This window comes from Vulpes vulpes, chromosome 5 (assembly GCF_048418805.1).
Source record: "Vulpes vulpes isolate BD-2025 chromosome 5, VulVul3, whole genome shotgun sequence".
Lineage (NCBI taxonomy): Eukaryota > Metazoa > Chordata > Mammalia > Carnivora > Canidae > Vulpes > Vulpes vulpes.
Window position 1 is genome coordinate 2,459,175 of NC_132784.1, and position 70,119 is coordinate 2,529,293.

Below are 70,119 nucleotides of genomic sequence, written 5' to 3' on the forward strand. Positions count from 1 at the left end.
AATATTAACAAGATATAATAAAGGTGCCAAAAGAATTTTTAAGATGACTTTCATAGTCCAGTGATGTGGAAATATGGTCTAAACACAACACCAAGATAATAAAACATAAAGCAAAATAGATGGATTTGACTAAACAGAAAATTAGAATTTATATAAGACAAAAAATTTAAAAAATAAATGAAAATCTGTGAGAAATTATTTCTGAGATCTATGATACATAGGAGGTTAATACTATTAATAGTTAAAGAACTATCAAAAATAAAAAAAGATGAACACCTCAATAGAAAAATAAACTAAGGAAACATAACATTTGCAAAAGAAGAAAATAAATGGCAAAAAAAGAGAGAAAACTATTCATTTTATTTAGTAATTGAATAAATGCAAATTGAAACAAGTGAGATATCATTTTTCACCTACCAACTCACTATAATTTTAAAATAATATTAGTCTTTCATTCAATAAATATCTATTCAACATTTTCTACATGTAAGATCTATATACATCCCAGGAGTTGGAATCCAGAAATGAATTGACAGTCTCTGCCCTTAGAACATTAGAACCTAGAGTGGGTAAGACAGGGTAGTAAGTGTAAGGGATGAAGAAGATAAGGAAAAGAAAGGGAGCTAGGAAGTAGTGGGGAAGGGAGATGTCTCTTTTACATTAGATGAACAGGGAAGGCAATTCTAATCAAATGGTATCTGAGCAGAGACCTAAAGAAAATGAAGGCCATCTGGATGTCTGGGAAAAAAAATATTTCAGGCAGATGGATCAGTAAGTCAAAGACTCCTGAGAGGAAAACATGGCAAGCACACTGAGAATGCTGACAGGGAAGACTGGAACCGCAGGGGAGCACACAATGATGAAGGCAGGGACCTGGTATTCCTGGAAATTCATATTCTCACACATTGCTAGCAGACCTATTCATTGGCAAATATTTTTGAAGAACAACTTGACGATATGTATCAAAAGCTTTGAACCACACATACACTTTGATTCCAAAATTCAAAATTTCTGAATTTACCCTAATGCAATAATCAGATGAGTGCACAAAGATAAACATACACAAATGTTTATCACAGTATTATTTACAATTGGTAACCTAAATTTGCAACATTTTTGATTATTTAAATTATGGCACGCTCATCCAATGGATTTCTATATAGTCATTAAAAACAATGGTATACTTGGCCATTTCTTGACAAGAAAAGGCATTCATAACATGTTTTAAAGTGGAAGAAGTAGATTACAGAATTATATGTATTCTATGATTCCTTTTAACTGTAATGTTTGTTCATATGCATTTATATACATAGAAAAATATCTGGAAATACAAATATTTGAATATTAATGATAGTATCTTCTGGGTGGTAGGATTGCAATAATTTTTTTTTTTTGTCTATAAGTTTATATCTCTTAATCCCCTTCACCTGTTTTGCCCATCTCCCCACCCCTCACTTCTGGCAGTCACCAATTTGTTCTCTGTATTCATGGTCTGTTTCTAGTTCATTCGTTTTGTTTTTTAGATTCCATATGTAAATGAAATCATATGGTATTTGTCTTTCTCTGTCTGATTTGTTTCACTTGGCATAAAACCTGACATCAATGTGGCCACAAATGGTGAGATCTCATTCTTCTTTATGTCTGAGTAATATTTCACTGTATATTTATACCACTTCTTTATCTACTCATCAGCCAATGGACATTTAGCCTGTTTCCACATCTCAGCTATTGTAAATAATGCTATAATAAATATATATGCACAAAAATGGTGCGTATATCTTTTCAAATTAGCATTTTTATTTTCTTTGGGTAATTACTGTATCGTACGGTATTTCTACATTTAGTTTTTTGAGGATCCTCCACGCTGTTTTCCATAGTGGCTGCACCAATTTACATTCCCATCAGCAGTGCACAAGGGTTCCCTTTTCTCCACATCCTCGCCAACACTTGTTATTTCTTGTCTTTGTGACACTAGCCTTTCTGACAGTTGTGAGTTGACATCTCATTGTGGTTTGATTTGCATTTCCCTGATGACCAGTGATGTTGAGCATCTTTTCATGTGTGTTGGCCATCTGTATGTCTTTATAGAATCACAGTGATTTTTATCTGTTTTATTGAATAACATGCTTAATTTTCCTAGTCACTTGTATTTACATAGTTGAGAAATAATGTTTTTTTTTTTTAAGTCAAAAGACCCACCAAAATGATAAGGAGAATTTCTTATTCAGTTTTTATTTTAATTTCAGTATGCTTTATTAGGTTCAGTGTATGGGATTGTGATTCAACAAATCCATAAATCACCCGGTACTCAACACAGTGCCCTCCTTAATCCCCATCACCTATTTCATCCATCAGTGTGTTCTCTACAGTTAAGATTTACATTTCTTTGTTTGTCTTTCTCTGATAAGGGGAAATCTTCTTAAAAGATGAGTCTCAGATAAAAGCAAAGGAAAAGAAGACGAGGTTGAAGACAAGGCTCTCCTTGACTGCCATTAAGAATTTTTTCTTTGTCATTCATTTTCACAACTTTAATTATGATGTTTTGAGATAAATTTCCTTGGGCTTCTCATATTTGGGGCTGACCCAGTTTCTTGAATGTGTGTGTTTACACATTCTACCAAATACAGTATAGTATGTTTCATCCATCATTTCTCCAAATACTCTTTCAGTCCCTCTCTCTCATCAGTGAGACTCTAGTGATACATGACACACGTTGGATCTTTTGTTATCATCCCACAGATCCCTGAAGCTTTGTTTCTGACTTTGTTTTTGTGTTTTTGTTTTTGTTTCAATTTTCTCTCCATGGTTCAGATTGGGTCAATTCTGTTGTTCAGCTGTCAAGTTCACGGATTTCCTATTCTCTGTCACCTCCACTCTACTACCGAGTCCATTCAGTGGGCTTTTTAAAATTTCCATTATTGTATTTTTCATGAATGTTTTTTATAACTTCTATTTGCTAAGATTTTCAATTTTTTTAATTTGTTTCAAGAGAATCTGTTATTATTTGTAGAATTATTTTTATCATGGCTACTTTAAAACCCCTGTCAAAGGGGTGCCTGTGTGGTTCAGTTGGTTAAGCATCCAACTCATTATTTTGGCTCAGGTCATGATCTGAGGGTCATAAGATCAAGCCTGCATCAGGCTCTGTGCTGAGCATGGAAATCTGCTTGAGATTCACCCTCTCCCTCTCCCTCTGTCCCTTCCCTCTCTCATGCACACTCACTCCCCCCTAAAATAAATAAATAAATCTTCAGAAATAAAATAAAATAAAACTGTTGCCAGATAATTCCAACATCTGATTCATCTCTGTGTTGGCATTAATTAGCTTTCTTTTCATATTCAAGTTGTGATCTCCCTGGTTCTTGATATAATGGGTGACTTTCTGTTGTATCCTTGACTACTATGTTTGGAGACTGAGTATACAGATAAACATTTAATTTTAGCAGTCAGTTGCCAGTTTAGGTTCAGTACACAGGTCCTGGCTTACCTTTGAGGTCTGTGTTTCCAATGAGAATATAATTTTCAGAGCTTATGGAACTATTTTGGTCTGCTTGGTTGGCCCAGTGCTACTGGGGTTCCCACGGATCCCTGCTGGTGTTTAAGGGACAGAGGAGATTGCCCCTGTCCCTTAAACCCCATCAATCGGCCTAGCCAATTGATGCTTCTAGGTAGTGGAGGGATTTTCCTTCCCACAGGGATAAAGGGACTTCCTAGGCTGGGCACTCATGGAGGTGGAGACCTCTTGCTGGTGTCCTTGCTTCTGGGGAGAGTAGGGGAGTGTCAGGCTCAGCAGAGACAGAGAACACATGCCCTGGCCATGTGCTGTCATTCATCTCCCAGATGACCTTTCCTGCTTACCTGCTTTCAGCATCACTGCAGGCAGAAGAACAAGCCCAGCAGGCCTCCTTACATGGCTAGCTTAGGGGCTGGGGAACACCAGGCCCTTCTTTTGTCAAGAGGGCTCATGAGCAGCCCTGCCGCTGTCTCACCTCAGTGTGCCTTCCTCTTCCACCTTTCAGAGCTCTCCTTTGCTTGTCTGTTGTGCCATCTCCAAGATTTGTAGCTATACTTAGCAGAGAGGAGCATGGAGAAATGCACCCATACCACCTTGTCTGGACCAGAAGCTGAGACACTGCTTATTTCCCCATCTGCTCTGGTCTGCCTAAGAGCATCACCCCAATGTGCAACAGACAAAACCCGATTTTGCCCATCCAGTCACTCCCTTCCAATCCAATGACTGTTAGGCCTTTATTTCTTAGCTTTGGTTTGTGGAAAGTTTAAATTCACACAGAAGTAGAGAGTAGCATAGCGAATCTTCACCTGCTCTTACCCAGCATCCACAATTAGCAGTCCATGCCCATCATGCCACATATGTACCCCATCACCACTAGGGCATTCTATTTCATTTTTTTAATCTTTTTTTAAGATCTCACTTATATATTTGACAGAGAGAGAACAAGCAGGGGAGAGGGGAAAGGGAGAGAGAGGGAAAAGCAGACTCCCCATGGAGCAGGGAGCCCACCTCACAACGTGTATCTTGATCCCAGAACCTGGGATCATGACTTGAGCCTAAGGCAGATGCTTAACCAAGACACCCAGGTGCTCACCAATAGGGCATTTTAAAGCAAATTCTGTAAGTGCTTCTGTTTTTGTCTCTAAGAGTAATCCTTAAATCCTCTCTTCTGACAGCCTAGTCTCTACTTGCATGGCTCAGATAAACATTTGGTCTTTCAGAATTCAAAATTCCTCAAGAGACCCCAAAGCAAGAGGGCAGGCAAGATTCACAAGCTGCAAAATAGCTGCTGGGCATGTCAGCCACTGCCGCGTGAGGAGGCTGGTGGAGCCTTCTGGGCAAGCATGGGCAGAGGTCTTGCCGCAGCCCCCAGTCCTGGCCATCGCAGGAAGAGCCTGCCCACAGAGGTCCACATGGAGCCACCTGCCTAGCCCAGGCCTGTCAGGTTCTACATCTCCACCTGAGGCATCAGGGGCCTCTAGGCCCCACCTCGGCCACAAAAAAACCAAGACAGCTTAGGAAAGGAAACAGGCTATGCACCGTCCTCAAGCCTGCAGCCCACCATATCTGATCCTGCTGGGGCTCCCCCCTGTTGGTACAGGTTGCCCCGCGTGGCTGACTACACCCAGCAGTTACAAAGAGATGAGGCCCTTATGGACGTCTCTCTATTCAAGAATCCCCACTCTGTCTTGAAAATGTCAGAAGACAAAAGATTTAGAAAGTCCTTGTCTCTCAACAAAGTCCGCCTTTCAAGCCTACTGGCCAAGCGCAAACTCAGAAAGCTTCAGTGTGGAAGTCTGAAACCCAATACTCACTCTTGCAGGCCCAAACCACCTGAGGCCCACAGATGCCTCCAACGGCAGAGGGAGAAGTCCAGAGCACGAGATGCAAATGAGACACACGTATTAACATATTTCAAGAACTGTTCTCCCTGTAACATAGGGATTTGAAGGCTGTGTGACGGGAATCAGTGTCTTAGGGACACAAGCAGGAGGGCCCCGGGGGGGAACACATAAGTCCCAAACCCTGCCAGGCCAGGGAGAGCCAAGCCGGCCCAGGGAAAACCTGAGGGAACCTGGTTCCCAGGTGCCCACGGGCTGAGCTGCCCAGAAGCTGGACAGTGAAGTCTGCCCTCAGCCAAGACTCTTGCCAGGCAGGGGACAATGGCACCTTGGCTAAGCCTCACCTTCCCCATCTGTGAAATGGGGGAATGATGCCCCTAGAGCAGCTGGGAGAACCAAGTAAATGACAGCACAGAGGAGACCGGCACTGGGCCTGGCCCCCAGGAGGACCTGAGTGGCTGTGATAGTACTTAACACAGTGCTCATTACAGGTCAGCAGCACCTTTAGCCCTTGATACATATCGGCTCACAACCTTCTAAGGTAGGTCCTATTATTATCCTCCTTTGATGGATGAGGACTTCAAGGCCCAGAGAAGTTAATTTGCCCCGGGCCACACAGCCAGGTAGATAGAGAGGGGTGTGAACAAGTACCCCTTGCTCCTAACAGCCCCACTTGATTGACTCTGTTTGCATACTGCTGAGGCCGAGATTCTCTTTAGGCCCCCAGCCCAGGTGAGCCTCTAGGGACCAGCCTGATTGGCACAGGGTGTCCCAATCCCGAGTGACCCTAAGGCCCAAGTCAGGAGCCCAATACCTCCAAGGAAGCCCTCACCCAGTCCCCAGGTGGGCCAGGACATGGAAGGCAGCATCACGGTGCAGGCGCTCTTTCCCAGTCGTCCTCATCTGAGGTGTGGCCTCTCCTCACCCTCTGGTCATGCCTCCTCCCACATGGCTCTGTGGCCTTAGAGAGTGATCTGGCCAGAGCCTGGCTAGGCCTGAGTCTAATTTCCATCAAAAGCTCTTTTTAAAGGAGGGTAGTAAAAAGAAGGAAAGAGAGAGAAATGAATGGCAAGAACAAAAAGAGAGGCACCGCTGCACAGCCGAGAGACAGTGCCATGGCCAGCTAGGTTCTCGGCCTGGTCTCCAGGACAAATGGCCCTCTCCCCACAGTGCCGTGGGGGCGGGCAGGCCACACAGGTGGGCCCTCTCTAAAACCTCAGCCTTCTCCGTAAAGCCACCAGTAGCCCCGATTTCTGTGCTCAGGGCCCTGACCCCATAAAAGGCCACGTGGCTCTGCCCAGGAAAGCAGCTTCTGTCAGAAAAGTCAACTGACTTGTCATCCAACTCTAATCTCACAGGATGGCAAATCTTTGATAACAGTCAAGATGAATCAAGTTAAAAAGAGCCAAGCCAGATAAGGAAGAGCACAGGCCACTATCTCCCAGCAAGGGCCACCGCAGCCCAACGGGAAGAACACACTGGGTGAGTTTTAGAGGAGGAGGTGCTGGGTAGGCCCCTCAGCGAGGGGGGCCCCGGCTAAATGCAGAAAGGCAGAGAAAGAGGCACAGCTCCCTCACGTAAGCTATGAACGAGGCTGCCTGGAGGGTGCCAATTCCCCCCCACCTCAGCCCTGCAAGGCCAAAGGCCTCTGCACAGGTCCTCCTTCACCCCAGGTCCTGCCCCATGTGGCTGCAGGGAACCAGGGCTGGGGGCGGGGCGGCAGAGGCCGGGCAAGCACCCATGATCCTGGTGACTCATCTCAACCTGCACCCTTTAACTCTCAAAAGGGCCACTATCCCCCCTAGGACCATCATTCCTAGCTGTACATCTTTCCAAAGTACACTCACCACCCTCCCTGGCGGCCCCTCCACCCAGCTGGCTTGGGCAGGACACACAATAGCACACATCAGGGATGCGGTCACCACTGGGGGCTGGACTCTACACTGACACAATCCTGACTCTTCACCTCACCCCTCCCTGCGACACGGGCTTTGCCAGGTTTGACTTTGCTCTGGAATTTCTAAAGGTGTGTCCCTTAGCAGAAGTGCTGAGCGTAAGAATGAGGACGATGCCCTCAGGGTAACACTATGCCCAGCCACACCTCACCAAGCTGGCAGAACCCACCCTGCCCGGCTCAGGCACTGCCGATAACCCCAAGAGCAGGAAGGCGCCCGAGGAGGAAGGAGGGCCTCCCTGCTCCTTCTGTGGTCCAGGTGAGGAAGGGCCCCAGGACAGAGCCTCCACTGCTGGCCAAGGAGTGCACACCAGGCTACAGGCTAAGCAGACACACTGCCAGGCCTGCCCCCCTTCCACAAGGGGCCTGGTGTGACCGGTCAGCCAGGGTAGACAGTCAGCGGGCCCAGGAGGGCAGGGGCTGTACAGGGCCACAGCTCGGTCCCAAACCTCTGCTCTGGGTGGCAGGTGGAAGATCAGGGCTATCAGGTCTTTCCATCTGAATCGCTCAGATTCTCACAAATTTATACTCCCACCGTCTTCCCCGAAGGTCGCATAAGAAAGCCCCAAAGTCGGGCAGAAGAGCACGGCCAGGAGGAGCTGGAGGGAAGACAGCTGCAGGGGCCTGCCCAGGGCTGGCTGTGCTCGGCCTTCCCACCACTGCGCAGGGGCCTGGCGCGGCTGCCCCAGGGCGCCCCTCCCCGCCGCCTGCGCACCCCTGGAGGTGGGTGGGGGCAGCCCTGCGGCCTCCTCAAGCCTGAGTCCTTCAGCCCACGAGACAGGGGCCCTGAAGACACGGGCAGGCCTCTGTGTAGGGCTGGGGAGGAGGAAGCCGGGCACCTGGGCGGCATCACAGAAGGGGCACCTGGTCACCGGGACAGGTGTGCAGGGCAGGAGGGGCTCCCAGCGGGGGGCCTCAGACGGGGGTGGGGGTAGGACTCCCTGCGAGACCCAGAGGGGGAGGCACTAAGGGGCAGGCAGACGCGGACACCCAGGAGGAAAGGGCCACGGAGGAGGGCGCCCGGGTCAGACCCGAGGGGCCCCGGCGCCTCCCCCAGCGCCCCGCGCCCCGCCCCCAGGGTCCGCACCCGCTGGGCTCGGGGCCTGACAGCAGGCGACGCAACCCGAAGTCCCCTTCCAAGTGTGTCCAAGTGTGTCCAAGTGTGTCCCTAAGCAAACCCCCCGCCCCCCCGCGACGTGGGAACCGGAGCCGCCCCCAGGGGAGGTCTGAGAACCGGCGCTGCCCCGCCCCCACCCGTCGGGAACAGCAGAGCGCGGCAGGAGGAGGCGGGGGACCCGGGTCTCTAAGCGTCCCCGGCGGGCTCCGGGTCTCTAAGCGTCCCTGGCGGGCTCCGGGTCTCTAAGCGTCCCCGGCGGGCTCCGGCCGGCCGCTGTGCTGCCCCCGCGCGGCCTTCCCCGGGACTGCAGCCCCGGAGCGCGGCGCGGCGGGGCGGGGCCGGGGAGGGGGAGGAGGAGGCGGGAGGAACGTCGCCGGTTGATCTCCTGGTTCTCAGATTCGGAGCGCGACCGGCGCGCGGGGAGCACGAGCTTGCGCTGGCTTCTGAGGCTCTGTGGGATTTCGAAAGAAATTCCGATTCTTTCCCGAAGCCGAAACCGCATCGCGGCTCGCACTTTCCCAGCGCAGAAGTGCAAAGACTTGTTTCTGCGCTCATCGCACCCTCCCTCCCGCGGGCCGCGTTCTTTCCTTCCTCTTCAACATTAAGCCTGGGATCATCCACACATTAAAGAACAAAAGATAGTGCCCGAGCCTGCAGATGCTCCTCCGGGAACACTGAAACCCCCCCGGGCTGGGCCCTGCCTCCAAGCAAACAGCCCCCCTACAGTCACGTGCAATCTGGGGTCGGCGGGAACCTGGGCCGGGGCCTCCCTGCAGTGGGCCGAGGACCCCACGAGCCAGGCCCTGGCTAGGCCACAACCTCCCCTGAAACCCACAACTGCCTCTAGTGTCTGTGCTTCTGCCGGTTCTCAGGGATGACCCGAGGGCGCAACACACACGGGGCCGAGAAGCGCCGGGGCCAGGGCAGGCACAGTCTGCACACCTTCCTGTTCCCAAATAGCCCCTGGTTCATGGAAGCAATTGGACTTTTAGAATCAGTGGCTCTTCCGAACTTGACTCTGAGACAAGGGAACATCACCTACGGCCTTGGGGCTTCGCACTTAAAGCTGAAAATGAAGTGAAATCCTGAAGCAACTAGGAAACTGTTCTTCCTCCTAAGAGAATTCTAGGAATACAAGTTTTCCTGGCTAAGCAGGGAGTTCCCTATCAGCTCTCCTGGCCGGTGCAAAGCCACTCATCGGAGGGGCTGACGGCCCGGGTTCTCAGAGCTCACAGGAGGGGCAGCCACTGCTGGGCCTTCTCTCTCTCTCTCTCTCTCTCTCTCTCTCTCGGCCTCCAGTTCCCCATTGGGACAATGAGGTTGTCACAAGACAGGACCCCCAACCAAGCACAGATGGGTTCAGCTTTCTCTTGAAGGCGCTGCACCCACGTCCCAGTCTGGCAGCAGAGGCTGTCGCTGTGCTGAGGACTGGTCCCTTGACACTGTCTCACAGCTCTGCACTCAGCCGTGGCAGCTGAGATAAGTACAGGGGTGAGTAAGGGCTGGACTCTGAAGCCAGACAGCCCAGGATCAGAATTCTGACTTTCCTAAGAGTGAGAGGGGCTTGGCTCACCCGGCCGCCTCCATCCTGGGCCCAGAGACTCAGGCTACAAGGGATGAGGGTGCACATCGGGCAGGCTTTTGTTCAGGATTTATCCACCCGACTGTTGTGGGTGGAACAGAAGTGAAGCTTCTGTTTGCTCCTCTGAACCTTGGGTTTCTATTCCACAAAATGGGTATGATAGTCTGCTCCACAGGCTTGCCAGCGGGATTGGACATGACTTGTCTACCGTGCCTAGATAAAGAGCAGCCTCCACGACGACTTACTACTTGGTAGAGGATTGTTATCTGGGTAAGGATGCCCAGGGGCTTCACTCGGGGCAGTTCTGCCGTCTGTGTCTGGGCTGCTGCCTTCAGGCTTATGAAGGGAGATTCCCCAGGCCGCAGCCATAAAGAGGGTCAAGTAGCTGCAAGCAGAGGCAGACACCTCTAGGCACAGCACTGTGCCAGCCCCCGCTCCTGGCAAGAATGAGCCCTTACTGGGGAAGTCTACACAAAATACCCCCTGGCCTCTGCAGGCCAGGGTGAGTTTTAAAGCAGACTTGATTTGGGCAGGGTATTGGGGTCCCTGGGTCACACCTGGATTCCCCACCTCACCTCCAGCAGCTCTAGGTCACTGTGCATCGTTCAGGAGGCTGCACACAGCTGTCCAGAGCTGACGTTCCTTCTGCCCCTTTGGAAAATTAAATGTTGCCCTCTTATTTGGAGTGTTGGGGCGGTTGTTGCCCTCTTATTTGGAGTGTTGGGGAGGTTGTTCTTCCAGTTCTCTGGGTTTGCCTCCAAGAGGGCTTTCTGTTGTGATTTATTTTTTAACAGTTTATGGAGGTGTCATTGACACAATAGGCCCTTACTAACCCTCCCCTCCCATGTGCCCACCCTGGCATGTGTTCAGGACACCCGGCCACAGAAGGAAACCAGGGGAACCTTTGCAGGGGATGATGTGAGCATTTGCACCCATCTCAGGTGCTACTGTGGCAGGTCATTTCACATCCCATTTCACATCACCTCCTGCTCCCTGGAGGTGCCACAGCCTCCGGACACAATCAAGGGCCAGGGTGCTGAGCTTGGGTGTGGCTTACCCTGAATTCAGGGCCCAGGTGAGGGGCCATCGGGGCACCTGGCTCTAGCTGGAAGCTGAGAGCAGGCAGTGGGCAGCAGGGCAGGGAAGCCGGAGGCTCCACGGGGGCACCACCGAAGACAGCACCGGTCCAGGGCCGCCAGACCCTCTGAGCGACCTGCCAGAGCTCGAAGTCGAAATTTTTTTGTGTACTTTCACAATTTTATTTTTTTTTTAATAAAATAATTTCTTATTGGTGTTCAATCCACCAACATACAGAGTAACACCCCGTGCTCGGACCGTCTAGTACTTTCACAATTTTAAATGTGGACTCAACTGTTTCTGACTTCTCCTTTGGGGCACGGTAAGCGTGGATCACAACATGCACATCGACTTTGAGACCTTTTCCGAAGAAGGGTCTAAAGCCGGGGCGAGGGTGTCCTCGGGCACCTGGCGCTGCTGGAAGAGGGGCTCGGGGTCACGGGCCGCAGCCGCGGGGCAGAGGCCCTGCCCCCAGCCCTCCGGCCCCTTCGCCTTCGCAGCTCGCCGGCGCCCGGGGGGAGGGGCCGGGGGGAGGGGCCGGGGCCGGGGGGAGGGGCCGAGGCCTGGGGGAGGGGCCGGGCCGGGGCCTGGGGGGAGGGGCCGGGCCGGGGCCTGGGGGCGGGGCCGGGCCGGGGCCTGGGGGAGGGGCCGGGGCGCCGGCGCGGCTGGGCCTCCCGTGGGCGCCGCGTCGGGCGGGCAGCAGGTCCCTGGCGGCGCGGCTGCCCTCGGGGCGCTCGGCCGCGGCCGCACACCCGGGTCCCCGCGCCCAGCCCGGGCTCCGCGAGGTCGCCGTGGGGGAGGGGCGGGGGTGGAGCCGAGAAGCCGCGCGGGCGGCGACGGCAAGAGGCGCGGCGGGGGCGGGCCGGGGCGGGCCGGGGCGGGGCGGCGGCGGACTGCGGAGACGCGGCGGCGCGCGGGGCGGCGCAGAGCGTGGTCGGGGCGGCGGGCGGCGGGCGGAGCGGCGCGGGCGGGGGCCGGGGCCGGGGCCGGGCCTGGGCGGGAGCGGAGCCGAGCGGAGCCGAGCGGCGGGTCGGCCCCGGGAGCCGGAGCGGGGCCGGGCGGCGGGCGGGGAGCAGCCGTGGCGCCGTGCAGGGCCGGGGCCCGCTGCGCTGCGGGCGGCCTGGGCGACGCGTAGCCGGGCCGGGCCGGGCCGGAGCGCGGGCGGCGGCGGCGGCGGCGGCGGAGGAGGCTGCGCCCGGCCCCCCCCGGCGATGGTGACACATGCGGCGGCGGCGCGGCGGCGGCAGGACCATGGTTGAGCGCGCCAGCAGGTTCGTGCTGGTGGTGGCGGGCTCGGCGTGCTTCATGCTCATCCTGTACCAGTACGCGGGCCCGGGGCTGAGCCTGGGCGCCCCCGGCGGCCGCGCGCCGCCCGACGACCTGGACCTGTTCCCCACGCCCGACCCGCACTACGAGCGCAAGTACTACTTCCCGGTGCGCGAGCTGGAGCGCTCGCTGCGCTTCGACATGAAGGGCGACGACGTGATCGTCTTCCTGCACATCCAGAAGACCGGCGGCACCACCTTCGGCCGCCACCTGGTGCAGAACGTGCGCCTCGAGGTGCCCTGCGACTGCCGGCCCGGCCAGAAGAAGTGCACCTGCTACCGGCCCAACCGCCGCGAGACCTGGCTCTTCTCCCGCTTCTCCACCGGCTGGAGCTGCGGGCTGCACGCGGACTGGACCGAGCTCACCAGCTGCGTGCCCGGCGTGCTGGACCGCCGCGACCCCGCCGCGCTGCGCACGCCCAGGTGAGCCCCCCCCGGGCCCCTCCCCCTGGGGCCCCCCGCCCCGCCCCCCCCCGCCTTCCGCGCGCTCCCCCGCTCGCCCCCACCGCCCCGGCCCCTGCGGGTGGGTCCAGGCCGCCCGGGGTCGCCCACGGGCAGGCGGGCGCTGCGCATGGGCACCCCCGGGGCAGGAGCGTCGCGTACCCGAGGCGGAAGGGGCGCAAGCGAGGTGTCCGCCCGCGCCCGCCTGCGCACGGCCGGGGAGGAGCTGCCCGCGGGTCTGTGCAGGTGGAACAAAGGCCCGAGCGTGACCTGGCGGCGGGGAGGAGGCCGCGCGCGGCTGCAGGCTCCCTCTGCAGGAGGAGCAGAACCCGACCGACAGCCCAAGGCGGGAGGCTGCTGAGTCAGGGGGGCCCGCCCGGGCGCCTCCTTGGGGAGCCCCCACGTCTGCGGACTGTGGGGGGTGGGGGCACCCGCCGACCTGCGGTGCTGGGGCACTTCTCCTGGCAAGGACCCCAGCCACAGCCCCACAGGGCAGGCCGGGCTCCCAGGGCTTAAAACACCCCTTCCCTCCCTCCTGTTGGCCTGGGCGCCCTGAGGGCCTCCTCCCCGTGATGTCTGGGCTGGGAGGGGCCGGGAGTGAGGTCTCCTTGCCCCTTTTTTTGTTTGTTTGTTTATGCACCAGATTGTTTTAGGGCTGCACCTACCGCCAGGCAGGGCCGGGGAGCGTGTGAGCGCTGTGGCTGTGTTTGTCGCCACTCTTCTGGGTCAGGAGGCTGCTCGGGGTCTCTGCTGTGTTTGGGGGATAAAGCCTGAGTATCTGCCCAGTCCGGAGTTAAACGTTTTCTGTGGATTGCTCTCCTGCTCAGGTCTTTAGTCCTTTTCTTGTGGTCTGTCCCCAGGCTGTCCGGAAACTAGGGCCCCAGAGCTATGGGCAGAGGTCACCTGACTCCCCCTTGGCTGCCCCATCCCCTGCCCACCCCCACCCCCCCATGGCAGCTCGTAGCCTGAGAGGTGATGTTCCAGGGCTCTTACAGCCCCCTGGCAGCACAGCTACCACCCCAAAGCCCTTAAAGCCGTGCTGCTTGCCTGCTCCGCGTGGCTGCGCTTTCCTGGGGTAGCACCCACCTCCTACCCCTTTGCCACTGTGGTCCAGCCACTCTGCTAGACTGAGCCAGTTCTGGGCTTTGTAGCTGCTGGCCCAGCAGAGCTGTCGTCCCCCAGAACTGGGCACTGACCAGCTCAAACAGGCCCAGATGGGCACCTCCCTGCCTACAGGGGGGTGGGGGTAGGCACCATCCTGTCTGCCAGAGGGAATTAGCACAGGAGAACCCCAGAGGGCACAGTGTGCAGAACTCTCTCCGGGGCTGCCAAGACCAGGACACTCTTCCTGCAGCCCATCTCCCGAGGCTGCTTCCCTTTGGCTCACCAGGATGAAGGGCCCTGACCTCCCTTCTCTGGAGTTCATCCACCAGAGCAGGAGGCCCAGCCACTCCTACAGACGAGAGCTGGGGGGCCAAGCCCTGGGGACCCGGCCTGCAGGTGCTACACAAGAGAGGCCCAGCACCCCCTCCCCTGGGTGGCTGTGTGGAGCCAGAATAGAAAATGCCGTGCCTAGTCAGCCGGATGCCTCCGATGCCTCTGCTGCGGTGGGCTGCCAGCCCCTCCGCCTGGAGGTTGCTGAGCTCAGCAGCATGCAGGCTGGGTGGAGGAGGGGTTTCCAGGGTCCTCGGGAGGCCCTCCCTCTCTGGTCCACTTTGGGAGTGAGCCATGCCAAAAGACAGACGACAGAGCTTCATCTCTTGTGCCGCTCCCCCCCCCCCCCCCCGCCCCCTTTGTTTGTCTTCCAGGCACTAGGTAGATTGCTTTTTTAAAGAGCTTCCCTGAGAGGTCAGGGTAATCTTGGCTTTGTGTGTTTTTAAGCTCCCTGACTGAGCGTTCCCCTAGTCTGGGACTGGACCCGGGTGCTTTGTAGGTCAGGATGCAGCTCTCCCACCTGCCCCAGGGACCTGGCACCTCTCTGGATGAATGTTGTCAGTGCCCAGATTCCATGGAAAACCTGGTTTCGGGGCTCCAAATGTCACCCTCGCCTTCCTTCCAACAGACCAGGGCCCATTCCCCCCCGCCCCCCCCCCCCCATGGCCCTGTGGGCTCTGGAGCTTGCCGTCTGTAAGTGTGGCTGGGCCTGGCTGGGTACCTGAGGAAGGGATGGGTCTAGCTCTGAGAGCCACCCTCACAAGCCCCTGGGGGCCTGGGCCTAGGGTGAGGACCCTTCCTTCCTCCTTGGTCCCCAGAGCCCAGCATGTTGCAGGCATGAGGAGTGCTTCTAGAAACTCCGCCAAGCCCCTCCCAGCTCCTGGTGCTAGTATCTGCGGTATATGGGGGCCTGGGGAGGTGGGCCTTGTGACTTAGTGGAGCAGGGGTTTCCACAGCACCAGACCCTCACCAGCATATGGCATCATCAGCCTGGGGGGTTCTAAGCTGGGCAGGTGTTGAGGTAACAGACTTGAGGGTGAGGAGATGTATCTTCCTGGGATACAGTCTGCAACTTCTAGCAGTGTTAGTACTTCCTGGGTTGAAAGAAAGAAGACGTGTGTGAGCAAAGCATCAGTAGGTCCCTCTTAGGCTGATGTCCACTGCAGGGGCTGCCGCACCTGCTAGGATCAGCCAGGGCGCTTGAAAGGCCCCCAGGAAGGACTGACTTGGAGTAGTGAGGCTGCCCAGAGGCAGCAGGCAAGTGGCCAGCCAAGGGCCACTTTGGTTAGTGTCTCTGCACCCCATGCTCCATGTCGCTTCCTGGAGTCAGAACGATACTCCCTAACAGCCGGGATGCCTCTCATTTCTCTCCCCATCTACCTAAAGGGGACAGAGAAGGAGATACAGTCAGGGTTTGGCCTGGGTTGCCCTGGCCAGGGCAGGCCAAGTTGTTGTAGGCTTCATTTGGAGTCACCAAGGGCATTTGGGTTCCCATATGGCTTCCAGGCCACCTCCATGGGGTTTGGGACTCTCCCAGACCCTGTCTGCAGCAAGGCCCCTAGGAGCCCCTGATGATGTTGCTGTGTAGGAGCACTAGCATCAGTGGCCTGTACCCTCTCAGTCCCCAGCCTCGTTCTGGTCACATACCCTCCGCTCTGCTGCGTTCCTGTGTTCCAAAAATCTGCCAGTGCTCTCAGCTGAGCCTTTGCTACCTCCTGCCCCAGCGCGCTGTCCTCTCCTCCCGATCCTCTGCTGGATGAATGTTGTCAGTGCCCAGATTCCATGGAAAACCTGGTTTCGGGGCTCCCGTCTCCCTTCAGCCTCAGCTCCGCTACCCCTTCCTCCAGGAAGCCTTCCGCGGCAACACCCTACTGCCTTAGATGCCCTCAGCCACACTTCATCTGCCATCCTGGCATGTCCACAGCATGTTGGCACTGGCCGGATGCTGAGTGGGTACTGCCCACGTGTTGGCTCCGAGATTGTTCTCTTCCTGATGCCGCGTGCTCTGGGAGCTGTGTCCCTCCGTGAGTCCTCTAGTGAGTGAAGTTCGGAGTCCCCCTTGAGTGCAGTGCTGCTCCCAGAGGGCCTCAGGGGCCCCTCAGTGGGTCCAGCCAGGTTGGTCAGACTTAAGATTGGGGCATTGCTGAAACAGTTCTTTCTGCGGCTTGCGGGAAGAACTTCAGTTTGCCTTCCCAATTCCCTTCTTCCACGTGGTCAGGGGACAAAACCCACATTTGCCTGCAGTGGGGCAGATAATGTTACCTAGAGCATGTGACTGTAACCCATGAATGGGGGCCCAGACAACCTGTGGGACCTGGTTGGAGTGTCACTATGGCCTGGATCACCTTGCGTGGAGATGAGGGGAATCTGAGGTCAAGATGTTCAGAATTAGGTTCTTGTTCATAACCAGAACCAAAAACGTCTTTTTAGGCAAATGCACAAGAAGACAAACTTTTCAATAGCTGCTGACAATTGTTTTAAATGGTGTTCTGTCTTGTGGAATTATCTCCATAACTCAGGTTTTCTTTCCAGCCCCCGGGACTTGCAAGACCAAGTCCTGTGCCTCCAGGCCCCTCGCTTACAAAACGTGGGGCCATGCAGTGTGGGCTGGACCACTGTGCTGTTGGGGGCTGGCTCTGAGCTGGGGACTGCCGGCTCCAAGGTCAGAAAACCTTTCCCAGGGGACACAGCTCCTACCCTCCTACCCAGGGCCCTGTGAGGCCCCTGGTCTTTCTCTTTCTTTCTCGGTTGGGGGCGTGAAAGATTTGGCTGCTGTCCTTGGGGAGCAGCGGCTGTCGGTGTGGAGGTCTGGCTTTGTCATCCTCACGGGACCCCGAGTCTTTGGAGTCTTTTTCTTTCACGTTTCATCCTTTTATTGTTGTTGTCGTTGTAATGATTATGTGATAATTGGTAGGAAAACATAAAAGAGAAGAGGAAACTCAGTGTATTCCTCACACATGCTTTTTTTTTTTTTTTCTACTGTAATTGAAACTATAATATAAATTTCCCATAAACATTGTTCTTTCTCATTAAAAACTTAATATTTTAGTAGCTGCAGACAGTCCCCCTCTGGGTGCATTGTCAGTTCTGCTCTGTTGTTGAGCTTGGAGATTTCCAGTCTGGCTCCGGTGAGTGACGCTGTAGTGGGTGCGCTCTGCGGAGTTCCCGTGTCCTTTGGAAGCTCCTAGGAATGGAATTTCCGAGTTGAAAGGTCTCAAGGTTCAAATACCATCAGTATGGGTGTGAAGTTACTTTTTGGAGAGTCTGCAACTGTTGCCACACGTGTTGGGTGCCCCCTTGAACAGCACCCTTGTTGGGATGAAATATCCTTGTGGCCTTGAAGAGTTTACTTTGCTCAGCAGAACGTGTCTGTGGTTTTTATCACAAAGTCCTGCTTGGTGCACGTGCCCTCAGGGGTGGTCTAAACCTCAGGGGTCTTGGGAGGAGACGTGCCCAGTCACCCGAAGTGCCTGCTCATCTGGTCACAGATACCTGCTTTTGGCCCTGCCCAGAGAGCCCGGTGCAGCCGAGAGCCCGTCACCTGGGGCCTGTAGGAAAGGGGTAGCGGACTACGAAGACCCAGATCTGAGGAAACCAGGGTCCCAGAGGGAAGTATAGGAAAGAGGCTGGCTCCTGTCTCCCCCCAAGTACTCAGTAGGTACTTGGAATGGGTAGTTGGCTCTCATGTGGCCCCACCACCCCAACAAGGCAGGTCTGTGACGATTGTCCCCATTTCCCACATAAGGGGGTCAAGACCCAGCAGTGTTGGGGAACCTGCAGAGACCTTAAGCCTAGAGAGGAGCTGTACTGAGGTGTGTGTCCTGAAGCCCATGTGCCCGCCAGCCCCCGGCTGTGCCCTCCCTGCCCTGCCCCAGCCGGGAGGACTGTGGGTGAGGACAGTAGCCGAGCATTCGGTCACTCCAGCCAGGGTCGGCGCATGCAGCTTCCGAGACCCTGGGCAGACACAGGCAGTTTCACACGCAGACCCACGTCGCCGCCTAACTGGAAAACACGTGGCTGTCTTCACCCGAGGAGCAGCGAGGCGGGGACGGGCCGCGTCCTCTTGGCTCTGGCGCGGCTGCACCAGGCAAGCTTTGCCGATGGCGTCAGAGGTGCTGGCAGCCAACGGGCCGGTGCCCCCACTGCCACTCCCATGGGACCGGGTCGCTCCCAGATGGTCCTGGGGCTGCAGCTACCGGCCCACCCCTGCCCAGTTGGAGGGGTGGCGTGGTGTAGGCCAGGACACATTTCAGCTGGCCTGTGGAGAGTGTGAGGAACGGGAAGGGCACTCAGGCTCTCTCCGGAGAAGATGCCCTCTGAGGGCCTCTCAGCAATTGTTTATAACCACGTAGATGCTTCTCACTGGCAACCCTGCTCTCCTTTGCCTTCAGGCCTGTGCCTCAGCCTCCCTCGCCAGCACTCACAGACGCGGAGATGTGTTTGCAGGAAAGCTGTGGTCTCTGCAGACTCTTGTTCTTGCCTCTTCCAGAGCACCATTGGCTCTTTTTCTTCCTGTCAAGTTTTTGCTCTCTGCTTGGGTTGTCCGGGCCCCTGGCGTGAGGTGCTGTCCCAGCGAGAAAAATACAGAAAGAGGCCAAGGCGCTGGCGTCCAGTCTGCCCCTGAATGTAGGTCCATCACCTTCTGGCTGTGGGACCCGTGGTCTGATTTCTCTGTTCCTCCCTAGTAAAGTGCCCCCTTCCTGGCGTGGCTGTGTCCCAAGTCCCTAGCTTGCAGGGCTTGTTATTCTAGAAGTGTGGCATGCACATACCCACGCATCAGAGAGGTACCACACTGATCCCAGGCTGCCCAACATGGGCAGGATTTGGAGGGTGTTAGGATCAGCCGGGTGGGTGGGCGTGCAGGTTGGCCTGCCACTGAAGACCACACACATCCTACCCCAGCCTGGGCCAGGGCCTTGTTTTCCTTGATGGGGGAGCAGAAACGAGGCAGGCAGCCCTTCTCTCCCACTGTCGCCGGCTGCCCCAACCAGGCTGGGTGCTAGGAGCTCTGCTGGGGAGGCACAGCCCCCCCCCCACACACACACACACACACACCAGGCCAGCTGGCAGCTCTTCCTGCAATGCTATCTTCTTCCGCGTCTCTTGAAGCTTCCTCCAGGGTGCCTGGACTACTTGGAGGCCCCGTGCCCACCCCAGCTCCTTCGTTCACTTAACCCACCATCCTGCGTCTCGGGCCTCTGTTCACCAGGGTACACCAAGGTCTACAAGGCCATTGCAAAAGCTCCTGGGCCCTCCCCAGTTAGACGGGGCTCTGGGGTGCCAGTGGAGGATGGAGACACATGGGACTCGACCCTTGATTCCTTCCAGAAGGCATGGGCAGCAGCTCGAGGCCTCCACAAGGAATCAGAGGAGGAGAGAGGAGCCCTCCAGGCAGCCTCTCCCAGCATCAGTGAAGAAGTCCGCGGGAGAGCAACAACAGCGGGTGGCCAGGGTGACGGCAGAGCAGGGGTCAGGGTAGGCTTGGGATTGGACCAGCTGGGTTGAATCCCGGTTCTGCCGCTCACAGGCACTGTGCCTGGTACTGGAGACTCTTTTATAAAAAGAGGCCACAGTGCATCCCCTCTCTGTGAACAGGGAAGGGCCCTTCGGCCAGCTAGGCACTTGGCACCTGTCCCAGTCAGCTTGGGGACTGGCAGGGGGGCTTCCTTCCAGCACCCAAAGTCTGGGTAGCTACGGTCTCATTATCTGGGACATCCACCCGGCATCACTGGCCTTCGATACGACCATCCAAGACGTGCTGTGCTTCAGCCTTAGGGGTCTTCCGCTCACCCCAGGCTGTGTGATTGGGGACCACCCTGTTCCTTTCTGTGCTTGCTCCCTGGATTTTGAGAAAGCCCCTAGGCCGGGCTCACCTTCCACAGACGTGGATCGCTGTGATGTGGCAGGCTCGTTCGTGTTCACTTGCTGGTCGTGATCTGTGCCGCCGGTCCCTCTGTCCTCACTGCAGGCTGAGAGTTTACCACAGGGGCACAAGGAAGCCTGCCGTGGCTCCCGCCTGCCACCCGCCTCCCTCACCACTGTGTTCCGTGGATCTCGGCAGCCTCTTTTTCCCTTGCTTTGTTCCAAGAGCAGACTCGGTGGCAGCGTCCAGGCCTGGCCACCGCTGCTTTTGCGTGTCCCTGTGAGCGGGCTGGAGGGCAGGTGGTCCATCCTCAGCCCTAGTGGATGTGACCAGTGCTCTCCAGACTGGCTCCTCAGACTCCCAGCAGCTGTGAGGCGGATGCTGTGGTCCTAACTGCCTGTCGCTGTGACCCGTGGGACAGGCACGCTAGCATGTGGTTACCACCACCACTGAGGTTTCCTCCCCACCACCTACCTGTTAGCGTTTTCAGGCTGTTTTCTGCCCTGAGGGGTGGGCTGTCTTCTTCGTGTCTCTTACTACGAGGTTCTGCGGTGGTGTGCTTGCCAGGCCTCTCCTCCCTACGGTCCTGTGCCACATGTTGTCATAGCGTTTGGTCTGCTGAGGCCTGCACCAGTGTGGGCCGCACAGGCCAGCCAGGCCTCTGTCCTCCAGCCGATGGCACCAAGTGCAGAGGCAGGGGACGGAGCGCGGTGTACCTGCCGACTGCTGAGCCCCTCTGGTAACCCCCGTGGTTGGAGCTCAGCCAGAGGCCCGGAAGACTGAGGAGATGGACAGATGGCCGACTAACCAGCCGTCCTTCCAGCAGTGGGGATACTCCCAGGGCCTTCCTTGGAAGCCCTCAGCACCACCCAGGGCAGCCACTGCGTGAGCCCACCCCAGGAGGCCAGACAAGTACATGAGCCTCCTGCCGCGCATCTCCCACCCACAGATCCTGCTTGTTGGGGTCCCTGTGAGATTTGGTGGGGAAAAGGGTCTTGCAGTCAAAACCAGAGGCTGGAACCCACTGCTCCAAAGTCCCAGGAGCCTCCTTCCCACTGGATGGAAATCTAGGCAGGGCTTAGCCTCGGGGCTGGTGCCTGGTCCCTGTTTGCTGCACCAACATGGGGCTGTGCCTGCATGGGCCTCAGAACATACACCACCCACCCTCGGCCCCACGTGACCCCAGCCCCATATGTGCAGCGTTTGCTTCTAGACCACATCCCCAGTTGGCCTGGGGGGAGTGGCCCATAAATCATCGTCCATCTGAGAATTAGCTCCTGCCATCATAGGCCTGGCTCGTGGGGCCCCAGGAACAAACTCAGACAGCGGGGGAGCATCTCCTCTTTGAGGTAGGAGCTTTAAAGCATCACCTGTAAATATTTACTTTGCTGGAGCATTGGTGTCCTTGGGAGAGGAGGACCAGCAAACCTTGAGTTTTACATTTGCATCACGGAAGCTAGAGGGGGGTGGGGGCGTTGTCTTGGAGTAGTGAGGCCAGATGGAGTTGTCTCTGCAGTGTGGCCCCCATTCCCCACCAGGAAAACTTTGCACCAGCAGGAGAAGGTCCTCCAGCCAGACTGCAGCTAACGGAGGGAGGCTTGGGGAAGATGCTGTCATGTGAAGTGAGGTTGCTGTGCCACATGCACCCTGCTTACAGGGTGTGCGCTGTGCTGGGGAGCAGGACAAGCAGGTGTTCTCACCTGGAAGGCACAGGCCAAGAGCCTGTGACTGGTACCAACTGCCACACTCACTGCCAGGCCCTCCTTCCTTATACCTGTTAGATAAGACAACCAGGGCTCCGGGAGCCTAAGTAACTTGTCACCCAAGATCACAGCTGGCGGAGATGAGATTCACACGCAGCTGTGTGGCTCCAGGGTTTCCTGTTAAGCCCTCCCCAAGGTCCCCATCTGGAAGGGGAGAGCCAGGCATCTCCTGGGCACACTGCCTGCCGTGGTGAAGTTAATGTGACTGTTGCAAAGATGAGCTTTCCCAGGAGCCCAAGGTGGTACAGTGGGGAGCAAGGGCAGGTGGGACGGGGCAAGGCAGAGCAGATGGCCTCCTAGGGGAATTTGGAGGTGTCAAATGTCCCCTGCAAGAAGAGGCACTGCCCAGGTGGGCACAAAGCCGGGGAGTAAGTGGGCCCTGTGTGGAGAGCCAAGACCTCAGCTGCCCAGTCCCGAACCCTAGCCACAGCCCTCCGTCCTGTCCAGCACACTGCAGCGCTCCAGGGCCACTCACCCCAAAGAGGAGCGACCACAGCTCCAGCCACAGGCCCCTCCTCCTCGCCTCTGTTCCCTTGTGGCAGGCAGGTGGGCAGGCAGGTCTAGGCAGCTTGTTGTACTCCTACAAGTCCAGACGGGGCTGCTTGTTGGCCAACCGTCTGAACCCTGGACGTTCAGGGCCTACCGACTCCTGCCTTATTCCATTCAACATAGTCAAGAAGCCCAGTCCCATCAGGGGAAGTTCATTCCTTCGCTTGCCTAGAAGCTAGGCTGACAGTGTGCCCAGTGGAAAACACCCTTTTTATCAGGTAAAAGGTGGTCATGTTTTAGCCAGGTAGATGAAAGGAAGGTGGTGGGATTGATGTGGGGCTGCTCCAGAGCAGGAGCAGACCCTGTCCTCAGGCAGGTGAGTGGAAAGGGAACCCAGTGGGCATCAGGCAGGCACAAAATGCTCACCCAGGCCAGCAGAATCCTGGGACAGGAGAGCATTGCTTCAGAGGCCCCGGTACCCTCATCTGTCCTGGCTCATTCCACAGCATGGGCCCTCTCCCTTCCTAGAGCCCTCAATCTGCCTATCTGAGGCCAGCAGCCAGGGCCTTGGGCTCTGTCACATACCACCATGTTCGTCTGGAGGATGGGCACTGTCCATGGGGCCCAGGCTGAACCACAGAGCGGGTCTGCATTTGGCAGGGGCTCCCCACAGACCAAAGGACCCCACCTGGCTGGGGACATGGGCCTTGCTTGGCGAGACACGGTTAAGGGCTCCTGTGATCCCTCTCACCCCCCGCCCCATTCTCTGCTTGCTCCAACCTGACCCCTGCGTTTCTGGCCACTGTCCATCCACCGGCCAGGCCAGAGGCAGTGAGGTGCCCCTAAGCAGAGAGGTCTGGTCCTCGGACTCCAGGCAGGGCTGACATATGTGGCCTTTCCCTTGTGCCACAAGTGGGGCAGCTGGGTTGGGGATGGCACAGCAGCCCAGCCAGCCTCCTGGGGAACAGGGACCTGTCCATCAAGACATCATGTGAGGGATCCCTGGGTGGCGCAGCTGTTTGGCGCCTGCCCCACGTCGGGCTCCCGGTGCATGGAGCCTGCTTCTCCCTCTGCCTGTGTCTCTGCCTCTCTCTCTCTTTCTCTCTCTCTCTGTGTGTGTTTGACTATCATAAATAAATAAAAATTAAAAAAAAAAAGCATGTGAGCTGTTCCGGGTCATTTCCAGAGGAAATGCTCCTGGGAGGATCAGTGGGTTACCGAGCGCCGAGGGGTGGTGGCCTGCAGCTACCTGTGGCCTCCCCCAGCCTGTTTCAAGTCTGAGCTCTGGCCAGGCCACACCACCACCTGGCATAGGATCCTGACCCTGCAGGCCAGCAGCTGTTGCCTGCAGAGTAACAGGAAATCCCAGCTTTAAGCAGCCTGGGCTTTGTGCATGGAACCTCGCAAGTTGTTTTAATTTGCTCAACAGTTTTTTTTCCTGAGCCCTTGTTCTGTGCAGTCTCGGAGAGGCACCCCCGGCAGATCATGGTCCCCGCCTTTCCTTGCCAGGGCTGCACAGCTGTGTCTGGACTGGGTGCCCAGCTGTGCCTGACAGGCAGCCCCAAAGCAAGAGAGTCCAGGGGTTTCAGCAGCAGGCACATCCCATGGCTTACACTCAGCTTCCTCTAGTCCGCAGAGGCGGGGTCTTGACCCCCTTCGGTGGCGTATCTGCTATCCATCTGCCAGACCAGAGGCAGGTTTTCTCCAGGTAATACTCGTCAGGGTCTTTTCACATCTTGCTCTGGCTTTAATCTGGATGCAGGGGACTCGGCACTGACCTGCAGGGACCAATGGGCCTACTGACGGGCACTGTCCCAGGTCACTGTGATGTGTTGCTTCCACTGTTCTCACGTGGGGAGGCAGAGTCTCAGAGTCCAAGCGACCTGCCAAAGGTCACAAGCTTAGACAGCACACCGAGCACTTGAACTCAAGTCCTGGTGTCCCATCTGGGCCCTAACCACACCCATGGCTGTAGCTGCTTGGCAGCTGTCATTCTAGAGCCAGTCCTAAGAAGAGGCAGTCAGCGTGGGCTCTGGTCCTGCTCCCAAGTTGCATCCCCTTGCGGAGGACAGACACTTGAAGGAATGCACCCAGCCTCCTGGGCAGGGTTAGGTGTCCCCCATAGCTAACCTGGTCCATCTCACAAGCGGCAAGGACGAAGCACAAGGCTATGGAAAATGTTGTGGTAGACCTAGAAGCCATGGTTTAAATATTTATCTTCAGAGTTTTTTCCTGGAACAGTAGTACATGCTATAGCTGAGGATGTGGCCAAGGCCATAGAGTCGCGGGCCTGGGAGCGGGCCTCCTCCCCTTGGTATGCCTCTCTGGGCCCGTCAGCGGCACCAGCAGAGGGTGCAGGGCCTGGCTGAAAGCCTCCACGCTGTGGCCACGCAGTGTGCAACGAGGGGTTAGGAAGGCTGGCAGCCTTCCCCGTTCCAGTGCTGACGGGTTTCCAGGTGCCAGCAGGTGTTCCTAAGGGATGAGATTGGCTTTGTGGCTCAGGCTGGAATGTTCTCTGATTGATTGGGGCTTGACTTTATTCAGGGAGAGGATCCACTGGGCACCAAGGAGGCCTGGCCCTCTGTGCTCCCTTGCCCTCAGGCCAAGCTGGGACCCAAGTGTATCTGGCTGGAGAGGCAGAGGCCAGCAGCACTGCTCATCAGCTGCCAACCATGTGGGTGGGTAAAGAAACAGGCCATTCCGGCCAGCTGAGCTCCAAGGACACCCAGCCATTGCTTCCGTAAGTACTAGAGGATCCAGTGGGTGGGCCCTCCGGCCTCACACAGGCACACACGTGTCCCTGAGGTCGGGAGAAGCATATTCACCCCATCCTCAGCACAGATGATATGTGCAGCCGGCAGCGTGGGTCTCTGCTGGGCTCCCAGCTCCCTCCCACCCTCATGCCTGCACACACAGCATCCAGGACAGGAGGTAACAGGCACCTGCTCCTGCAGCAGGGGCCATGGCCTCTCCTGAACCAACCACATGTCATGGCTCCTTCTCCAGTCTGAAGGCCCTTCTGTGATTGCTGCTGAGTGTCGCTGCCAACCATGGGCCATCCTCTGCCTCACAGAGGAGCAGCCTCAGGCCGGGGCAGGATTCATGTGGGCCTAGGGGGAGAGGCAGGGGAGAGGCTGGAGGGCTCCCAGGGCTGACCATAGGCTGCACAAGGCACCACACGCTCACACAGCCCCGCGGCTGCACACCCACACGCATGCTCCTCACAGTAGCCTGAGCGCTGGAGCCAGCAATGACTCAGAAACATTCAGGAACAAGAATTCCTTCTTTCCCTACAAGTGGTGGCACTTTGGGATGTTCCCTTCGTCCTCTTTAGAGCTGAGCAATTTTCCACTTGGTGGTTGGGCCACCCCTCTACCCCCACCCCTCGGAACAGCCGGGACTTTAAGGAAGTGTCTTTCCAAGGAAGATTTGCTGTTGTTGCAGAGCAGTGGAGGGGCAGCCTGGAGCCAAGGTGGGCCACCCCTCCAGTCCCCTGCCTGGACAGGAAGGTGGAGGGAGGCTTTGTCAGGGGTCAAAGACCAGGCTTCTCAGACAGCTGGACCTTGGGGCTCCCTTCCACCTTCCTGCCCTCCCTAGGAGAAGGGGCTCTGGCTAATGACAGTGACAGCCATCCTTGTTTCTTAGGCAGGCCTGACGGGTGGGGTACCCTGGGTGCTCTCTTTGGCTGCCATCACATGGTCCTCACCACACCTGAGACATGGTGGTTGTGCTCCCACGGCAAGGACCCCAGGCTGGGATGGGGTAAGGGACTGTGCTGCCCTTGCTGCCTGGGGCTCATCCCTGGGGTGGTCTCCAGGAGTGACAGTGGAGGCCCCTGGCACTGAGCATGTATGTGGCTGTGGGGCCGACCGCATGGGTGACTGCCAGGCAGGAAGCCCCACTCCAGTCATGGAGCCTACCCTGTGCACCTGCACCAGCCTCCTTCCCCTCCCCGCCTCCAGGTGTCTCTCGGGCCTACTTAAAGAGATAAATACAAACAGGTGATTGGACAGATAGGTGGGTCTGGAGGCCCAGCTGCCTCTCCCTTCCTCGCTGGGAGAAGGGGAGCAGGGGTGACTAGGGACAGGCTTGGGACAGAGCTGTAGACCTCTAGCTACAGGAGCTGCTCACCTGCTGGCCTAGAAGCCCCAGAGACCCCTCACACCACCAGCCCCCAGGTGGACTTGCCCAGTACCCTCACATACATGCTGCCTCCCAGGTAGACACACAACCCCATAGCCCCTGGGCCTGGCCTGTGGCATTGGGAAAGGCCCTGCAGTGAGGCCAGTGTAGGGAGGGTGAGTGGCCCTCCACCTGCTCCACAGTGCCCTATCTCTGCCAGGTTCCAGCAGGGTAGTGGCCTGCGTCCTGGACAGCCGTGTCCAGTTATCAAGCACAATGTCAGCCTAGGGAGCTGAGGGACTTAGGGGGCTGCTGGGGTGGGTTGGACACCAGGGCCCAAGCCTGCTGACCCAGGAGATTTCCTGTGTAATCCTGTCTCCACCAGCCCTGCCCTCGATACATGCCTTGTGTGCCTGTGATTCTGAGCAGAAATTCAGAGTCACAATCTGTTGGGGGTCCCTGGGAATGTTCCCCATTTTGCAAAAGGTGCGGAAGGAGTTTGCTGCATAAAGTCGGCAGAGAGGGCCATAGCCCACCCAGACCAGGGCCTGACATCTGCTCTCCTGGCCTGGGCCTCAGAAGAGAAACCTGATGTTCGTCAGAGGGGAGAAGGGGCCAGTGGACCCCAGCCCTGGGATCCCTGCAGCCTTCTTCCTGCTGGGGGCTGGTGTCTTGGTGCCTGGCAGATGGACAGTGTTTGCAGGGCTGAGAGGGGGTGAGGGGCCAAGAGCCTCTTTCCACCATGATTCACACGTGTCCTCACCCTTTGCTAAGGGTGTAAGCACAGGGTAGGCCATGACCTTCAGAGACGGAGCTCTCTCAAGCCCCACTGTGCTCCTCAGCAATGTGTGCTCTGTCTGCACCTCGGTTTCCTCCTCTGTCAAATGGGGTGGGGTGGACAGTGCAGCCTGCTTCAGTGCCTGGAACCCAGGGGAAGGGTCATGGATGAGAGGCCTGTCCATTCGGTTTACCTTAAGCTCACATTTGGGATCAGATTGAATTCGCAGTTTGTGTGATTGACAGTGACATCTTACAGTTTGTGGAGAGCTGGGGCGGGGGGCTCCCTCCTGCTGGAGGTCCTGCAGCCGAGGCCAGACCAGAGCCTCTCAGAGCCTGTCCACAGGACAGGGGAGCAGAGCAGCATCTCGGGGTTGTTAGGGGTATGAGGTCCCCTCAGCTGGTAGAGTTGGGGTCACCAGGAGCACACGTGATGTGAGGTGTGGTGCAGAGCTGAAGAAGGGGCTGTGCTCCCTCGTCCCCTCAGTGAGGGGTGGGTGCTTGCTGGGCCCCTGCCCTGTCCAGCTAAAGACCAGAAGCGGGGTTCTCCGGTCACGCCGAGTCCTGGCTAGGTCTGCACGCATTTCTTCCCCGTCCAAGGCCAACCACGCCTGGTGCCCTGGATCTTCTCTTTGGTCCTGTCACTGCTCTAGAGGGCCTAGGAAGTGCCCCCCAAACACCCTCGCACCGCGGTCAGGTGTAACTCTGTGGACTTCCTTTGTCACACGGTCCGTGGGGGCCCTGAGAAGCCTGCCATGGCTTTGTTCTTGAGGACTTGCCTGGCCCAGAGCTGGCTGCGGGTGCCCCATCCTGGAAGAGCCTTTTTCTTTAATTGTGGTAATATATGCATGACATAAAATTTACCGTTCCAACCATTTTTTAAAAGTGCGTGTAGCTCATTGGTTTTAAGTCCATTCACACCGCTGTGCAACCATCACTACTGTCCGTCTCCAGAACTTTTCCATCTTCCAGCTGAAAGTGTGTCCAGTAAACACTGACTCTGTACCGTCCCCTCCTCCAGCCCTTGGCATCCACCATCTACTCTCTGTTTCTGTGAATTTGATGACTCTGTACCTCGTGTAAGTGGAAGCTACGGTATCTGCCGTTTTGTGGCCAGCCTGTTTCACTTGGCGTGACGTCCTCAGGGATATCCACGTTGTAGTGCGTGTCGGTGCTTCCTTCCCTTTTGAGGCTGGACAGCGTGGGGTCGTATGTCTGCTACCACATTTTACTTCTCCTGCATCGATGCGCAGACACTGGGTTGTTTCAGCCCGTTGCTACTGTGGGTGCCGCTGCTGCGAACGTGGGAGCACACATACCTGTTCCGAGTCCCTGCTTCTACTTCTTCCGGGCGTGTAGCTAAAAGGAGAATCGCTGATCATACCGTGATTCGATGCCTGATTTCTTGAGGAACCACCATCCTATTTTATATTCCCACCAGAAATGCTACTGGGGCCCCCTTTCTCCATCAGAGCAAGTAGGATGGTCCAGAGCACGGCGCGGATGTGCCGGATGGGAGTTACTACCATGGGAGCCCCTGGGGGTCTCAGCAGAGGAGTCAGACCCTGGGCCCAGAAGCTGGGGAGGGCCGGGGTACAGGATGGCTCCTAGTGGACTTTGGGACAGGCGTTGAGCAGAAGGCCTTGGCGGATGCAGAGAGGACTGGGTAGGTCCCCACCCTTGGGAGCTGTGGAGCTCGAGCCCACTGGCCACGGGGCAAAGCAGAGGAGTGGCCCACGTCACATTGGGCTCGTCCCTGCGATGGTCTCCGTGTGGACCGCCCACAGGGCCCAGCCCCTCCATCACCACCACCACCTAAGAGGCTGATATGGCCACTGTGGGACATGAGGCGCACTGTGGGACTCACTGGGCCTCATCACGGCCACAGACCTCTGCTCATGTAGCGCTCACCTCCATATAACTGCCACCTTGGAGGGTCAGTTGTTAGCTCCTCAGCCCCCATGGGCAGCCGTGTCTATGCTTGGGTGTGTGAGGTGCCCTCTTTCACCAGTGGCCTAAGGTACACACACGTGGGGTCTGTGCCGGGCTACCCCAGTGTCCTCTCCGCCCACCTGTCCCTGTAAGCCCTGTACGAGCCAGGCTGCAGGAGGGTGGGGGTGCATGCTGCGTTCTCACAGCCTCAGAACCCCTGGATCTATGAGGGGTCCCTACATGAGGTCATTTATGGCTTTGGAGGCTCCCAGGTCTTGGACTGCAATAGACTTAGTGCTTCTCTCTGGGGTATGGGGGCTCCTGACGACAAGCAGGATACTTAGGGCGCAGCTGGCGCCACTTGCCGGCCTGCAGCCTCTACATTTCTGGTTCCTGATTCCCACCAAGGTTGGTGTCAGCTCGGTGGCAGTACAGAGGCCTTTGCCTCTGGGGTGCTGGTCAGCAGGTGAGGCCCTGGGTGCACATATGGGAGCCTTCTCAGCTGGCAGGAAGGGCCACGGTGGCACCCTGGAGGGTTGATGCCGCCATCCTTTGGTGAAACTTCTAGACACTATTTGGGGCTACATTTTTATTCTCCCCACTGGTGTGATGTTTCATAAGTATGTGGCTGTATATGATCCCCCTCGCGAGTCTTCCTGGAGCCACTACCCCTCCATGTGGACCTTCATCCCGGAGCCCCAGGCAGGACTTGCTGTGGAGCAGGGAAGCTGTGGTTTCTGGGAAGTCCAGAAGCCGCCCTGCTGACCTCCCCTGCTCTGTGGAAGGAGACTGACTGACAGGTGGGTGATGGCCCCCAAAGGAGCCACAACTGCCTGCTTTTGCTCTCGGTTTTAAGGAACAGACCCATACTCTTCAGTCCGTTTCAGCCCAAGACTCAAAGCCTCGGCTTTTCTGAGTCTTCACTCTGCCCAGGCCCTGGGCTGGCCCCAGAGACCACAGGAGCCGGGCCAGGAGAGGAGGAAACACCGTGTTGCATGATAACGCTGGCTGAGACGTGGGCCAGGGGAAGACACTCTGGGAGGAAAGAAAAGGGGAGGAGGAGGTTACTTCAACCAGAACTGGGACGAGCAGCGCTTTGTGACGGGAGGCCAGGTGTGCAGGCGGCGCTGGGCAGTGCCAACGGGAAGCAGAGGAGAGCAGCCCCACTGGGACCCATGAAGATGGAAACCCACAGGCCCTGCACAGCTGGAGGGCCTGCAGCCACACAAGGGACCCCAGACCTGGGCCTGGGCCAGCACCCAGCATGGCCTCGGGGTTCATTTGCAGCAGGAGTAGGAACAGAGTTGGAAGGGGCAGGGGGGCTGTTGTGGAGCACACAGGGCCAGACAGGAGGGAGATATCCAGGGGAGGGAGCCCAACCTGGACTCAGAGCCCTAAGGAGCTCCCCTCCCTGGGGGGCCTGGCACTCAGAGGGAAACCATTGGCTGCACCTGATGACTGCAGCCGTGAGGTCTCCTCTTGGTGTATCAGCCCTTGCTCCTGAGGTGGTGACATGGGGCCGAGTGGGCACCTATGGCACAGCCTGGCACCTCGGTTGTGAAACTCCTTTAGATAACTCCTAGAGTTAACCCCTAGAGCTCCTTGAAGTGCTGCACCGGGGTCAGCGGCAGTAGGGGTGGCCCTCCCTGGACCCACCCTGAGCTCCTGGCCAGCCGGGCCCACAAGGAACTCTGCACAGGCCTCAGCCGTGGGCTTTGTCCCTCTGAAGCTTGGGGAGACAGACGTCCAGGTGGGAACTGTGGTAGAGTGTGTGGCCAGGGGCGGGGGAGATAATGGGGCCCCCCAGTGCATGGTGACTGTGCTGCAGCCCCTTGTTCTTGGCTGTGGCTGTGTCACACCCTGAGGTGTGTGACTTTCCGTGCTCAGGGCCCTGCCGGGTCCTGCTCACTAGGCCCAGGCTACCGTCCTCCTTCCCCAGCTCCCACATGCTGGCCTACACCCTGTCTCTGAGCCAGGCAGGGAGGTCCCCATAGTTCTGTCTGCTACCAGCAATGGGGAGGCAGGGTGGGCATCCTGTAGGGGTGCTGGGGGCCTGTCCTCACCCGAAGGGAGGAGCACCGGTGACCAGGGCATTTGTGTGAACCGGCGAAAGCCAGGCCGCAGCGCCACTGAGGCGGCTGCCTGTTTCAGAACGTCCCGCGACGAAGGCGTCCTCCTGTATGAGTCAAGCCGTCTTTTCCAGCTGGAGCCCATCAGCTGACAGTACCCCACCTGCCCCCTGAGCCCGCCCTGCCACATGCCCAGTGAGTCACTGGCCCTCCTCACACCTACGTGTCCTGGCCTTCAGCCTTTGACGGCCCTGAGTCTTCTGATGCTGCTCCTTTTGCTTTCGTGTCTCCCCCAACGTGCTGGCCCCATCCCCTGTGAGATGGCCCAGGCTCAGTGCCCACAGCCAGGAGAACTCTGGCCCCACTGTGCTGCCACTGCCCTCTCCTGCAGGTGTCTCCCCCACCCTGAACCTCCAGCGTCATCCCATCACCCCCCACACCCTGCCCACAGGTGTCTCCCCCACCCTGAACCCTCCAGCGTCATCCCCTGTCACCCCCTACACCATACCCCTGGGAAGCCCTGCTGATGGGCACTTTGCCTGCTTCTCATGGGAGGCAAGCCTCTGAGCTCCTGGGCACAGAACACACTCTGCTCCAGGTCAGGACTCAAGCCCTGGCTTGTTTCTGTGTCCAGGCTTCTTTGGGCTGAGGCCTGCTCTCTCCTTGTCTGCACGTGGCGTGTGTCCCTGCCCCATGGTCTGCTGTCCTAGCCCGTGCCCTACTGGGCTCAGACTCCATGGGAGGATGGGCAGGTGGTGCACCTGCGTGGCTCAGTAGGTTAAGTGACTCTTGATTTTGACTGAGGTCATGACCTCAGGGTCATGTGCTTCACACTCATCAGGGAGTCTGCTGGTTATTCTCCCCCTTTCCCCCTACCCCTTCCACTGCTTGCTCTGGCACACACGTGCACTTTTACCCTCTCTCGCTCTCGCACTGACTCTCAAATTAAAAAAAAGAAGAGATGGGCAGGGCCTCTGGGAAGAGCTCCTCCCAGGTCCCCTGTCCCCTGCCTTCCCTCCCACCCCCACCCCCACCCCCAGGTGGTTCCTGTGCTAGTGGGAGGGCCTGGGCCTTGGTGGCTCTGCCCCTGCTCCACCTCCCAGTCTCTGCCCCCACCAGGCTTCTCCCTCCCCAGATGAGCTCTGGCTCCTCTGCCAGGACTACAGCAGCTTCTCCCGGGCCAGATCCTCCCTCTGGATGGAGGAGGGACGTCCCTCTGACAGGGGTTCACCCTGCACACCCAGGAGGAGTGGACAGAGAAGGGGAGGACCCTTGTCAAAGAGATGAGCCTGTGGGCCCCTGGCTAAATGAGAGAAGGGTGAGCAGGACCTGGGGCCGTTTGTGCTCAGGCCCTGGGGCAGACCGGTTAACACATGTCCTTTCAAGAATGGTTTTCCTCCAGGTCTGTCCTGAGGCCTGCTTGCCCCCTGTTACCTGAGTACACCCGCACTCCCAGACAGAAGGGACCAGATCCAGGGAAACTGAGTCTTGGAGAGGGCTTGGGCCCATGTCCTGCCTACCTGGGACCCCGCTGATCTGCTTTGCTCGAGGCAAGGCTTCAGCCTCTGGAGACCCCAAGTTATGCAGCCAGGAGTTCCCCCTGGGGGCCTAGACCAGCCCCCCAGTCTCTCCCAGAAGCAGGTGCTCTGGCTGATACATCTGCTGAGCTCACCTGGCCCCAGGACACTGGGAGCAGGCAGTGTGCCAGCAGGTGAGCTGCTGCCTCTTGCTGGTGCCCCAAACCTCCAGAACCTTCAGACCTCTGAGAACAAGCCAGACCTTTCACTGTCAGGTACTCTGGGACTCAGGACAAGGGCACCGGATGGGGGAAGTGGGTCCCTCCAGCAGCAGGGATTCCGAGGGTAAAGCCCCCAGCCCAAAGCCTGCACATAGGTGCTTAGCAAAGGTGAGGTAGACCCACAGCTTCCATCCTGTCATTTTATTGTGTGAGGGGAGATAACCTCCCCCAAGTACAGAGTCGGGCGTGGGCATTTTCACCCCGATCCCATCTTAGGGGGAATGCATCGGACTTCCCTGAGGACTGGGTTGCTTCTAAGACCTTGGTCCTTGACGACAAAGTAAAACCTTTCCCTTGTCTACTTTATCAGGAGAGGAGAATTCTCTTCTATCGCTACTTTCTCCTGAGAGCTTTATCAGGAATAGGTGTTTAATTTTAGCAAATGTTTCTTACACATTTGTTGAGATCCATGGTCTGTTGGGATGATAAATCTCATTTATGAATTTTTTCACATGAACCCGTCCATGAATCCCTGGGGTGATCTAACTTGGTCCTAGTGTGGTATTCTCCATGGGTTTTGCCGGATAGGATTGTTAAGAATTTTGTGTAGGTTTTTTATATGTGCACTGTAAATGAAAAGGGCTCTAATTTTCCTGTCTTCTCACATGTTTGTCTCATTTTGGTGCTGGGGTAATGTTGGCCTCTTAGAATGGGTTGGGGGGAGGGGGTTGCCCTACTTTCCTGTTGTCCAGAATCATTTGCATAAAGACAGATAATCCGTTATTTTAAAATGTGGTAGAGGGACACCTGGGTGGCTCAGCGGTTGGGCATCTGCCTTCAGCTCAGGGCGCAATCTTGGAGTCCCGGGATCGAGTCCCGCATCAGGCTCCCTGCATGGAGCCTGCTTCTCTCTCTGCCCGTGTCTCTACTTCTCTCTCTCTCTCTCTCTCTCTCTCTCTCTCTCATATGAATATACAAAAATCTTTTTGAAATTCAAAAAATAAAAATAAAAATCTGGTAGAAATAGCCTGGTGTTCTCTTGGGAGGAGTTCCCCTCCCCGGCACACCTTTTTATTTTGAAAAACAAACCTACAGAGTAGTAAAGCCTTAGACCTTACAACCAGACACACTCGGCTGTTCCCGTTCCGATGTTTGGACAACGTGCCTGCAAGCTCTCTGCTCTACATGCTGGTGTGTATCCGTGTGTGTGTGCCTGCGGGTACGCACAGAGATGTACTTATATGCACTTGTCCCCTTTTTTTCTTCTTTTTGGCAGAATGACTTAGAAGTAAGCTGCAGATATTTCTCAATCCTCGACTACTCAGAGGATTTTTAACTACTGTTTTGATTTTGTTGTTGTTGTTAAGGTGATAGGGCATATTCTTTTATATCTGATTAATGGCTTTTCTCTCTCTCTTTTGCATGTTCACCTGGTGCCTCCATCCACGGTTGGTGAGAGCAGGTGAGTCCATTCTGGCTGTTCGTTTTCTAGAGGCTTTCTCTCTTTCCCTCACGGCTGGGTCCGCAGCCCTAGAATACACTACCTACCCAGGCCACGCAGCTACTAAGTGGCAGAGCCCTTGGCAAGCTGAAAGACCCTACACTTGGTGTCCATAGGCGCCTTGCTCGGCTCCTCTCAGAGATGCTGCATCCGGGGCTGCCCAGTGGTGTGGATGCCCCAGGAGGTAGGAGACTTTGGCAGAGGAAGCTCTCCTGAGCCTGAGTTTGCCCATCCACAGAGGGGGCCTAATAGTGGCACCTACCCTAGAGGTTGCAGGAACAAAGCCAATGAGTGCGTGTGAGGCCCCACTCCTCACACTAAGCATCAGCCTCTCTTTTCCCACCCCACAGGAGCACTTGATGGAGGGGTCCTTGTTCTGGACAACTTGGTGTCCCCAGGGCCCGGGATTCAGGGTCGCTGCTGAGGTGGCCGCTCCCCCAGCCGGTCAGCTGGAGCTGGCCCCTGTCCCTGGGAGAGCAGAGCTGGCTCAGCAGGGACCACAGGGTGGGAGAATGTGGGACACTGCAGTTCGTTTGGGCATCAGATGGCTCTAGAGCGTGCCGTTCAGGCTCTGAACTTCTCTGCCTGGGAAAAATAGTTTCCATTCAGAGACCACACAAAGCCGTCGCTCCTGGCACACTGTGTGCTTGTGCAGGTGATGTGTGCCCCTGGAAGAGGGAGAATCAGCCCCCTCCGGTCCAGAGCCTCTGTGGGACCAGACACCAGCTGTGAGGTTGGTAGGTTGAGCCCTAAGAGAGTCCCAGTGGTCCTCAGACCAGCTCTGGCTCTCCCAACCCCCAGAAAAGCAGACAGCTGGTGGTCTCGTGGCTTCGGAGCCATCCTAGGAGTTGCTGGGGAGTCACTGAGAAAAATCAGATGATATCAGGTGCATAAAAGGCTTTTAATCTTTGTGTCTTGTTTGTTTTGTAAGGCATGCCTAGTTACATAAAACTGGAAATATATGAGAAAAATTAGAAGCACAAGAAAAAGCTGCCCAAGGCACCAGGCTCTGGGGTAATCCCCCTTTGCACCTGCCCCTGTTACATCCCTGTCCCATCTTTGAGCTGTGCCCAGGTTATGTGTTTTCCAGAATGGCATCCTGTTGTGACATGAGCTCCGATGTGCTTTTGCTCCTTATGCACATACTGGTGCTCCCATGTCGCTTTAGAGTCCCCAGAAGGGCCGTGTGTCCCGGTTGCCATGGAGTTGCTGGGCTCAGGTATCATGCTGTGTATCAACCCCTGAGCTCGAGTTAAGACCAGGCTGTTGGTAGCCTGGCAGGGACAGTTCCGTGAGCCGTACCACGCTGCATGGGCCTTCCACGCTCGCTCTTAGCTATAAGATACGTCTTGGCTTCTGGAGAGTCAGAAGCCGCCCTTGCCTCGCGAATCGTAGGAGCAGATCAACCTGGCATATGTGCCACACACCAACCTTGCCTACTGCCTCATTCGTGGGCCCTGTCCTCTTCCGCCTTGGGTCAGGGGGTCGTAGCAGGTCTGCAGGTACAGGCTGTGAGGATCTGAGGAAGGAGCCTCAACAAAGGTCTGGAAACTGAAAGCAAGCAAGAGTCCTTTGTGGGGATTCAAGCTGATGACAGGCAAAGGCCATGGCTCTGAGGCGGGTCTTGGGCTGAGTCAGCAAGCACACGGCCCCACCCAGGGACCCAGGGAAGGAGTAGGGCACAGTCGCTTTCCCTTTACCCCAAGGTGTGAGTGTGTGTGTTTAGGCAGAAGCATTACCTCCTGGTGTCAGAAGCCAGAAAGTGCCGGGCAGGCAGGCATGATGCACGAACGGGCAGCCCGGTGGGGTCTGGAGGCCTAGCTGAGTCCACCTGCTGATCAGCACCCACTTAGCTGGAGCAATGCAAGGGAGTAGCAGGAGGGAGCTTGGTAGAGTCAGAAGGCAAGAGGAGACGTGAGGTGGTGCTCACACCTGGAACAGAGCCCCGCTTGTGCTGTTGGGGCAAGAGCCCCGGGCTGGGGCTGACCCGGCCACAGTTGGCCTGAGGACAGCAGGCAGTCTCCCACCATGCCATCAGCCAATCCTTTGCTCATTGGAGAAGACGTCTCCAGAAAGGCCTATGCTTGGGTTGGAGGAGAGCAGCCTCAGGCCTAACCTCAGTGGGAAGATGAGCCCTTACCCTGGGCAGGGCTTCCAGGACAGTTCCATGCCAGGAGGGGTGCCTGTGGACCTGGAATCCCAGCCCTCACTGTCAAACCCCTGGGAGCCTCCGTGTTGGTGCTGTCATGAGGATGGCTCCCCAGCGAAAGGCTGGCTGGGGTCTCCTGCACATACCTGAGAAGTGCAGACGTGTCCAGGGAAAGTAGTCTCACCCCGTGGAGTGGGTGGAGCCCCCCAGCACTAGGTCCTAGGTGTGTCCCCTCAGGTGCTCTTACAGGGAAGGGTGGGGTCACCCCTGGTGACCTGGTCAACAATGAAGAGTGATTAGCGCACAGGCTGGAGCTGAGAGGGCCCCTCCTGGCACCCCAGCTCAGGCTTAGGACCTTCCCCCAGTCTGTGCCAGCTGAGGCATGAGGGGGCAGCCACTGCAGACCCCTGTAGAGCATGTTGGCCTGACGGTTAAGTCACCCACTGCCCCACCCGTCTCCCAGGGACCTTGTGAGGGTCTGGCGGGATCACAAAGGTTAGGGGCCTTGGAGAAAAAGCTTGGGCTTCCCCAGACGTGGAGCCCTACTCCCTGGTCAGCTGCCCCAAGGAAGAAGGGGAGGGCCCCAGGTTCCTGGGATGCGCTGCGCTGGGTCCCGCAGGGGCTTGGCACCTGCCTGGCCAGCACCTCACACTCTGTGCCACAGAGCCCAGGGGCTGAGGCTGCCCATCCGCTCCGTTTTCCTAGCACTTTGCTAGCCTCCTTTGTAAATGGAGGAAGTGTTTCCATCTGCCACAGATGTCAGGGAGGAGGGGGCTATTGAGGCATTTCCTAAGCCTAAACTAATCGACTTGGTTTTTGTCACATCTTCTCAACAACTTGGAATTTTAACAGACAGAAATTGTTCGTCTCACACTGCTTAGTAACAGTGTCCTTTCCTTGCTGAACTCACAAGCTCCCGTCTGCATCCGTGCTCTGCCCTCCCCATCCCACCTCCCCTTCCTCCTCTGGGGATTTGTCAGGAGTGCTGCTCCTCCCTGGCCTTCAGATGGCAGCTCAGACCCCGACTCGGAATTAGACACACACCCCTTCTGCTCCTGGCACTGGCCACATTTCTAGGCCTTCTAGGTGCTGCAGGAGGGCAGAACTGTGCACCTCCTGTATACAGTAGGTGCTCCTTTGAAGGAGAGAAGAATGAGCCAGACTGAGGGTGCCATGGAGCCCGGGACGGGGTGCTGAGCCCTGAGGCAGAGTCGTGAGGTCACCAGGCTCATATCTCCTTGCAGCCACCTGCCCGGGGCTAGAAGTTCCTCATCATCCTGGCTGTAAGGCTCTTTTATAGACAGCCTTCCCCTGGGTCGTTGCGGGAGCCTGGGAGGTCCCGGAGGTGGCAGGGCAGGCTCAGAAGGATCATCGCTCTATCCAGGCCTCCTGGTAGGGGAGAAAACTGGCAGAGTCTGATCCTGGAGGGACCCCTCCGTGAGGGTGCTTCAGATCAGATTGACAGGGTGCAGAGAGCTCCACCTCACCCCAGTCTCACCTTTACATTCCCAGCCCCCTGACCAGGAAGGCTCCCTGGGGGCCCCCTGACCAGGAAGGCTCCCAGCATGTCTCTGCTCCCACAAGGGAGGGGTTGGGGTTCTCAGCTCCCAGTACCATTCCCTGTGGGGAACAGGCCCTTGCCCTGAGCTGCAGCAGGCTATGGGTGCCCGTACCAGAAAAGGAGCCGGTGCATGAATCTACAGTCAAGAGGATGCCCGGGGAGGTTCCTTCTGCTGCCAGGGCTTCCTGGAAGGACCCCCCTCGGGTTCCATGGTCCTTAGTCAGACACCCCCCCCCCACCCCTGGCCTGCTGGGTAACACAAGAACTCTTGCTCTTATTCCCATTCATTCTAACAATTCCTCCTAACAGTAAGGGCCCAGCACCAGGCTGACGTGTGCAAACCACCCCCTGAGGTACGGGGATAGGGGGGCACTGTGTGGGGGGCCACACCATCACCCCCCTATACACCTTGCCTGTCCTCAAGACCATGGAGCCCAGAGTCCCTGAAAGTTGGTGAGGGCAGGGTCAGAGAGGCCTGTCTGGAGCTGTGAGCCCGCGTGGCTCATGTGCCCTGGGTACACTCCCATCTCTAGCCAGGCCCTCTTCCTCCTTTGGGTGGGGGCTTCTGGGGGCTAGACGGTGTGACAGCAGTGGGGAAGGGGTGGAGACTCAGGGCAGCCCTGCTCTCACTCCCGCCACTCCTTGCCTCTGCCCTGTGACAGTCAAGCTGCCACCCATGCATCCTGTAGCCCAAAGGGACGGGTGTCCACCCATGGCTTCCCAGCAGGGGACAGGAATACTATTAAGTGTGCAAGCCTGGCTCTATGCCTACGGCAGTGGCAGTGGCCACCTGCCCTTAGGAAGGGCTAGAGCGCCCATCCAGAGGGCCGCTCAGGATCCCACAGCAAGGTACTGGCTGGGCTGGGCCAAGGTCCAGGGCTTCTGCTGTGCCTCCTCCCTGTGACCAGTGCCCCAAGGAAGCTATGTCAGGAGGACCGTCACTGTGGCGTGTGGTGGTCCCGCCCCATGTTGGTGTATCCTAGCTGCTGGTCTGGGTATGCATTTTCCTTTACAGACATCATCTGACTCCTTTTTTTTTTTTTTTAAAGATTTATTTATTTATTTATTTATTTATTTATTTATTTATTTATTTATTATTTATTTGAGAGAGAGAGAGAGGCAGAGACACAGGCAGAGGGAGAAGCAGGCTCCATGCCAGGAGCCTGACGCGGGACTCAGTCCTGGGACTCCAGGATCATGCCCTGGACCAAAGGCAGGTGCTAAACCACTGAGCCACCCAGGGATCCCCGATCACTCTGACTCCTAACAAGCTCACTTTACTTTAAAGGAAATAGGTTAGAAATTGTGTTCAGAGTTTACTTTAAAAAGTACCACTGCTCCTGGCTGTGGTTTGGTGAGTGGTCAGCAGGTGGTTGGGGTCCAGCCTTGCCAGGCAACATTTCCGTGCCTTCTGGGGGCTGGGGCTCTGGGGAAAGCAGCTCTCATCAGACACCACTGCTAGCTTTCCTGCTGGCTTTGCTGTTTAACGTCTCTGGACCGAGCCTTCTCTGTATAAAGTAGGAATGCTTCCATCCACAGGATGCCTGCGAGTGTCCAGGATGACTGGAGTAAAGCACTGAGGTTCACCAAATTAATTACTTCATTCCTGAGACCCTGACACCTCAGGCCCCATCCCAGGAGCTTACCCTCCCATCATGCACAGGTCCTTGGCTCTGGCTCTGGATGGGTAGATTAGGTTTAGAGACCAAAAGAGGGAGCCATTTATTCCCCTCCCTCTGAAAGGGAGCCCAGTATAGGCAGCCCAGAACGGTGGTGCAGCCCCGAGGTGCATGGAGAGCACAGATTCTGTCTCTCAGTCCTACCAGCCCCAGGGAGTAGGACTTCAAGCCTCTTGATCCAACATAACTGCTGGTGCTCTGCGCCTACATCTACATTCCAGCCAGCAGGAGAATGGGGGAAGAAGGTGTCCCTAGGCCCTTCCTGGTGGCCACACCTGCCTATAAAACATTTCCTGGGCTGCTTCCTCCTTGGGGACTTCCATGCTGTTTCCTAAGCCTGAGGAGTCACTTGAGGGCCCATGGGAGTGCTGTTCCCTGTAGCCTGACTCCCTTCTCACTAGAGGAATGTAGCTCACTGGGTGAGCCAAGGAGGCCTCCCTCACTTTGCTGGAAGTTGGGGAGGCAGGGAGCCCTGTCACGAGGCCGGCCAGCCCAGGCCTACACTCACGCAGCCCCTGACCCCTAGGACAGCCTTACGCAGGCGTTTTCTACGATGCCTCTGGACAGGGGGTTCCCCAGCCTACCACTGCCAGCTCAGCACTTGATGATTTAGGTTTTTCCTACAGGTGCCGGGGGGGCTGCTCTTGCAGCCCTGGTATGCTGCAGGGAGGGAAGTCCTGGCTGGAACCAGTGCAGAATCTGTTCACTCCATCAGCTTGCTCTCGTACTGCCGAGGAGCTGGCCCATCTCCTATCCATCTTCCCACTCCCCGTGCCAGCGCTGAGAGGACTTCTCCCTCCCCACCCCCCACTCTGCTCCCTCTCCCCTCGGCCTGCACTGCTCACCAGCCAGGCCCTGTTAATGATGCACGTGAGGATTCTGGTTCAGAGAGGAGAGATGACCCAGCTCACAGCCAGCCAAGTGCTCCCCCTGGGGAGCTGCACCTTCAGGCCGCTTCCTGTCACAGGGAGGAGGAGGCAGCCAGCCCCACGGAGGGAGTCTTAGGGAATCAGAGCTAAAATCAGACTTGTACTTTTGTAAGGTGGTGAATCTCCCATCTGGATTCCGTGCTGGGTCATTTTACTACATGAACTGCATTCCCCAGAGCTGCCCATTATAAGGTCAGCAGGCCAGTGAGACCAACAGGATTGGGCTGCTGGGTGCTGTCCGGCCGTAGGTCCTGGGGCCACCAGCACCTGGCCTAGCGTCAGCAGCATCCTGGTGGGGCTCAGCTCAGCGAGCTAACCAGAGCAGGTCAGGCCATGGCTCCCAGCTCTGGCCATCCCTGAAGGTTGTCACTTCCTTCCTGTAACATGGACGTAGGCCTCAGGGAGGGAGCTAGCTGCCCTGCCCTGCAGTGCCCCACAGGCCCTGGCATCAGAGCAAGAGTGAATAGACAGGGCCCCAGCACCCCAGCCCCAGCTAGCCCCTGAGCGAGGGCTGGAGTACTGTGGTCAGCTCCCACGCACCCAGGCAAGTTCTCCTGAGTCCTCCCTCTGACTTCCCAGTGCTCTTCAGGACATGGTTTTAAAGCGATAACCATCCAGATCCTGGCCTCACGATGTGGCCTCTGCCCTCATGAGGGAAGATTCCTGGCCCTGGGAGGCTCAAGTACATCGTTGGGGTGGAAGGAGGCATGGGTATCCCTCACAGTTTCTGTGGCCTCTCTGGGGACCCTGCTCAGGGCAAATTAGAGGGGAGGAAGTGGCTGGTCCTCCAGGGCCTCTTGTGACCTGTGGCATTCGTTTTCTTCCAGTGACTGAGTATCCAAAAGTAATGCAGCAGTATGTGTTTTTTACTAAAGACTGTAATTCTGGCTGTAACGACAGTGTCCTCACCCACAGTAAAGGAGCTCCAGCTCCATTGGCACTGGTTAGAAAAATCTGCCTTTATTTCAGGGTGTGAGTTCAGAGACTGGTGAGTTGGACCCTTGTTCACAAAATTCCTGCCGTGGGAGCCTGCAGCCCAGGGCAGAGGTGAGCGGCAGGGCGCCATCCAGAGATGCCAGCCAGCTGGCATTTGGTCACGGAGGATGAGCAGCGCAAAGCTGTCCCTTTGCTGGGTACCCCAGCACCCCATACCAGACACCAGAGATGTTTTTATAATCCCTGTTCCTTAAAAAAAAAAAAAAAAGAAAGAAAAGAAAAGAAAAAGAAAAAAATCCCTGTTCCTCTATTTCAGTTATTTAGACAGTGCACAGGCATCTTAGACAAAACAGAAATGTATAAAAATGTCAAAGTAACCCATGTGGGCATATGGGTGTTCCCTAGACTTTCACCGTTGCCGTAAGTTTGAAAATGCTTATAATAAAATGTTAAGAATCCGTAATCTCCGCATCCTGAGGCAGCCACTCAGCCGTCCGCCCCCCTGCTGCCTGCTGACCTCTGCACGTCCCTACGCACAGTCTCCGCTGCAGGTGTCGGCCCTCTCCTCCATCACTCGCTGCCGGTCTCCCGCGTGGGCTGACATGCAGCCAGCATCCTGCGGTGGCCTCGCCACGTCCCAGCCCTTCCTGGTACGGGGTGGGCTCCTGGAAGCTGATGCCCGGATGGCCCCCAGCGTGGGGCTGCCTGTGGCCTGAGCCAGGTGTAAAGCCTGGTTTCTGGTCAGAGCCCTGGGCTGCTGGGGATGGGGTCAGGGGTGGGTGGGCTCAGGCATGGGGTTCAGATCCAACCCACGCTCTCGGGGCACGGTGAGGAAAATGAAGCCTCCTCTGGCCACTGGTGTGACCGTCAGGAAGGGATGGTCACTCAGGCAGCAGTGTTCACGTAAAAACAGTTTGAGCTCTACAGAGTCACAGTTGTGGGCTGACTTGCCTGCAGGCAGGTGGCAGGAGGGAGAAGGCTCTTGAGGACAGTGAGCAGGTGCCATTTCGCTGATCTGAGCACCGAGCAGAGCAGGAGCCACATCTTGGCGATCACCCACTTGCCCCCCACCCCCTCCTCCAGGAAGGCACCCAGTTTGCTGCACCTTTCAGAACTGGTTGTCAACAAAGCAGGGCTCCCAGACCAGGGGTGAGTTGTCCCACAAAAACTTAGACTTAAGACTTTGGAGCCGGCCACTGCCTGGAGCAAGGTCTTACGTGGCACGCTAAAGCGGTGCATAGGAAAACGTCAGCGCTGCTAAGTCCACAGAAGGCACTAAACCCAGCACGATCAAATCCAAGAACGCGTGCTACGGGCGGTGAATCCTGTGAGCTGTCAGGAGTTCCTGCAGCCCATGTGAACCACAGTGACTTCACAGCACAATGTCTTTGAAGTCCCATGTTTCATCTTTGAAATCCATGTGAATATTGCCCTCTGCGCCATTCATTACCCATCTGAGCTTGTTTTCCTATAAAATGAACAAAACCCCTCTTGGTCTGGGCCTACCTGCACCTGGAGCCTCCACTGCCCCCCTCTCGGGTCACCATGGGCTGTGCCCCTACCACCTCCAAGAAGCCTCCCTGACGTTGCCTGCCCCGTTTGGGAGTAGTGCCCTCAGGCCTCCCCCTGACTGTTAACCCCCACTGTCCTTGGGGTCCCATCGCACCCTTCCCAGAGCACTTGGACACTGAATAGCCGAGAGCCATACCCTGCCTCTAAGCCTGGGACTCCTCCTCTGCGAGAAAGGGCAGAAATGCCTGCCCCCTGGGCTGTGCCTAGCATGCTTTGAGCCTTGGTAACTGGCTGCTGTCACTGTTATGACGGATCTGGGGTCATTGCCAGTTTGTCTCCTTCCCCATGTAGGGATAAGTGGTGGGGAGCACTCCATATGGAAGGCTTCAGAGAGAAAGGTGTGGGCAGGGCCTCCCCGTCACCCTTCCAGTTCCAGTGTACCCTGTTTCGGGGTGACAGTGCTGTCAGCCCTCTCCCTAGCCATAGGCAGGACAGTCTGGGCTGGCACGTGCTCTGGGCAGCTTCCTGGGCCTGTCCCCCAGCATAGCAGGCAGTTGTGCTCCACAGAGATCTCTCCCATAGGTCAAGATACCATGGTCACCCGCATAGGCCAGGACGTGGTTTAGGGCTATGCTCAGAGAAGGTGCCAGAAGCTTGCTGCTCCCAAAGAGCATAACTTGCCAACCAAGTTACTAAACAGAGTCCCTGCATTGGGATTGGCAGCATCGAAGGGGAGCCCCAAGAGTGGAGCTGACCTTGTTTGTACCCCAAGGCCTCCTGGGTGGGAAGCCAACCACCACACGGTTGCTCCAGCTTGGGAGAAGTTGTGGTTCCTTCCAGAGAGGCCACAGAGCAGCCAGTTCACTAATGCATGGTTAGCTCACAAGCCAAAGGCAGCCCCTACTGGCCTGGAAAACTGGCCCCACTCACCATCCCCGAAGGTGACATCCCGAGGGGTCCTCCACAGACCTCGCCTTACTGACCGCAGTGATGTTAGCAAGTAGCAAGGTTGGAAGTGGGGGGTTGTTGCAGACCAAGGGAGCATGGGAGCAAAGGTAGAGGGGACTGGTGCACTTGGGGAACCGAGGTTCCTGATTGGACAGGAATGCTAGTCCACCTGCAGGCCTGCTTGGTTTTGTTGGCACAAAACTTTTTTGAACTATTATTTATTACGAAGTGTTTTGTAAAAGGTAAAAGAATTTGCATAATGTATGTAGGAGATAAAACGAAAGTAAACCCCTACGTCCCCATTGCCTGCCTCAAGAAGGAGGACGTGATGGTTGCCACAGAAGCCTCCATGAGCTTATGCCATATCCCAGCATCACTCCCACCCCATGGAGGGCCAAAGCCAGTTTCTGCCTTGAATTTTTGTGTGTATCACCTCATCATCATTTTTTTTTTTTAAGATTTTATTTATTTATTCATGAGAGTCACACAGAGGGAAGCAGGCTCCGTGCAGGGAGCCTGACGTGGAACTTGATCCCAGGACTCCAGGATCAGGCCCTGGGCTGAAGGCAGGTGCTCAACCACTGAGCCACCCAGGCATCCCATCACCTGTTTTTAAAAAAATAATTTCAACATCTGTGTGCATATCATTGAACAGTACTTTCCTTGTATTTATATTTGGAAACTATAAACAGTAGCATCATACTCCATTAAATTTTCTTAATTTGCTTTTTCTCTGCAACATTTTATTCACCAAATTGACCCAAGTTGTAACTATAGTTTGTTCGTTTTTATTGCTGAGCAGTATTCTACTGGAAGAATAAACCACTGTTGATGTACACATGCCACCGAGGCAGACGTTTGGGGCTGTCACCAACAATGCCTGCATCCTCCAGCGTACGTGGACAGGGTAGCCCTGGGGTCAAGGGTATGTGTGTGCCTTCAGCTTCCCAGTGAAGACCTTCCCTACAACTGCCCCCAACTCCCGTCCCATAAGCAGTTGATGGAAGTCGGCATGGCCTCGCTTCTGTTCTGCCTGTCTAGTGGGTATCACATTGTGGCTCAGTGCGCTATTTCCTCAGTGACTAATGAAGGGGAGCGTCTTTCCATATGCTTTTTTGACCAATTTCCTCATTGTTACATTCTTATAAAAATGAAACTAAATGTTTTCATCAAAATAGTCTATATACAGGCTTCAAGACAGGGAGTTCCGGGAGACTTCTAGTAAAAACCAGCAGATCTGCTTTTCCTCTCCATCCTCTCCAAATGATCGCTTGCAGCTCCTTTCAGTATTCTTCATGTACTTCCTTCCATATTTCTAAATAATTCATAGTGCTGTTTATTGATTTAAACATTATCTGTTTGCTTTCTGTTTGGGTAGATGAAGATTAAATGTTCTTAAGCCCTCGTACAGCCTTCTCCATACCCCACCCATCTTCCAAGTAGAGTAAAAAGCTCAAGTTTTTATTGAATCAATAGTCCTTGTTCACATCATGCTACCTCTAAAAGCATATTGTTTACTTCCTGAGCCTCGTAGAATGCTTTATTTTCTCTTTTTATAACACTTCTTGTTTTTCCTGGAATTAATGACAGCCCCCCCCCTTTTTTTTACTTGTTTTCTGTCATCATAGATGTAATTTTTTCAAGTGATTCCAAAGATCTCCCATGCACCTGCCATTCACTTTTTCCACGAGTGCTCTGTTGCATCAGGTAGTCTGTCCCTGCCCCTGTCTTCCCGGACCCCCTGTTCCTCTGCTTCTGGGGGGACCAGCCGTCTGTCTCCTGGGTCGGAGCTCCTGTCCCCCATGCTAAATTTTTTGTTGTCCTTGTTTACTAGATAAGACACCTAGTCCTACACCTTTCTAAAACAGGATATATGGAAAGTAAGTGTCCTGAGTCTTCGCGTATCTAAAATGCCTCTGGTCTCCCCTCACATCTGCTTGATAGTTTTGTGGGGTCTGACGTGTCACTGGCCACTTTCCCTCAGCATTTTGAAGCCGTGTTCCTTTGACCTTTAGCATATGGTATTGCTACAGAGAAACTGAGTCCCGTTCTGACAACCAGCCCTCTTGATATATTCTGTTCTGTCCAGGTGCTGTGTGGGTCCTTTCTTTAGTCCTGGGTCTGGGCCCCACATTCAGTTGCTGGGCAAGTGGGGAACCTTTTCAGACTAAATGGGTTATATACTCCAATTCTCATTATTTCTTCATCTCTTCCCCTTTGCTTCCTCACTCCCCTCTTTCTGGAAACCTTGTTGGTTGGCACTTGGATCACCTGAAAGAACCGATCCTGCTGAAGAGTGACGGGCAGAAACCCCCTGTTTTATGAGGGACCCCAGATGTCAGTGCAGGAAGAACTTTGCTCTGGGGCAGGGACTAGATTAGCCTGGTGGCAGCTGTATTGGCACTGGAGGGCTGGTGCTGGGGATACCACTGAGGGTACAGACTGTTTTGGCCCCTGCCCAGGTCCTCATATCCCTGCATCATGAACCCCTTGACACTTTCACAGAATGTATATTAAGTCACATGTTGGGCAGGAAGCTGCCTGACACAGGGGGTGGTCGGTCATGTGGGGGATTCTTCTGCTCCACACCACACCTTGCCTCTGGACAACACCCTCATCCCCTCTTTCATCAGACCGTAAACCAGAACATAAACAGCCAGCGTCGGCCGTGTGGGTAATGGGCAGAGAGGGCAGAGGGAGGGAGATGGGAGCAGGGCTCCCGGGCAGAGCGTGGCCAGGCCACAGGCCTGCTGTATCATGGCAGCAGTGACATGAGGGCCAGGGTGGGCAAGGTGAAGGTGGGTATCATGCTCATGAGTCTGATGTCAGGCCGACAGACTACGGGTGTGTGTGCCTACAGGGGCTCCCACATTGTCCACACAAGAGCTGGGTAGTGGCCTGGGGCTGCTAGCCCCTTGAGCAGGTTCCACAGTCTGCCTGAGCCCTTCTCCCCATAGGCCGTGTTTGGGGGACAGGCTGGGGGAGAGAAGGACATTGCCCAGGGCATGGCCGTGTCCTGCACAGAGAAGGTGCCACGTATTCCATCCTGATGTCCTTCCCAGTCACCCTGGCAGGGGTAAGCCCCTGCTCCTGTGCAACTGGGCCAGCATCCAGGGATGCAGTGAGGAGAGAAGTCACTGCTTAACACCCATGTGATGCACAGGGTGCTGCGGGGTCAGCGTAAGCCCCGGGGGCTCAGGAGGACTCAGCTCAGGCTTCACCAGAGAGCACAGAGAGGAAGCTCCAAGGACCAGAAGACTCACCTGTGTCTTCTGGAACCTGCCAGATACACCAGCAACCCCATCCATGGGGCCTTAAGCCCTCAAACGCCCTGGCATCTCGGCCATAGTCCTCCTGGCTGCCTAACCAGGCAGAGAGCAGCTGTACTTGGACTTTGAGGAAGAAGCTTGAATTCCTCCTGCCTCAAGACTTGCTGTGGGACCCTGGGCCAGTCACGTACCCTCTTGGGCTGTGAGCACAGGGACTTGGAAAGCAGGTGGGCCTGCCTCCATTGGCAGGACTCCCATCAGTCCCGGCTGTCCAGATGGCAGCTGTAGGTCACAGGGAACCGTCACCTCTCTGGCCTACATTAGTGAGTTAGGAGAGACTCCCAGCCACCCGGCCTCCCCACGGCCTCTGGGTGCCAGCAGTGGGAGGGATGATGGCCCTGTTCCTGTTCCAGGGACCCGCGGGAGGGTCTGGGAGCCGCAGAGTCTCTGCCAGGCCTACGCCCATAGTGGGTCGGGACCAGTGCTGACGCAGGACGACAGCCTGAAGACCAGGGGGGTACACCTGGGCAGGGTCCCCGCGGCCTTGGTTGGCACCAAGTAGACCAGCTGGTCAGCTGATGCTTCAGATGGCTTTCCTGTATGGGGGGAACTCCTAGGCTGCCGCATGTCCTTGTGGATGACGAGGGCCCACAGCCGTGGAGGGGATCCAGGTGACCCTCAGCCTCCCTGTAGGACCTGTGGGCACAGGCAGGACCCGGTGGCGCGGGGCTGCGGACACTTGCACGGGGGGCTGCACTTGTTCATGTGCGGGTTTCTGGGTGTGTCCTTGTGCTCACGGCTTTGGGTCTACCTGCCTTGGCCTCTTCAGAAGCACTTGACATGGTCAGGATTTATGTTTTCTATTTCATTCCTAGGAAGTTGACCCTTGAATGAACTGAGCTTTCTGGTCCTGGCCGCAGTTAGGGGCTTTCTCACTGCAGAAGAGAGCCCTTGAGGAGACGCCAGCCACCCCACCCGGTGCTAAAGCCACTGGGAGCCTCCAGGCTCCTGCCTAACTCCTCAGGCTTGGTTTCCTCCACTGGGGGCTGCAGGTGCCTTATGAGGTGACCTCCCTGGGGAGTCACGCTGGCCCTGCTGAGCACACACACAGGAGCCGGCTTCCTGCCTGCCTGCCCCCTCCGCTGTGGGAGGCCATGGTCACTGGGCTAGCGCTGTGGCAGAGGCCCAGGGAGGTACCGTGTCTGCAGCACGAGGCTTCCCTGGGGGGCGGCACTGCCTGAGGTCTGGAGGATGAGCTGCGTCAGCTGATGAAGCAGAGGGAAGGGAACACAGCCTGTGCCGAGGCCCTGAAGTTTCTCCCCAGGAGACGGGGTTTAAGGAGGTGCACTGGTCACAGGGCCGGAGGGGGTGCAGGTGGCCCCTTGTGCATCTTCCAGGGGCAGTCGGAGCCACCAAAGTGTGTTCTGCAGGAGCTGGGGGTTGGATGTGGGATACAGGGCTCCCCCCACCGCAGGAGCTTGAATGAGCTACCTGCAGAGGCCAGAGACAAGTGGCCCGTGCTTGGCTGGGGCACCGTGCCTGGGAAGGGCACTTCCAGAGCGAACGAGGACCTGAGGGGGAGATTGGAGCAGAACCCAGGCCGCAGAGGAGTCGGCAGCTGGGATGCCTGCCCTGCTCTCTACTCCCTGCCGTGAAACAGGTCCCTGACCCCCACTGCCCAGGTGCCCTCCACCATCTGCCTTGCCCAACTGCCCCCGCCCCCGGGGCATAGTACGAGCCAATAGGAGCCACAGGGGATGTCGGGGCCACCTGCTGCCCTGTCTCTTCCTCAGTTACCTGCACAGAAGGACCAGTCTTTCCCTCTGCTGCCCCCCTACACACAGTGGAGCCTTTGGCTGGCTGCCCCTTGCCCTTGGGCTCTGCTTGAGAGATCCCAGGCCCCCCAGTGGAGTACATGCTCCTCCTTCAGCCTGGGGTCACCTGCAGTGGTGTATGGGACCCATTAGGCTCCTGCCACCTGCGCAGGTTCTCCTCAGCCTGGGACTCGTCCCACCAGGCACAGGCAGCTGCTCAGCCAGCCCTGGAGGAGAGGCTTCCCAGAGTAACCTCTGGGGTTGACCCCACACACCAGCCTGTCTGTCACACAGGGAGTCCTTTCTCCCGTGGTATGGATGCTCCTTGCTTCCAGCACAAAGTGGCATTTTGAGGGATCCCCAACTTCCTGATGTGGAAGCAGTTCCTGGGAAACAAACTATGAATTATGGGTCGCCTGGGCGTCCTGGGTTGGGTGGTCTACACTGGTGCGGGGGTGAACTGGGCCTGCAGGAGGCCCTGACCAGGCTTGGACATGCAGCCTGGGGCTGTGAGTGACTTCTGCCGAGTGGCCCTGTAACTCTAGCCCACTGGTTCCAGGTGGCATAGGCTCAGGGGCACCCTCCACCCCACCACAGTGCAGAGACGAGCTGTCCCTCCTGAGGAGGGAGCAGACAGGAAAGCAGCCATGGGGTTCAGGGGAAGCCCCCGGAGAAGACCCTGGACCAGGCTTCAGGAGGCGCTGAAGTCAGGCACATCTGGACACCATGATGGTCACATGTGGCAGACACAGTGGTTGGTGGCCAAGGGCCCTTTCACGTCCCTGGGTGACATCCTGGGTTTCTCATTCAGAAGTGGCTGTTTGGAGAACTACCCTAGTGGTTGGTATTAGAGGTACCTGTGGTCCCCCAGAGTATACCCAAAGCCGTCAGATTTGGGGCTCCCGCCCCATAATGATCCCCAGATTTCCGGCCTCTTGCCTTACCACTGTCCGCCTCTCATTACAGGAAGTTCTACTACATCACCCTGCTTCGAGACCCCGTGTCCCGCTACCTGAGCGAGTGGCGGCATGTGCAGCGGGGTGCCACGTGGAAGACGTCGCTGCACATGTGTGACGGGCGCACGCCCACCCCCGAGGAGCTGCCTCCGTGCTACGAGGGCACAGACTGGTCGGGCTGCACACTGCAGGAGTTCATGGACTGCCCCTACAACCTGGCCAACAACCGCCAGGTGCGCATGCTGGCCGACCTGAGCCTGGTGGGCTGCTACAACCTGTCCTTCATCCCCGAGGGCAAGCGGGCGCAGCTGCTGCTGGAGAGCGCCAAGAAGAACCTGCGCGGCATGGCCTTCTTCGGCCTCACGGAGTTCCAGCGCAAGACGCAGTACCTGTTCGAGCGGACGTTCAACCTCAAGTTCATCCGGCCTTTCATGCAGTACAACAGCACGCGCGCGGGCGGCGTGGAGGTGGACGAGGACACTATCCGGCGCATCGAGGAGCTCAATGACCTGGACATGCAGCTCTACGACTACGCCAAGGACCTCTTCCAGCAGCGCTACCAGTACAAGCGACAGCTGGAGCGCCGGGAGCAGCGCCTCAAGAGCCGCGAGGAGCGCCTGCTGCACCGCGCCAAGGAGGCCCTGCCCCGAGAGGACGCCGACGAGCCGGGCCGTGTGCCCACCGAGGACTACATGAGCCACATCATCGAGAAGTGGTAGTGGCGGCCGGCAGGGAGGGAGGCACGGGGGGGATCAGATGGACCCACCGGAGCTCTGGGGGGAAGAGGGGCCCAGGGGCACTCGCCAGAGGGGAGATGCGTGCTGCTCGAGGCTGAGGAAGTGGGACCCGGTGGCCGGTGGCCGGCAGGGCCAGTTTTCATGGTTCCCCGCAGACTGGGGACTGGGGAATCAATCGGTGCAACCCCCCAGGCCACAGGAGAGTGTGCTTAAGGGACACCCTGGGCAGGCCTGAGGGGAACAGGGGTAGGTGGTGTCCCTGCCTCCCCGGCCTCCTTCCTCGCCATGGCCCAAGGTCTGAAGACAAGAAAAGGCAGAGTGGAGACCAGACTCGCCCTGCCAGGGGCACGTCCTACACCCACTGTGCACACCCATCCGCTCTCTCCCCACCGCCGGCCGGCAGCAGCCCGACACCAGCTCCAGGCACCTTCCCAGGCTCAGGCCACCTGGGCGGTCCCTGGGCGCACAGGCAGCCCCTTGAGATGTCCTCAGGCATGGAGCTCTAGCTTACCCATCTTCAACGGCCAGGGCCCACCTCACCTAAAGCTGAGAAGATTCTAGTCCTGCTCTTGGGAAGCTCATCCTCTCTCTGGCCCAGGGTCAAAACAGGCAGTCTGGCTTCATGCTTTGGGTCAGGAGATCAAAGCACACCTTGTGGGATCCCTCCCCCATGTCCCATAGCCCTCAGGCTGAGGAGGGCGGCGGGGAGACGGGCCCACATGCACCTCTGTGGACAGCGTGCATCCCAGGAGTACAAGGGCTGTGGCCAGGGATGTTGCCACCTGTGTCTAAGCACCCCTCCCCCTGCCAGCTAGCCCTTGGGGGTGACCACCTAGCCAGACCAGCTTAGACAGGAAGAGAGTTTCCTCTGCCCGATTTACCTTTCTGACCCTCTCAGATTTGTTAGACCAGCACTGGCCCCAGGCTCATCACTTCGACATTTATTCAGGGGTCATACCCCACCGTTCCCACAACCCCACATGCAAAAGTACAATCAAGCCTCCATTGGCCAGGAGACGGCAGACCACCTGCTGCCCATGAGCCGTATGTTGGGGCCACGGTGATTCTGTAGGGCTGGAAAAGGGGACTCAGACTTTCAGATTCTCAACTAGAGTTGGAAGAAATGGCTCTCAGTGGCTCCCTACTCCCCAGATACACAGCCCTTCTCACCCCAGGTTTTCCCTGCATTTCCTCTTGCCCACCCCCTGGCCACAGCCAGGCAGGCCCCGTTCCTGGCAGCCCTGCAGATTGGAGAAGCCATGTTCCATCCTGTTACAGATACTGCCCCCATGCCTGACTCCTCTTGTGCTCCATGGGCCAGGCCAGCGTCTCTGGGGGTGCTCTCCCCACAGGAGGCCCAAGACCTGGGGTGTAGGGAGCAAAATATGAGCCCCACACCCAAGGTGGCTGAGTGGCCTGTCTCCTAGAGAGGACCCACGTGTGCCTGCAGGCACTGGGCAGTGAAGGTGACAGCCGCAGCCTCATGGGCAGTTTCTACCAGGCACCCTCCTCCCTGCCCCAGGTTCTCTTCAGCCATCGCAGCTGTTCCCCTACAGGGTTGTGGAAGCCAGGAACCCTCCATAGCACAGGAAATCCTAAAGTGGTGTCCAGTGACGTGGCTACCCAGGAGGAGGCAGCCTTTCGTCTTTGCCTGCCTGCCACAGGGATGGGGTGTCCTTCCTGCTTCCGACCCCAGCCACTGCATCTTGTAGTCCAGGGGCAGTGGTGAGCCTGCGGGGATGGGCGCTGCGCCTGCCCAGCCCCAGACCACCCCCCACAGAGGATGCGTTGTGCCGAGCAGGCAAGCCTCCAGGTGACCTAGTGGTTCTTTCAGGGGGTCCACCTGGGGGGATCTGTTCTGACACCCGTCTTTTGAAATAGGCCTGCTGCAGGGAGGAGGGCGGGACATGTTCATGAGAACTCTGTCTTGCACAAGCACGTAAGTTGCTGGGGCTTGCTGCAGCCTCCGCCAGGAGGGTGTCACCTCCAGGCACTCATGCAGAGCTCAGCCCGCTTCTGCCTGAGTCCCTGGGCACCTGGCCCTCCTCGAGGTGGGCTTCCTGTGTGTGTGCAGGCTTGAGTGTAGGATCTGTTTTGTACATATTAGAATGTTTTAACTTATGATCCGTTGTCCCAGCTCACACGGAAACACGGGTCTCTCCTTGGTTTCTCTGCTGCATCTGGAAAGCAGTTCGATCTGGGGCCAGGACCTAGGTCCAGGTGCCCAGAGATAGCGCCAGGTGCCAGTACCCCTAGGCCCCTCGAGCCTCCAGTCCACTTCCGCTCAGGCTGCCTGTGTCGAGGTGAAGTTTCCCCACGCCTGGAGCATCTTCTCCGACGTTGCCACCTGCTGGGGCTCCACTGAAGGGATGCCCTGCCCGGGGGCTCTATCTGGGGCTGGAGGACAGAGGCCACACGCGGTGGGCCCACAGCCCACTCCCTACACAGACCTGCAATGTCCCCTCCTGGAGGAGGAACCAGGGACAGCAGAACTGTCCGAGCAATGAGTCTGTGACCTTTTTTGGGGAACTGGAAGCGTTTAACTTGAACCCAGGAGCGTTTAAAGCTTTATTTATTTATAGCTTCTTATTAAAAAAAAAAAAAAGTGTTGAGAAGAAAATCTTTTGGTTATTCATACAAGACAGACGAGTTGGTGATGGAAAAGCAAGTCATAATCATCTAATTGTTTTTGTCTAGGTCAGGAATGAATGTTAGCAGATGAAATAAACCCTTGACAAGGAGCGCGGGTGTGCTGTGGTCTGTAGTGACAGGCAGCCCCCCACGCGGTGTGGCCGACCTTCGTGGCCTGATTCTCAAACTGAGCGTCCTGGCGGGGAGGGGGAGGCTGAGGCGGGGGCTTCCCCCCAGGGCCGGCAGCCCAGGGCGAGAGGCGTTCACACGCTTTCTCACTCGAGGCTCTGAAAGTCAGCGGTGCACCCGTCCCCGTCCCGTCCCCGTCCCGTCCCCGTCCCGTCCCCGTCCCCGTCCCCAGCACGCAGCTCGCTTCAGCGATGATTCATCGCGGCGCTTGGCAGCAGGACCCAGCTCGAGCTCCGGCTGGGAAAGGCGGACACCGCGTGCTCCTCGGTGACCTCTTTCTTCTCAACTTTTAAATTGGGAAGGTCGCAAAGAAGGCGGAAGAAGAGCTCACGGGTCCCCATCGGCCCCTTGCCTGGATTTGCCTGAGTTCACATTCCCTCGTGTTTCCCTGCCCCACAGACCCACTTGCCGCCTGTCCACACTCGCACACACGTGTACACATTCACACGTACACTCAGGCCTGCTTTTCTCTGAAATACCTGAAAATACGGCCCAGTCCCCAGAATCCTAATCACATCGGCACGTAGCTCCTAAGAAGGACATTCTGCTACGAAACCCAACAGCATGGTCGTGTCCCCAGTGTGGCGGTGACCCCAGCGCACGGACGGTCCGGTCCATTTCCCGGTCGTCCCCACGGGGTCTTCAGGTCGCATTTGTGAGCCCAGGGCCGTGCCAGGGCCCGGCGCTCCTCTGTCTCCTTGCACACAGCGGAGTCCCGCCGGCCGCCAGCCCCTTCCCTTAGCGCTGGCATCTGGACATAGGCCAGTTGTCTCTTTAAAGGTCTGCATCGTTCTGTCCTCTCGTGATCAGGTCCTGCCAAATGTGGTCACCAATGCCAGATGCGGCCACGGACCCATGGAGTCCAGCGCTCTGATGAGACTGGGAGGGAGAGCCCTTGCTTCCCTTCTGGGCCTGAGCGGACCACAGGGCCGATGAAGCATCAGCTGTCACCTCCCGTTCAGGGAATGCTCGGTTACGCTCCGAGCAGGAAGCTCCTGCTGCGGACGGTCTAGGGCCCGGGGCCCTGGCGCACCAACTGTGCACCTGCACGACGGTCCCGCGGAGACCCAGCAGGCTGAGTCAGAAGCCACTGAGTCAGTGACTTCACACGCAACGTTGAAGCTGGTGGTTCAGACCGCAGCCCTTCCTCCCCCTCCCAGATTGTGGATCTGGATCCTCCTATGTTCTGAGAGGAAGAGCAGGGCAGCTGAGGCTTCTCTGCCGCAGAGAGGAGCCCCCCAACAACTGAGCGGCGGAGCAGAAACCCAGGAGAGGGGGCTCATCGCTAGGTCCCACAGCAGTCCAAGGCGCGAACGTGGCCGCTGCCTGGTGGCTGAGCTGTCCCACATCGGGGAGAGGGTGAGGGGCAGACACAGCTGACCCTTAAACCCCAACCTTCAGCCCCAAACACCGTTCTTGACCATCTGAATCCAAGGGAGCATCTCTTTAGTAGCAGAGTCCGGCTACTAGAGGCATCGCACATGGAACCCCAGTGTGAAAACACCAGTGCGGCCCCCCACACCCCCAGGTTTGGCCTCTCCTGAACGTTTCAGTAGGAGCCTGCAGCCTGGCTGCCCATCAGGGAGCACAGGGTGGACGTGTCCACTTCATGATGGGGCCAGCGCGCTCTGGGGGCCAAGGTCCCGATGAGACAAAGGCAGAGTCAGTCCTGAGAATACCTCCTCCCGAAGATGAGGGCTGTCACCTTCCTACTTCTATTTAAGTCGGAGGCCCCTTGAGGCGCCTGGGTGGCTCCATCGATGAAGCGCTGGACTCTGGTTCTGGCTCAGGTTATGATCTCAGGGTTGTGAGATCAAGCCCCAAGTGGGGCCCACGCTGGGTGTGGAGCCTGTCAAGGATTCTCTCCTTCTACTCCTGTCCCCCAGCACTGCTGGCTCTCGATCTCAAAAAATAAATACAAATCAAGTTGGAGGCCCCCTTCAGCCTCCCTGAGCTCAAGGCTGGGAGGCTCCTGAGTTCTGCCCAGCCCCTCACTCCCTTCCTACTCCCAGCAGTGGCCTCCCCTGTGTCAGCCAGGGGGTGGACACTGTCCCCCCACAGTGGGCCCTGCCCCTCACCCACCGCTAGGCAAACCCGAGTCTAACGGAGCTCCTCTGATGTCCGGGCCTGGCCCAGCCCCCCTCCCCATCCAGCCCACTGCTGCCCCCCTGCTGTCCCCTCTTCATACCCAACATTCTAGGGGACCAACAGCTGCCACTTCCTAGGACGGGCCTGCTACTAACTTGCTTTCCCTGGATCTTGACCCCAAAATCTGGCAGCCACTTGTCCTCACTTAGTGCTTCGTGTGGTTCCAGTTCTCTCTTCCCAGAGGAAAGTACTCCCTACTCACCCCACCTGGGCAGAGTCCCCTTTCCGCTGCCACAGGAAAGAGCCTGTCCTCTGCCCTCCATGCTCCCAGCCCAGAGCACACAAGTTCCCCAGAGGCCAAAGGCCAACCCCAGGGGGATGGCAGCCCACAGCCCCCTCCCGGGAGTACATGCCTGGTCTCGGGGATCTCCAAGCCTGGGAGGCCTCCAGAGGAAGCTGTGTGCATCGATGTCGTGGGGACCCTTTGCCCGTCATCCCCTTCTGGCTGGCCAGCCCCCTCCCCACAAGCTTTTGCCCCAGTGCACTGGGGTGGGCACCCAGCCTCCTTAACAAGGCCTAGCTTGAAGGGCTTCACCTCCATATCCTAGGAGACCACCTGCTATGAGATGCTGGTCTTGGGTCCTCTCCCCGCTGCAGCAACAGGGAAATCTCTCAGGAGTTCAGCTTGTGGTCAGATCAGGCTTTGGATTCCAACTAGACCTCCACCTGCTATCTCTAAAATGGGAAAGTTCCAGAGGAGGAGGAGCCAGACCCGGGCAGGGCGCATCACGTCGCAGCCTAGGCCTTCATGTCCTTCTCCAGCTCTGACCCCGAACAAGCCTCTGGGGAGGGCACACAGACTCCTGACCCTTCCCATCACCAGCTCTGTCACCCTCCACACTGTCCATCATGGAGCAAAGCCAATGGGCACATTTTCCCCTTTCTTTTCCTCAAAGGACCATGACAGTTTCTCAGACCCCCTGCCCCCCAGCCCCATCCATCCCACCTGGTCAGCGCCATCTGGTTTCCTGCTCCTAGAGGTTAGGTGGGTCACCTTCTCTGGCTGCTGGACCCTCCTGGCCCCCCCACCTGTGGGACCTTCCACCTCCACCGATCCCCAGTCCTGGGGCCCTCTTGGCTGTGCTCTGGGTGCGCCAGGTGGGACTGGGCAGGCCCAGGGGAGGAGTTTACATGGCACTGCCCAGACTTGCCCCAAAACAGGCCTTTTGTAAAGAAAGTCACATCTGCGCTTCAAGTCTCCATTCCCTCTGTCGTGGGTTTAATTTCTTTTTTTAATTTGTTCAGGTTAACTGTCTCTAATGGTTAGGAACTGTTAGGGCTCCGCCTGTTCCCCTCTGCTTCCCCGCTCTCCGGGTGACATCGGGCCCAGGGGCACCGCATCCCCCAGGGATGGGTGGCAGGGAGCTTGCACGTGCTCCCCTGCACTGTCCGTGCTCCCCAGCTGCACTGCCCGGTGTGCAGGGCCTGAGGGCTCCCGTCTAACCTCGGGTCAGGTGAGGCTCAGAGATGTGTCCCGGCCCGTCCGCCGCTGCGCCCCCCCGCCCCTCCCCGCGCCCACGCGGCCCAGGGCTCGGGCCTTCCCGACGGGCGGGCGCATCAGCCACAGGGGCCTGCTGCCCGCCCCGCCTTGCCCCCGCCTTCCCGCTCGGGGCTCCGGGGCCCAGACAGGCTGGGCAGGTCCCCTCCCGGGGCCCTCAGCCCCGCGCGCGGCCCGACACCCGGGGCCCTCCCCTCGCCATCCGCCCGGGCCCCCCCAGGGTCGCCCCCCGCCGCCTGCTGCGTGGCTCTGCAGGACCCAAAGCCCCTCCGACCCGAAGCCCAAGGCCACGAGCCGCGGTCCTTTCTCCGACAGAAGCCGAGCTCCCGGGCCGCGGCCGCCCTGGGCCACGCGGGAGGCGGAGGAGCCGGCCTGAGCCCCCGGCGCCCGCCCTTCTCGCCCCGGCCCCAGCTCGGCCCGCCCCGCCCCGCCCCTGGCCCCGCCCCCGCCCCTGGCCCCGCCCCGCTCGCAGGAGTCCCGGCCCCGCCCCCGCCCCGCGGCGCTCCGCTCGGAGTTCCGGCCCGCCCTGGCCCCGCCCCTGGCCCCGCCCCTGGCCCCGCCCGCTCGCAGGAGTCCCGCCTCCGGCCCCGCCCCGCCCCGCTCTCAGGAGTCCCGGCCCCGCCCCTGGCCACGGCCCCGCCCACGGCCCCGCCCCGCTCGCAGGAGTCCCGGCCCCGCCCCCGCCCCCGCCCCTGCCCCGCCCCCAGGAGTCCCGGCCCCGGCCCCGCCCCTGCCCCGCCCCCGCCCCGCCCCCAGGAGTCCCGGCCCCGCCCCTGGCCCCGCCCCCGCCTCCCCCGCCTCGCAGGGAGGGATTTGCCCACCTCAAAGGATCTTTTTTTTTTTTTTAATTTTTATTTTTATTATATATGATAGGCACACAGTGAGAGAGAGAGAGAGAGAGAGAGAGAGAGAGAGGCAGAGACACAGGCAGAGGGAGAAGCAGGCTCCATGCACCGGGAGCCCGACGTGGGATTCGATCCCGGGTCTCCAGGATCGCGCCCTGGGCCTTGGGCGCCAAACCGCTGCGCCACCCAGGGATCCCCACCTCAAAGGCTCTTAAGCTCAGGCGTCGCGGGACATCCCGCCGGACCCGGGTTCCGGCCCCGCCCTCCGCAGCAGGGCCCACTGCCCGCCCGGCTGGAGGCTGCACCCAACCCCTTCAGTGAGACGCGTCTACCCGCTGAACTCCGGCCGACAGTGTGCAAGAGGCGGCGATCGCGGCCCGGACACAACCTGAAAGAGGAGCAGGGATCTTTCCCCCGACTCCGGCCTGGTGGCTGAATGAAGACGCGATGGCTGGAGTCAAGCAGCCACTTTGGACCACGAAGTAGAAGCCTCCTGTCGAGGATGGCCAAGCAATAGGGCAGGTCCCTGATGACTGTGAGCCCCCCACCGGCCCTGGGCTGCCGACCTCAAGACGCAAGAGAGAAATAAACGTGTGTCTTGCTTGAGCCGCTGCTGGGAGCTTGCGTCGCTCTTAATGAACCTGACGCTGACCACAGTGGACCCCGGGGCAAGGCCACTGCAGACGGCGCTTCTGCAAAGGCAGCACAGCTGCAGGCTGCAGCCCCAGTGACAACACCTGCGTCCCAGGACTGCTTCAAGCCTGCCCACCTGCGCTCTTGGCTCCTACACATGCGGGGAGGGGGCCCGGGGAAGTTTTCCTCTGCACCTTTTGTACTTTCTGAATTTTGCAAACATGAATAAAATACCTGATCAACACAGAGATGGTCCAAAGTAAAACCTAATGCAAAATGGAACGTAAGAGGTAAATTCATGACAGTGATTTTCTTTTTTTTTTTTTTAAGGTTTTTTTTTTTTTTTTTTTTTTTTTTTTTATTTATGATAGTCACAGAGAGAGAGAGAGGCAGAGACACAGGCAGAGGGAGAAGCAGGCTCCATGCACCGGGAGCCCGATGTGGGATTCGATCCCGGGCCTCCAGGATCACGCCCTGGGCCAAAGGCAGGCACCAAACCACTGCGCCACCCAGGGATCCCCATGACAGTGATTTTCTCGGCTTCACAGAACACAGAGAGAGGGGGGGGCTCATCTCGGAGGAATATGGGAACTTCACTCTATCTGGAACATTTTACATATCATAGGGTGAAAATAAGGCAGATGAAGGAAGAGCAACTGCCCTTTCTGAGTACATGGAGGCTTGTCATGTTATTCTTTGTACTTTTCTATACGGTTTTGTTTCTCAAAATGGAACCATCATGGTTAAAAGTCTGCATGTGAGGCAAGTGCAGACACTGGGGCAGCCCACTCGGGCCCTGAAACAGGAGGGGACACCTGTGGACGGCCTGGGCCAGGTTCTCCTAGGCTGAGACATGGGGCTCAGGGATGTGAAACTTTGCAAACTCCAGTTTCACGTCATTTTGGTGGATCAATGAGAGAGTAACCCTAGCCAGGTCTTGATTTCCCTTCATTCTGGAGAGAGACTTTCACTGGGTACAGGATCCTGAGCTGAGAGCTCTTTTCTGACCAACCCTTGTGGGTCCTGATGAGAAACCACTGTCATTCGGATGAGTTTTTTCCCCTATAGGAATATGCTGCTTTCCTCTGGCTGCTTCAAGACTTTTTTCTTTGTCTTTAGTTTTAAAAAATTTCATGATGATGTCTCTTGAAGTGAGTTTCCTTGTGCTTATCATCTTGGGCAGTCACTGAGCTTCCAGAATCTGCCAATGTTAGTCTCTCGACGAATTTGCAAGATTTTACAGCCATTATTTCTTCAAGTATTTAGTGAGCTCCATCTTCTTCCTTCTCTCCTTCCGGGACTCAGAGGACATTAATGCAAGATCTTCCTTACGGTCCCTTAGGTCCTGAGGTTCTGTTCTCCCCACCGCTCCCCGCCCCTTCACCACCATTGTTCGCACTGGGTCTTTCCTACCGTCCGTCTTCCCATTCACTGATTCTTCCCTCTGTTCCACTCTACTACTGAGCCCATCCACTGAGCTATTTATTTCCATTATTGTATCTTCAGCTCTGAAACTTCCACTTGATTCTTCTTCACACCTTCTGTTCTTTGTCAAGACTTTGTTTTTTAGGGATGCCTGCGTGGCTCAGCGATTGAGCATCTGCCTTGGGCTCAGGTCTTAATCCCAGAGTCCCGCGTCGGGCTCCCTGCATGGAGCCTGCTTCTCCCTCTGCCTCTGTCTCTGCCTCTCTCTGTGTCTCTCATGAATAAATAAAATAAAAACTCTTTAAAAAAAAAGACTTTGTTTTTTTAATACCTTTCAAGAGTGTTCATAACTGTTCACCACAGCATTTTTATCATAGTGGCTTAAAAAATCTTGTCAAGTGGGACACCTGGGTGGCCAGTGGTTAAGCACCTGCCTTCATCTCAAGGCGTGATCCTGGAGTCCCCGGATCAAGTCCCACATCAGGCTCCCTGCATGGAGCCTGCCTCTGCCTCTGCCTATGTCTCTGCCTCTCTCTATTTGTCTTTCATGAATAAATAAATAAAATCTTCTTTAAAACAATCTTGTTAGGTAATTCTAATAAGTCTGTCATCTTGATGTTGCCGTCTACTAATCATCTTTTTCACTCAGCTTAAGATTTTCCTGGTTCTTGGTATGATGAGAGATTTCCTCTTGAAACCTGGCATTTTTATATTATAAAACTCTGGACCTTATTTAAAATTTTTCTTTTAGCTGGTTTTCACAAACCCAGTGCTGGCAGGAAAATAAGGGGTGCTGCTTCCTTACTGCCAGGTGTAGGTAGAAATTCAGCTTCCCCATTTGGCCTCTTTAACACCTGAAGTGGGGGGGGCTCCTCATTATTGACACTCACAGGGGGCTTATGGTGATAAGAGTCCTAGCTCCCTACTTGGCCTTCTCTGTCCCCATCTGGTAGGGATGTTGGGGCCTGGTGATAGTCTAGGATTCTCACCTGGCCTGGCCCATTGGAGGTGGGTGTGGGGCCACAGACTTTCCTGCAGTGTTTGGCTGGAGTAGAGTGGATAACGGTGGAATTTTCTGTTCTTCTTGGCTGATCCTTTACTGGTCTTTGGGCTAAGAAAGCAGGCTTTCTTGAGACTTTCTGTCCGTACCCATTGGTATTTCTGGGTTGTGTGTGATCCAATTCTGGGACACATGAGACAAAAAGACAATGTGGGGACTCACTACCATGTCATTTCTCAGGTCTCAAGGCTCCTACATGGTTCATCTTCTTTTCTCTGCTTTCAGAGTCTAGGTATGACAGATAGATGATAGGTAGATAGATAATAGGGGCACCTGGATAGAGGTCAGCAGGGAGCCTGCCTGTGACTCTCTTTGCCCCTCTTCCTCTGCCCCTCCCCCTGCTCAAGCATGCTTGCTCTCTCTCTCAAATAAATAAATCTTAAAAAAAAAAAAGATAAATGATACAGATAGGTGATCTAAATCATAGATGGATATTCTATATAAATATTTCCATCTTTATAAAAATCTAGGGTTTTTAGTTTTACTTGGCAGGAGGAATGGGGAGAAGTATGTCTGCTCCATGTTCCCAGAAACAGATGTTCCCTATCTAGAAGCATTTTATTTCAGCCAAGCTGCCTTGGGACATGGTTGTTCTAACCCAGGACTAGCATCAACACTGCCTTCAATCAGCTTACAGGAGGCTCCATGCAGACCTCAGGCACAGTCATTGAGAAAGTTGGGGTGAGGATGAAACAATGACCACAACAAGCCTTCGCTGCTCCCCCCGTCAGCGAATGCCCACTCAGCGGGACTCCGGGACCCCGCAGCAAGCATGGGCTGGAGCAGCCTGGCCTCTGGCCCCAGCCCTCTCCTGACACTATTTTTGATTCTGCCACCGGAGGGAGGACTGACGCCCCTCTCCAAGCCAGCACCATCTGTCTGAGGGCCCGGCAAGAAGCCAGACCGCAGTCCTGCCCCCTGCTTCTTGGTGTGGCACATTTAGGGACCTATTCCTTGGAAGGCCACACTCTGAGCTGCATGCAGCCAGCCTCTCGGGTGGGGGTTTGGCCTCCCTTCAAGGCAGGGCCGCCGTGGAGTCGTAGGGCATCATCAGACAGGGGCCAGTGAGGGGAAGGCACGGAGTCAGGTTGTAGGGTGCTGGGGGCTCGTGCTGCAGCCCCACCTCTGCTCTCATCCTGGCAGATCATGAAGGAAGGGGCTTCAGGGTGCACCCACTGCCCTCAGGCAGTTCTACACACCCTCTTCATGCTCACCCGTGGCCATCACTGGGGCCCTAAACTTCCCAGCCTAGTAACCAGAGTAGAGATTTGACCTCCTGCTCCTCCACTTAGCAGCTTGGGGGCAAACTCGTATTTCACTGAGTATGTGTTTGTGCTATAGAAGGTCAGATCTGGTTTCGGAAGCAAGCAGCCAGCAGTTGATACTTGCCTGTGACACGTCTGTAGCTGGAGAAGGAAGAGACAGATGTCTTGGGCTCCCAGGGGCAGTGACCTCTCGGTGCCAGAAGTTTGGTGCTGCCAACAGAGAGCACATTAGGCGGCTCCAGGTACTAGAACAGAAATAGCTCTGGGGCCATTCTGCCAACAGCCACATTTCAGAAGGTCCCTCTGTATCCCAGCATATCCAGGCCACATCTCAGGAAGGGGAGAAGGGGCAGAGGGTAAGGGGTGGGGCAAAACAAGGCTGGTTATGCCCACCAGGCAAAGCGAGTCCCACTTCAGGCCAGCCCGTCCAGGGCAGACGTCCCTCACGGAAGGGCAAGCTACGGCCCTGCAGTTTGTGCTATGCACGTCACATGCTGTATGTGTGCACACGCTCTCTCTGCCACATGTTACATGCATCATACGCTGCGCGTCTTGTGCTACGTATGTTACACGCTGTGCGCATCACGGGCCAGGCGTGGCACATGCAGTTTACATCGTGCGCTATAAATGCGTGCACAGTGCGACATGCTCTCTGTGGCATATATCACGCGTGTTGTATGCTGTGCGCATTACGTCATGCATGTCATATACCGTGTGTACCATAGAGCATGTACCCTGTGATGTGTCACATGTTACACACCATATGTGCTACGTAGGTTTCGTGTTATAATATTATTTACTGTCACATGCTATCACTATGTTACGTGCTGTTTGCATTTCACACTGTGTTACATGTTATACGTGTTGCATGATATATTACATGTGTTACGTGCAACTCGTTGCCGACAGTGGCCAGTTGAGTCCAGTCCCAGGAGGAGATGGCGCGGGCTGTGGCAGGCTGAGCCCTCTCCAGCTCTGAGCAACCTCTGCTCCCAACTATATCCACCGAGATGCTGCTACAAGATCCCAGGAGGGGCCAGAGCCTTTTAGCCGCGAGAGCCACGCTTCGTCAGGCCCACAGCAAAGGTCCTTTGTTCTTTTTTATATCTGTGATATATGAAAGTTCCATAATCTGTTTATCCAATTCCCGTTGTTGGACACTGGGTTCTTTCAAATTTTTCGCTATTTATAGATAGTTGTTATTAAATTGTCCATGTTTTCTTTTCTCTTGGGTAAATACCGAAGAGTGGAACTTCTGGGCCATATGAAAGTACATTTTAGGGACGCCTGGGTGGCTCAGTGGTTGAGTGTCTGCCTTCAGTTGAGGGTGTGATCCCGGGATCCGGGATCGAGTCCCACGTCAGGCTCCTGCGTGGAGCCTGCTTCTCCCTCTGCCCATGTCTCTGCCTGTCTCACTCTGTGTCTCTCATGAATAAATAAATCTTTTTTTTTTTAAAGTACACTTTAAGTTTATAACAAATTTGCACTTTTTCAAAGCGTTTGAACTAATTTACCATCATAGGCAGCAGGTGTCTGCCTCCATCATTCCTCACTCCTGCCAACCTTTGTTCCACAATTTGTTCAATTTTAGTCATTCTAGTAGTTAAATAAAGGCATCTCAGGTGGTTTTAAATTTTTATTACCCAGATAAGTGATGATGTTAAGTATCTTTTCAAATGCTTATGGGCCATCTGGATATTTTCTTTTGTGAGATGTGTCTTTTGTTCATTTTTTTAAATTGAGTTGTATTTTCCTCATTAATTTGCAGGAACTCTTTATATATTCTTGGCAGAAATCCTTTGTCAGATGTATGTGTTCTGAATGTCTCAGTCTTTGGCTTAGCTGTTTATTCCCTTGATGAACTCTTTTGATGAACAGAAGTTCATCAAGCTTAATAAACTTAATAAAACCTAAGTTATTAATTTTTGTTTCTTTTTGGTTAGTATTTTTTAGTCTTTTTGTCCAAATAAATGTAACCATGAATGCTACTTCTAGGAAACCTCTTTAAATGGGATAGGGTGGGATGCCTGGGTGGCTCTGCAGTTGAGCGTCTGCCTTTGGCTCAGGGTGTGATCTCATGATCTGGGATCGAGTCCCACATCGGGCTCCCTGCAAGGAGCCTGCTTCTCCCTCTGCCCATGTCTCTGCTTCTCTCTCTGTGTCTCTCATAAATAAATAAATCTTTAAAAAATAAAAGTAACAAATAAAATAAAATAAAAGGGCATGCCCATCACCTTTCTTTCTCTTATCCTGCTGCCTGCAGCATATATGTGATAGTTGGTGTACCAGCACCCATCTCAGACAATGAGGTGCTCTTGGGAATGGAAGCCACATGATAAAAGGAGCCTGAGACATCATGAGGATAACATACTAGCCCTAAAACTGCCGATATCCAGACTTCCTTCATATGAGACAAAAATGTACTTCTATCTTGTAAAAGTTTCTATTGCTCAGGATTTTGTGCCCTATAGCTGAATCTAATCATAACTGATATATAAAGAAAAGTTAGTTAGCAAACTCACTAACCATCTATTTTCACTTTAGTTTCAAAATTTCTCTAAATCCGCAAGTCTTAATTCTCATCATCCTTCCATATTACACAGCAAGTTTATAAAAGTGGGAATGCCCCTGATTCAGTTTGGGCCTGAGTGGGAGGCCCAGGCACCCTGTTTTTTCAAATAGGATGTAGTCTCCCCAGGGGGTGTCTCCAAGGGCTATCAAGGCTGAGAATTGGTGCCTGAAATCCATGCTTCATTCTTGGCTTGAAAGTGTGAGCATTATGATCTAGACAGCTGAGTCTTAGCCTCCAGTGAGAAATGGACCAATACTTCATAAGTTCTATGACATAGAGTTGAACAAGCAAAACCTGCCAGCCAGCCAATCGAAGTAGCTTATTTAGAGAGTATATGCAGTGGGGAACAGTGGAGCACCTGCTTCAGGAGCCAAAAGGTCTTGGCTCCCTGAGGAATGACTTTGTGCCAATTATGTGAGCCTCAGTTTCCTTCTCTGAAATATGAGTCTATTAGAAATAATACCTGCCTGGTGTCCAGATTGTTGGGAGGACAAAATAAGATGGATGATGGACTTCAAAGGGTCTTGCATGTTACGTGCAGGAATGTTCCTGACATCTCTGTAGGCAAGGAGAGAGATTCTGTTCAGCCACGAAGCATGCTGATGGATCCCACGCATGGCCGTGCTCTCTTCAGAGCTTTGCAAGGGGCCACCAGATCTAGGCCTAGTCCCCCAGCACCTAGAGTGATGGTCTCTATCATCTTTTGGACTCAGAGAATCAAGTGAAAGCTGCTCATCTCTCTGGAAAATGCAAAAGGCACAGACGTACATCCCCACAAAATATGCACACAGCCTCAAGGCTCATGGTCACCAGGAAGCCCCCTGCAAACTTAAAGTGAGAACACATGTTCTATAGTGTCACCTCCACTCAGGGCCAGAAGTAGAGAGTGGCCATTCCAGGTAGTGGGACAACCTGTTAACAAGGGTATAAGTAGAGAACAAACCAATGAGTGCTAAGTCCTCAGAATGGGCTTGCTTACGGGTACCTTGAAGCAGGTATCCTGCACTCGCAACTCCAACAGGAGGCAGCTCTCCATCTTTGGTGCCTGTTATAGACTGAATTCTGTGCCCCCCAAATTCATATGTTGAAATCCTAACCCCCATGTGACTGTATTCAGAAATAGGGCCTTTATAGAGGTAATTAAGGTTAAATGAAGTCATCAGGGTGGGACCCTAAACCAGAAGGACTGGTGTCCTTCTAAGAAGAGGAGGTGACATGCGGCACCTAGGGGCCCAGTTGGCAAAGCATCTGACTCGATTTTGGCTCAGGTCATGATCTCAGGGTCGTGGGATTGAGTCCCACATTGGGCTCTGTGCTGGGCATGAAGTCTGCTTAGGATTCTCTTTCTCCCCTCTCTCTGCTCCTCCTCACTTCTCCTCCTCTCTAAAAACAAAAGAAGGAGGAAGAGGAGGAGGAGACACCAGGGATGCATGTCCACAATGAGAATACAGTCAGAAAGTGTCCATCTACAAGCCAAGGAGAGAAGCCTCAGAAGAAACAACGCTGCCAGCACTGGATCTTGGATTTCTAGCCTCCAGAACTGCGAGAAATAAATTTTCGTTTTTAAGCTGTCCAGGCTATGATATTTGTTCTGGCAACCCAAGCAGACTGAGACGGTGCCTACGCAGCGTGGGGTCTGATCTGGACAGCTGGGATGGGGCTGGAGCACAAACAAGTGAAGTGTCCACAGTGCACAGCTTCACTGGCACAGCTCCACGTCCTCGCAGCCGGGCCTGGCAGCGTGAGGTCCCTCCAGCACTGCCAGTCTCAAAACATGCCCCCCGCCCCAGCTACTCCACTCACAATATCTGCTCATCTTCCAAGCCTCTGGGTTCAGTTTGGGGACCATCATTTCTTCTCTGGTTTTAGGAGGTAGATTTACTTAATAGCTTCCACCCAGAAGGAAATGATAATCACATTGTAGAAATAAAAAAAGACCATTCAAATGAAAACAGGCAAAGGTGATTTACTGGGAGTTTGCTATGCAAGGGAGTCAGCCACCATCACATGCATTTTTTTTAAATTTTTATTTATTTATGATAGTCACACAGAGAGAGAGAGAGAGGCAGAGACACAGGCAGAGGGAGAAGCAGGCTCCATGCACCGGGAGCCCGATGTGGGATTCGATCCCGGGTCTCCAGGATCACGCCCTGGGGCAAAAGGCAGGCGCCGAACCGCTGCGCCACCCAGGGATCCCCATCACATGCATTTTGACAGAGACCCCAAGGCAGACAGAGAAGGAAGTGAGAAGGATCTATAGCAGAGCAAACAACAGGCTTCAGGTGCACCCTGGTTGTGGCAAAAGCTAAGTGTTGAATCTAGGTAGTGGGTGTATGGGTGTTAAAATGACTCTTTCTTCGACTTTTCTAACTTTGTACAGAAGTTGGGGGCAAATGCTGGCTCTGTAGTTTTACTTGCAGAACGTGAGTCACCAGCTTGAATCAAAAAACCCACATTTTTATTTACATGTTTACATATTTGTTTTTACAGAGAAGTGCCCAAGTGTCAGGGGCTCCATTTGTGGCCTGTCCAAGCTGGAGAGCCCTGTCACTGCACCACCCTGCTTCTTGGAACCTACAAATTTCCATACACTCTCCTGAAAGCCACAAGCAGCTTCCTGGGAGGCCGATCCTCAGTGCTCAGGCTTCCTGGCCCCAGGCCCCCTCCCAACACACATACTTGGCCTCCCTTTGGGTAGACCTGGCCTCCACTCCTATGAAAGGCACTTACTCCATCTCGAGCCATGAAAGTGGCCAAGTCAATCAACCCTTGTGCTCCCCACCACAGGGCTCCTTGGACTCAGGCTCAGGATGGCCACACAGGGCCAAGTGCTAATAAAGTGTCTCTCTCTAAGTGAATTGATCCAATCCAACAATCTGTGTCTAGCTTCAAAGCACATGTAATCCCTATCACCCCCAACACCAGCACCCCAGTCCCGAGGTCATGTCACAGGCCTCGCCCTGGGCTCTGGCTATCCTCTTGGGCCCTCCATTTGGCCTCTACACAACAGCCAGAGCAGCCCTGTCAAAACTGAGCCAAGCCAGGTGATTTCTCTGTTCGGGACAGTCCAGTGGCCCTCAGAGGAGAAGCCAAAGTATTAAGCATGGATCCCAAGGCTATGTGTCAGCAAACTCTAGCCCGTAGACCAAATCTGGCCCTCAGCCTGTTTGCATAAATGTGCCTTACTGGAAAACAGCCACACGCTTTCGTTTATGATTTTCTATTGCTGCTTTCCTGCTACAACAGTTCACCTGGGGCTGTCCTAAATGTCGCCATGAAGACACTCAACTAGTCCCATGGACAGGCCCACCTAGAAAGCAGCCAAAGCCCAGGGCCAACAGCCAGCACCACCCTCCAGCCCTGTGTGTGCACCACCTTGGAATGCGCGTGCCCCACCTGCGAGCCATCGGATGACTGTGGCCCCAGCTGACGACAGACACCAAGCAGAAAGGCCCCGCTGAGCCCTTCGCAGTGCCTGACCCCACAGACTCGAGGAGCACGACACATGGTTGTTTTATGCCACTACATTTGCAACAGAACTGCTGTAACCCCATCCTGCCTTCTTCATATGGTAAACGCACCTTTAATTACAGAAAAATACCTGCTTTTCCTTAATTATAAGCATATATGTGCATATTCATACATATGTACATCCAAGTGTATGTAGAGGGTGTTGGTTACTTGGCTTCACAAAGTGGCATCTTGTTGCACACATGTGGAACACATGCTCAGTTCTTACTCAATATCTTCTACAAGTTCCACTGAAATCTGGCCCCGGCGTGCCCTCAGTCTCCTTCGTGGCCGCCTAATGTTCCAGGTGGGGATGCCTGTAATTCGCTTGGCCACCCCTGGCAGATGCGCGGCTCCTTTACTCTGCTTTGAGGCAGTGGTGCCCTCCCTGGGCACCCAGGTGCAACCACAGCACTTTATTCTGCTGCCAGGGCTAGGCAGGAAGATAGAAACACAGGCTACCTCACTGCTTTCCAGCTTTCCAGGTAGACTAATGTCCCACCTCGGGAAGGGACAGCTTTTTATCACCGTGGATGCAGTGCAACCAAGTGGAGAGGGCTGTCGGCAGCTGCACGGGGCAAGCGTGCTCTAGATCCCCACGTTTTCAGCACAGCTCTGTGCCAACCCCCAGACAAATCTGGGTCTCATGGTTTCTCAGACCCAGCTAAACCTCATCAGTGGATGGACACTGCTAGGTGTAGATAAAAATCATATCTCAATTCCTCTGTGTAGAGGAAATGCTGTCCATCAGTGACCTCAGGGACAAGTAGCCTCCACCCCCAACCCCGCTTCCCGTCCCCATCCCCAGGTCCCTCTGGGGTCCTCCTGTGCAGAGGGAGCTGCCAAGCCCCATGCACCTGAGGCCACTCACCCTGAGGGTGGAGGTTAATTTTCAGAGGCAGAACTATAAATCAGCGGTTCCCAGCTCTCCCATGTCACAGACCCCTTGGGGTCTCCAAAACACCTTACAAGTATGTATATGCTAATAATTTAGTAGCCGTTTGAAAGCCATAGACATAAATGAAGACAGAACTATTTTTATTTCACTCTGAAAAAAACTACCATTTAGTTACTAGCAGGATATGTGTGCCCACTGGGCGCCGCACAGCTTCTCAAGCCTCACAGTTGGATGCGACATCCCTTGCCCCACAGTGATCTCCATGTGGCACTAAAACCCATCTTTGCCAGGGTAGGATCACCAAAAGGGCTGGAGTGTCATGTAGGGCCTAGGGCCCGCAGCCCCACCATGTTTAGCAGAGGGATCTGCATCCCCTGGAGCTGAGCACCCATGTACCCAGCAGCTCCCACCTCCCA

The 70,119-nt window shown here is 56.0% G+C and overlaps 1 protein-coding gene across 1 annotated transcript; it reads left to right on the forward strand.

Moving 5' to 3' along the window:
- Positions 1-12,163: 12,163 nt before the first annotated feature.
- On the forward strand, positions 12,164-53,770 carry HS6ST1 (heparan sulfate 6-O-sulfotransferase 1). Its single transcript, XM_072757439.1, has 2 exons — positions 12,164-12,833; positions 50,303-53,770. Exons 1-2 carry the CDS (start codon positions 12,307-12,309, stop codon positions 51,009-51,011), a joined length of 1,236 nt encoding a protein of 411 aa, XP_072613540.1. The 5' UTR covers positions 12,164-12,306; the 3' UTR covers positions 51,012-53,770.
- The last annotated feature ends 16,349 nt before the right edge of the window (positions 53,771-70,119 follow it).

Bases quoted from the DNA above. Each gene is read 5' to 3' on its own strand.
- HS6ST1 (XM_072757439.1), top strand. From the start codon at position 12,307: ATGCGGCGGCGGCGCGGCGGCGGCAGGACCATGGTTGAGCGCGCCAGC. The intron at 12,834-50,302 runs GTGAGCCCCCCC...CTCTCATTACAG, and splicing joins GCCGCGCTGCGCACGCCCAG to GAAGTTCTACTACATCACCC.